The 72,089-nt window shown below is 40.7% G+C and overlaps 1 long non-coding RNA gene across 1 annotated transcript; it reads right to left on the bottom strand.

Moving 5' to 3' along the window:
- Window positions 1–22,127: 22,127 nt before the first annotated feature.
- On the bottom strand, window positions 22,128–36,892 carry LOC147176464 (uncharacterized). Its single transcript, XR_015094515.1, has 3 exons — window positions 36,862–36,892; window positions 35,876–35,962; window positions 22,128–22,867 (listed from the first exon to the last, which is right to left on the bottom strand). It is a non-coding gene; the product is annotated as an uncharacterized LOC147176464 (long non-coding RNA).
- Window positions 36,893–72,089: the final 35,197 nt, after the last annotated feature.

The following is a 72,089-nucleotide window of genomic DNA, read 5'->3' as shown; positions in this document are numbered from 1 at the left end:
TAATTTTCTCGCGTAAGAGCCTGATAATCGGGGAGAGAAGAGAAACCTAAATTTTACATTAGAGTGTTCAACTGTGAAAGCGGACATAATTGTGTAAGAAGAACACGGATATCACCTGCTGTTAACATTTGTCCCGTAACCACTCTCTGCACTGCTTGAAGCCAATTGGCACCACCAGATTGCATAGGCGGAAGTTTCTGCATCAACACACTCACATCAGTGGGAGAGAAAGGTTTGTAAAACATAGCAGAGTTACCAGTGGACGGGTCAACTTTAGCTAACATGGGTGCCTGCAAGATTTGGGAACGAGTCACAGGCCGATGAGGAGGAAAAGCTAGACCGTTGGATCTTCAGGACCTCTGGTTCGGTCCAGAACGGAGTCAGGGTGGGCATGTGAAAGATTCTGGACATGACAATTCTGCTACTTGATTCTGTAACTAAGCAATGTACAACCTGTTGTCCACTTCCTCATTCGAAGGGCCTCTAGCTGCGTGTTCCGCAGCGCCATCATTCTTGCTCTCGCTTTCATTTCCACAACTTTCTTAGCATTTTCTCTCACCTTTCTACCTTTTGGAGACAACCTGTTAGTTAAGTTTTTTTTTTTCACTTACAATTTTAGAGCCGCCGCTCTTTTAACACAAGCTTTTTTCCGTTTTTCCTCATTCATATCACCAAACACGCAGTTGAAGACATTGTAGGAAACCATTCATTCTCACAACACTTCCTCATCCATTTTTTGTAACTGTTCTCTCTCTCTCCCCCCCCCCCCGTTCTCCCTCAGGCAATACTCCCACGCACAGTCACATGCATTCCTCAGCAACACTTATTCAGAATGGTTTGATATTTGCTGCAAATCGAACCATTCACTTTCCCTATCAAACTCTCCCTTCATTTAGTTTTAAATCGACTCCCCTCTCTCTCTCTCTTTTTATTTTATTATTATTATTTTTTTAAATGTTCGAACCTCTTTGTTATCTCAAAAGCACTCGATACTACTCAAACAAAAGTGCTCGAACCTTAATTTTGCTTTGTTATCTCAAAAGTACTTGATACTACTCAAACAAAAGCACTCAAACCTTAATTTAGCAAAAGCACTCGATACTACTCAAACAAAAGCACTCAAACCTTAATTTAGCAAAAGCACTCGATACTACTCATACAAAAGTGCTTGAACCTTAATTTAGCTTTGTTATCTCAAAAGTACTTGATACTACTCAAACAAAAGCACTCTAACCTTAATTTAGCAAAAGCACTGGATACTCTTATACAGAAGTACCCGATATCTTACCAGAGTACTCAAATATTTTTTCTTCAAAAGTGCTCGATCCTTGTCTTCAAAAATATTCATAAAATAATCTTTATTTTATTTGAGGAATTCTAGTTTTTAGGATTCTTGACAGAACGAAACAACCTCTCCTAAAATAAAATTACAATTGCGCATTTCACTGTTCATCCAGCCACAATTGATCTTTTTAGAATACCACTTCAAGGCGTAATTCCTACCTCGATTTCAGCCAACAGACAGAAGATCAATTTGGAGGATAAATGTCCTCTTACCTTGTCAATTTGTTGAGCGCCTGATGTTCTGTCTGTTGACCAACACCTCAGTCCGAAATCACGTCTGGGGTCACCAATTGTTGGAAGATAAGCTTTTTCCTCCGCGTGTTTGTTTCCTTTCGGGTAGTGAGAATGTTGGTTATCTGAATACAGGCTGGAGACGATGAACAGTTCCTTCAAAGCTTTTATTTCTACAGAATATTCCGGGCACAAATGAGTTACAGACAATGGCTGTAGCTTCTCACAAGTGTGAAGTTACAGAGGACTTACAACATTCTATCTTGAAGGGCGGTACCACAAAAGTTTACAGTAAACAGTTCAACAAAGTTAACCGGACGTGCGATAACACTCAAGGACACTATCCAGACACAGAACAAAGCTCATTTGAGGAATAGAAGAAGTTATACAGTCATGACTACACCTGGCAGAGATAGCGATAACACTTCAAGGATATATCCGCAGAACAAAGCTCAACTGAGGAAATGAGGAAATTATACAGTCATGACTAAATCTGGGTAGAAGACACACTTCAGTGCCTCAACAGGATTAAAAAGAAAGGCACTATTTTGGACAATTCAAATACAGGAAGGCATACACCTGCATTCTCAGCATCAATGAGACTCAATGCTTACTGAGGATGAGGAAGATTTTTTGAAGGAAGTGCCAGAGAAGTTATGGTCTAAAGGGCTGCTGGAGTCATAGTAAAATGTGATGACTCTCCATGCAACACTCCAATATTCCCGGTAAAGAAAGTGCCACCATCTGTAGGATGGTGCTTGGTACAAGACTTACAAGCAGTAAATAATGCAGTCATTGGAAGAGGTCCATGTGTGTCTGACCGTTACACTTTGTTGAATACACTCAGGCCAGACAGTCTTTACTGTAGTAGATATCAGCAATGCATTATTTTCTATACCTATAGATAAGGATAGTCAGTTTTTGTTTGCATCTACATTTGAAGGACAAAGATACACTTTTACCAGATTGCCACAAGGCTACTGTTAAAGTCCAACAATTTATTCCCAAGTTATGAGTATTAGTATGGCTAAATTTCAACCACCGGGAGGAAGTCAAATCCTACTTTATGTAGATGATGTATTACTGGTATCTCCAGACATGGAAACATGTAAAAAAAAAAAAAAATTAAATAAAAAGATACAGTAGCATTATTAAAACATCTGGCTGAATAAGGGCACAAAGTGAGTAAAAATAAATTAAAGTTATGCAAACAAGAAGTCAAATATTTAGGACATAATCTCTGCGCAGGAGGAAGAATGTAATAGAGGATAGAAAAACTACATTCTCCAGGCTCCAAAACCTTAAACAAAGAAACAGATGATGTCATTTTTAGGCCTAACAAATTATTGAAGAATCTGTATTCCAAATTATGCAGAAATTACTGCGTTCCGGAGTAAAATTATGTATGAGAAAGACCTTAAAATTACGTCACCATTATAGTGGACTGACAAAGCAGAAAAAGCCTTTTGTGAAATAAAACAAGTTTTAGTGTCTTGCACGACACTAGCCTTGCCAAATTATAGCAAACCCTTTATTCAGATGGTAGATTGTAAAGGTCATTTTATGACCTCAGTTTTAGTGCAGCAGCATGGAGATAAGGTGAAACCAATAGCATATTTTTCTTCCAAACTGGACAGTGTAGCATGTGCATTACCACACTGTGTCAGAGCTGTTATTGCAGCTTCTGTTGCTGTAGAAACAAGCGCAACCATAGTTTTGTTCCATCCTCTAATTTTAAGAGTACCACATGCAGTCTGCATTACTTTTGCAGACAAACATGACATTTTTATCACCAGCGAGACACTTATGGTGTATAACTACATTGTTATCGCAACCACATTTAACTATAGAAAGATGCACATTATTGAACCCAGCCACATTGTTAACGCTTCCTGAGGATGGAGCAACACATGATTGTTAGAAATTAGCAGAAAGAATAAGTGACTTGAACGATTAGCCTTTAAAGAAAGAAGAAGTACTGTTTGTAGATGGCTCATCTATCAGAAATGCACTAGGGAAAACACAAACAGGTTATGCAGCAGTGACAAAAGACACTATAATAAAAGCTGAGCAGTTCCCATCAAATTAATCAGCTCAGGCAACAGAATTAGTAGCATTAACTGAAGCATGTAAAATAATCAGAGGAAAGGATGTCACTATTTATTCAGATAGTCAATATGCATTTGTAACAGTACACACCTTTGCACAATATTGGAGAAATAGAGGCATGGTGACATCAACAGGCAGACCAGTTACACATGCAGAACACTTTTCAAAACTATTAGAAGCAGTGCAGCTGCCACGAAACTTAGCCATCTGCAATGCAACACACACATCAGGCACAGATAGTGTGTCCCTAGGAAACACATTTGCCGACAAAACAGCTAAAAAAACAGCTACTGGACAGACACGTGTTAGTTATGGAAGAGAACAAAAATTTAGACACATTAAAACACATGCAACAACAAAATCCTAAAGCTGAACAAGAACTTTGGGTAAAAAAGGGCGCAACATTACATGATGACATCTATTTTTGACAAACAACAAACCTACCCTACCAAAAAATTCATATAAATGGGCTGCTATATTGAGTCATGGTGTGACACATGTATCAACAGGTGGGATGACAGGGCAGATACATCAATATTATACAACTTATGGCTTTAATTCTTATTCAAAGAAAATTTGCAGGGCATGTTGGACATGTGCAAGGCATAATCCACAGGGTAATTTGAGACCACGTTGAGGACGCTTTCCTACACCACAATATCAGTTTCAAATTATCCATATGGACTTTATTGAATTAAACCAAAGTGAAGGAACAAAATATTGTTTGGTCATCATAGATGCCTTTTCAAAATGGATAGAACTCTTCCCAACTAAACATCCAGACACATTGACGGTGGCAAAGGCACTTAGCAAGGATATCATTCCCAGATATAGTATTCCTGAAAAAATATACAGTGATAACAGTACCCATTTTGTTAACCAAATTGTAAAAAATATAGGAGTGATGTTTCATATTGATCTAAAGAATCATTGTGCCTATCACCCTCAAAGTGCTGGACTAGTGGAAAGAATGAATGGAACAATAAAAACAGACTACACTACAGCTGTGGGCAGCTATAAAGGGCCCTTACAGCCCGGGCCACTTTGGGGTACTTGCAAGTTGGGGTACTGGCACGTTGGGGTACTGGCACGTTGGGGTAGTGGCACATTGGAAAGTAGAATTTCGTTTAAAATGACATAATAAATCTTTACATATGGATTTTTTTTGTTGCCAGGTGTGATGAGTGTGTAAAGCTTTTTGGTCAATGAAAAGACCCTCAAAAATCAGTGTCCTATTTTATTTTTTGGCAATGAGTTTCCCTTATTTGTTATGTATATATATACATACACACACACACACACACACACACACACACACACACACACACACACACACACACACACACACACACACACACACACACACACACACATCATAGTTAGTTTTACTCATAGCACAATATTGCTTTTATTGTCCATAGAGGGAAAAAATATTTATAAATGACAGTTATTACACTTACAAAGAATATCCAAATTTGGAACAAAATACATTAGGTGTCGTATTTATTTATTTTTTGTCGACCCAAGGGCTAGGTGGCGCTATATTTATTACTGACTATTGTCATAGAGATACCTTCAGGTTGTGACTATAAACATACAAGTGAAGTTTGGGATTTTTTTGGAGCATGTACCGGGGAGTTATTACGTATTTTGTCTTTAATAGCGAAGGAAATATGAAGCACAAAATATGATGCCCTGCCCCTGTCATATAGTATTTAGAAAACTCAAGATTTCCCCCCCTGTTTATGGCCCAGGTCTTGACATGGTCCAGGCCAAGATTGAAGTCAATTGGATCAAACGTGTAGGAGAAATGAGCAAGAGTATGCCCCCTGTAAATGTTCATAAATTGGCAAAAATCGTAGCTCACTTCCTGTTCATATAAGCATATGGGTCCAAGAGACTTTTTTGTAGGTCTTGGGGTCCCTAAAAAAACAAATTTTTTTTCCTGTAGATCTTGCTTAAACGTACAACCGGGGCTGCTTCGTTAAACAATTCTAGGGGGCGCTAGTGAGTAATTTTTGTAAAAATCGCACAATACATGATCAAATAATGCTCATTTTGACAGGCCAGATGTGTGTGCCAAGTTACATGAGTTTCTGTGCATGTTTAGGCCCTCAAAATTGGCGAGAAAAAAGTAGAAGAAAAAATGTATATATCAAAAATTGCCAGTGGGTGGCGCTATCAGTACAAATAAATATAAGTTTGTAGATGTATTCAGACCTGAACTCATCAAATGTGTGAAATAGGATCGTCTGGGTCAAGTAAAAGCAGCTTTTAATTGTCACGGTGAATCATCAGACTTCGCGGCACAGTAACGGCCACGCTCTTTGGTAAAAAGTTACAATATTCGGTTTTGGGCATGATCAACATATTAAGGCTTTTCTGACAAAATTTCAACTGGATCCCTCAAACTGGATTGGCACAATAGATAAAAATGTAAAGTATGACATTTATTTTCACCACTAGGTGGCGCTACATGTATAACCGAATATTATCATATAGATGTTTTCAGGCCGTGGCTATTAAAATGCATGAGAAGTTTTTTTTTATTTAATTAATATTTACATAATAATAATAATAATAATAATAATAATTAGTTAAAATGTCAGATTTATGGCCCAAACCAATCTCATTACATTTAAGACGAGACTTATCACCTAAAAAGTAACTTATTTTTAGACAATTTGCATCTATTGTAATGATAATGATAATAATAATTTAATTAGAAATAAGAGAAATATTCGTGGTAAGATGTAGAGTTTTTGCATTGGACTAAAACATTAAAGGAGTAGTCCACCCCCAAAATTACTTTTTTCTATTGATTACTCATGCCATGGAGACTTAAGTACAGTACAATCATTTTTTTTTTGTATTTGTCACATTCCTAAGAAAAAAAAAGTAGATATATATCGCAATATATTTGTTTATTTTTATTTATTTAAGCAAAGCAGTTCTGTACCCAAGCATATCTTGTACAAATAGAAAAGATTTTGACACATACTGTAATTATAATTTGCTGTGAGAGTGGGTACGGTTTATTTTTAACAATGTGTGGACATTATCATAGTATAACACGTTGTTTGCAAATGTGTATTTTTTTATTTACTTGCAATTGACTTATATATTTTTTGTGAATTATTACTTTTGGTTTTGTATTTATTTTAGTTTTATATGCTGAAGTGTTTTGTGTACTGCACATGTCATGAGCGCAGAGAGAGGATAGAGGTGTAACCAGAGGTGGGTAGTAACAAGTTACATTTACTCCGTTACATTTACTTGAGTAACTTTTGGAAGAAAAAAAAATATTTCTAAGAGTAGTTTTATCACACAATACTTTTTACTTTTACTTGAGTAGATGTGTGAAGAAGTAACGCAACTCTTACTCCGCGATATTGGGCTACACTAGAGTCGTTACCCACCGCCCCATTCATACATTAGATTTACCGTATTTTCACGGAAGCGAGCTGCTTGACTGACTGTGTGGGAGCATTTCCGCGGACACGCGCAACCGTTTGCCTTTGGAGGGAGCGTCATCTTCGCATATTAGCGTCAATCAAACAATTAACTTTCAAGTGGGTCGTTAAGCTTTGAAACAAGCAAAAAAGAAAAAATGCTCACTGCGTATGCCTGGCTTTAGCACCATGGCAGAAGTTAGAACACAACAACTTAGTCAAGGAGAGATGTAGCGAAGAGGAGAGGAGCACCAGTGCGAGAGAAAAATGGGGCAGGGAGAGAGGAGAAGCTGCCGGAGAACTTCAAGTAGAAGTGAGAAGCTACAGGGTAGATTTGATAGATGTGGAAGCTAGACAGTCAAAACATCGCTGGTGCAGTGACACACACATGCTGGTCAATGTATGTAATGTTTACTGTTTCAATTTATATTTTAACTGTTTTGAATTTAATTATAGCTGTGTAGTAATAAGAAAACAGTTAATTCAATTTTACTTGATGCATAGTGTCTTTTGTCTCTTCACTGTGAAAGGAATGTGCAATAAGGTTCATATGATTTATCTAAGGAGTATATGTTTAAAAGTGCAGGCAGAGTTTATGTCCATCAATTATCCGGTCTAAAAGTTCAAGGAGGAGCCGGGTCCAATTATTTTCCAAAAGCTGGAGTGAACTAAGATATGAGCTGTCGGAAGTATTATCTGGTTTTTTACGTCACTCTTCCCCTCAAGGACTAGGGGGGGGATATCCTCTAAACACTGTTTTTGTATAAAGCTGATGTGGGTCCACTTGAAGGACACACATCTGGACAGATCACTGCTTGAGTGGGTTCATTTTTTGTCTCAAAAACTTTCTGTAATAAAAACCTTGCAAGGAAACCTCTTCACAGATCTCAACTTGGATTTTTATTTAAAACACGCAAGAAAACAAAAGAATGTTTTCTAACAGATGGTGTCCCCGACGTACACAGATTGCGGCGTTCCCGGACGGGCGGAATTTCTGGCGCCTAATTAATTGTACGGTAAGTGGAGACGTTTATCCACGTAGGGAAGTTCTGTCTTTTTGGGACAGCTGCAACCGGTTCTAAATTGACTAAATTGTACATGAGATCTGAGTGAATAGGTGTTACTAGTGTTTGAAATCGTTCGGTTACGGAAACTGAGGGACGCGAAGTCCTTGATTTGGACTTTTGCTCTTCCTGATGGAAATATACGGCCGCCTAATGCAACTCTATATAACACCTCCTGTTTTGGGTTATTGTTATGGGCATGGTTCTCCGGAGCTGACCCCTATTTTCCCATTTTAGTTTGTGTTAATAAGACGATGAGTAAGTTAGAACAACCAACAACAACTAAACCAATATTTTCAAACAAAGTTGCGGATGGTAATTTTTCATGTATTAAAATGACAGGTACTGGAGAAGAATTGGGAGAACTAAATCACATCACTCACTGCATTTCGGCAAAAGATGTGGGACAAAGGTTCCAACCTCAATCTAGAGGCGACATATGGTGGTGGTGTGGTGATAACAGAATATTTGATAAATTGCCTTTGAATACAAGAGGATATTGTGCTCTCATCACCCTCCTTCTGCCAGTACAAATCTACCCCACCTCTGTTGATAACCTTCTACAAATGATTGATAATTGGGAACCAAAATCTCCTCCTTCTTTTCAGAGAACCAAATGGTCTTCTTGGCAAGAGCAGAATGTCCCCACCTACATTGATGCAATTGGAGTACCAAGAGGTGTGCCAGATGAGTACAAATTAGCTGATCAAGTACTCTCAGGATTCAAATCTCTAATTTGCTGGTGGTGCACCATTAACAAAAACGTAGATATAATTAATTATGTACATTATAATGTCCAAAGGCTAGGAAATTGGACTCAATCTGGTTTTGAGGCTGTACACGGCCAGTTAGCTGCCACATCTTTGATGGCATTCCAAAATCGAATTGCACTACATATGTTGCTGGCAGAGAAGGGCGGAGTTTGCTCAATGTTTGGAGATCAGTGTTACACTTTTATTCCTAACAACAAGGACACACATCTGGACAGATCACTGCTTGAGTGGGTTCATTTGTGTCTCATAAACTTTCTGTAATAAAAACCTTGCAAGGAAACCTCTTCACAGATCTCAACTTTGATTTTTATTTAAAACACGCAAGAAAACAAAAGAACGTTTTCTCACATTTATATTTTCTTACGTTCTAAGACAATAAAACGTTATTGCATTTTTTTTTAAAGACTAAATTCTATATTTTAAAATCAAGCATTGTCTGATGACATTGTTTTTTAAAACATAAATAATACTTTACTCAGTACTTGAGTATTCTTTTCAGCGAATACTTTTTTACTTGTACTTGAGTGATTTTTTTTATGACTACTTTTTACTTTTACTTGAGTAATATTATTTTGAAGTAACGCTATTCTACTTGAGTAAAATTTTGGGCTATTCTACCCACCTCGGGTGTAACCGAGCGAGCCTCGTTCAAGAAGAGCGTTAAATAAGAGAGACGTGCTTGAATCCTGTTCTGCCGTGTCTGGTTAATTTAGCAGGAAGACGCCAGAAAACATCAACTCGAAACTATTTGTAGCCCGCCTTTTACCCAGCCTCCGGAAACGAAAACAACATCTTAGGGTTACAATAGCATAGGGGTTGAGACTGGGTGAGGGGTGGGGATAATTTAAAACACACACATCGCAGACCTACTGTAAAGTTTAACAATGCAGACTCACTGGAAATATAATGGGGTCACAATGTTCATCTTTAAAACGTATAGGATCAAAAGTTGGATTCTCAAGAATCTAAGATTTTTTTTCATGTATCATTATATGAACGCGCAATATCGCGCAGGCATATGAAGGTATTTTGTTCTAGTGTGGTTGCCGTAGTTAGCGATCCAAGATGGCCGATCTTGCATGCGCGTCACAGATCGTGCAGGGGTCACAAATTTTGCGCCTTGACAATGCTGTCAAGGCGCAAAATTTCAGAAACCCTGTTGGCAACGTACGGAATCTTGTTGTCTCATTATTGATGTACAGCGACACTGCCATACTATCAGTCCAGAAAACAGAGTCTTCAAGCTGTATCTGTAACTCCTTCTTCAACATACTGTCCATGCATCCAGTCAGAGTCGCTGCATTTAATTCCAAACGTGGAATAGTGGTAGGCTTGAGAGGTGTGACCCTGGATTTACCAATTACGAAAGTACAATGTACTTGATTGCGGCTGTTCTATTGTACCAGGTGTAGCGATTATTTGGGTTGCCGTAATGGCAAACGAGAAATTTAGACGGTACTGAGGGGAGTTGTAATTTCCTCAGCAACCTCAGGGGGCACCACGTTGACTATGCTTGTTTGTAGGAGCAAAATAAACGATAAAAATCCTATTATCAAGTATTCATAATCTGAAGTTGCTACTTTAGTTAATCATGGAGTAAACACAAATGATTCGACAGAAATTTAATTTCTAGACAACAAATGTATTTAGTAAACACACACATATAGCAGTCACAGCCTAACCTATTAATGAAACGGACTAAAAATGTGAATCAAAGATAAAAAGAAAACATGCAACCTAATTAACTAAGATTAAAAAAAAAGGTAGATGAAAAAGGTAGATGGGGAATAGAGATGGAAGCGTTTTGACCTGGCAATCCTTTTATATTTGAATCAAAGCGTCGCACCAGTGGTATGGTCAGATTGCAATAAAGGCGTACTCATGGACTGGTTCAGGTGCACGGGAGAGAGAGGGACTCGGCGAGTGTCGATCCTCAGTTGAAGAAAACTCCGTTGGAGGCGATCTGGGCGGTCGCCGCACGCGCAGCTGGAATGCTGCACTGGAGTCTCTGGCTGATGGTGATGGGCACATGACTGAGGGGCCGCTGCAGGTCTCCGGTTGGTGGAGAGGGGCGCGCGCGGCGTGGAGGCCGCGGCAGGCCCTTGGCTGGCACAGGTACCGGTTGGTAGTGATGTGCTTGCGCGGTTGAGAGGCCGCAGTCAGTTGGTTTGGGTGCTGCGAGAAGAAATGGGTCACTGCAGCGCAGCGGCTCAGTACCTAAAAGCCGTCGTGGTACCGGGTCAGCGGGGCGCTGCATGATTCAGAGAGCGGCAGGTAGGTGGGTCGGCTCTCGGCAGGAACAGACACGCGCGTTTTAGGACACGCAGTGTGGTTGCGAGTCCTTGCGTGATGCGTGCTTTGAGGTGCACGGCGTGGCTCAAGTCCGGGGCTCAAAGAAGGAAGCCACGTGGTCGCTCTCAGCGTGAAATCTGAAAATGAAAGAAGTAAAAGACCTGTATCTGGATGACATAACCGAATAACTCTGCTTTAAATACAAAATTAACCTTCATGACAAACCTCTCACAAGAAGAAATATCCTGGGTTGGGATGACACCGGATGCCCTCGCCCAACAATGGACTGAATGGATGAAGAGCTTGGTACTGCTCAACAAGTTTGAAGTGGATAGGTGTTTCAAGCCAGCACACTTTGGAGATTCTATATTTGCCCAACTGCACCATTTCTGTGATGCTAGTGAAGATAGCTATGGCACAGTGACTTACCTGTGTAACGATTATTGCCCGTCACCCTAAATTTTTTTTAATTTGCCTTTTTAAACACTTCCCCCTGGGGAATGTGTGTGCAAGCCTCAACCCTGTGTGTTGTCAAACCAACCAGAGACAGTTCAAAAAGGAAAAACTCTTTGAATTTCCCTCCAGCAGGGACTGGATTTCGTTTTTACAACCCACAGGAAACACATACCTCAGCGCCTACCGAGACCGGAAAGCCTGTTTAGCAAGCAAACTAGCGATAAGACTGCTTATCAGTCCCCAGACCATCTTTTATGATCTGGTCTATTCACAGAAATTAGCCATGTATTTTTGGAAACAACGCCCCTTGGAAGTTATACGGTACAACAGTGCCTGGGACTAACAATGACTAATCGCCACTCTGTTCTCATTTGATAAGGGAGTTTATAGAGGATGGCTCGTTTGTTCTCAATGCTATATAACTGCTCCATGTGATGCTTGTCTGGCATGGAATTGACGCAGGTAGTGACAAACATAGCAAAACTATGTAGTATGAAGGACCAAAAGTGCCAAAATTAAATAAATGAATACACCAAAAAATAATTAAATAAATGTGTCATGAAATAATTAAATGTGTCATTTATTAATTAAATATGGAATTCAATAAACCAATAATTAAATAAATGTGTCATGAAATAATTAAATGTGTCATTTATTAATTAAATATGGAATTCAATAAACCAATAATTAAATAAGTAAGTCATTAATTAAATTACCTATATATAAATATATATATATATATATATATATCACCAAGGGGCACCATTCTGTATTGATAATTAATGTTGTCTTTTGAACGAATTAGTAATTTCATCGGCGCTTGAGGAAGTCGTAATTCCGTCAATCGCCTATAGAAGCACCACGTTCTGTTTATTTTCAGTTTTGGAGAAACACAACGAATAAAATCCAAATCCTCATTTATTTATTCAGAATCTGAAGTCGCCACATTAAATGTTCTTGGTTCTTTGTATTAATAAAATAATTACTAATCCACTCGACACAAGCAAGATTGAGACTGAACTAGATTTTTTTTTTTAAACATGCATTTATTCACTACGGTTACACATACAGAATCAAAACACTGCCTACCTAACTATCATACGGTGAAAAGAAAAGGGATACAAATGAAGCTAATAAAAATAAGAAAGGAACAATTTAACGAGGTAGAAAGGAAAGGTTTGACTTGCCAAATCTGTGAGATATTTGAAATGGAAGTTGCACCAGCGATATGTCAAATTGGCTATGAGACGTGCAACTTACTGGAGTGAGTTGAATCGAGCTAGCGGAGGGAAGGTACTATAAAAATATTCCACAGTTGGATGAGGTGCGACGCAGCTCTGGCTCAAGCTGGATGGCGCTTTCAGGCGAGGTCGGGGGCTTCAGCCGGAGTTGTACTCCGCGTCTCAGCTGCCCAAATCCCGCTGCTGAGGCCGAGATCCGCTGCGTTTCTGCGTCCCGAGGGGGACCAGCAGTTGAACCAGCTCGTGCCGCGACGGGACGCTTGGAGGATGGAGCAGGTACGGGTTGATGCACGGGGATTGCGCGCTTCCAAAGTCCAAACTGTGGTCGCTGGGTGACACACGGGGTCACGGAAAAATTTGTCGCCGGCTTTGTGCCACCGAGGTGGGTCGAAACACAAAAGAGAAAAATGAAAAAAATGAAAAGCAAAAAGTCTGTCTGGCAGGAGGGCGCGCGCCAGGGTTTGGAACACGGCGGCGGTTCGGTGCGATCGCCAAGTCCGAGGCACTTGGTCGTTCAGGGAACAGAGATACCACGTGGTTGCAAAACGTGGCATGGCACCGGGGAGTCCTTTTGTTAGTTCTGGGCCAGACGAGGTGAAAAAGGTGAATGAAGCAGGAACAGAGGGCCGGAAACAAGAGCTCGGAACAAAGTTCGCGCCGACTGTTTTAAAGTTGCGGGGCGTGTTCGTCACAAGGGGGTGCAGGCGCCGTCCCTCTTTTGGCTCAACCAAAGTCAGAGACTGAAAATTATTTGTCACGTGTAACCTCCAAGAAGGCTGGAATGTACTGAGCAGGATTCCAACGGACCTTTTGGCCCATGTTGTTTTATGACTTTGATAAAGAGTTTGCAGACTGCCAGTCTGCGATGTCAGCAGGGGGTGAAGATGATGCTTTCCGATAAATACTTTGATGCCATAAACTCGTGGTTCTTGCTGGTGACAAACATTCACATTGTTAGATTATTAACATTGTTTTTCTGTTTCGATTTATATTTTAACCGTTTTGGATATTAGTTAGAGCTGTGTAATAATAAGACAACAGTTAATTCATATGTTAAGTCAATCTATAGTCCTTTGTTCTCTTGCCTGGGAAAGAGGAAGGTAACAGGTTTATTTTCTATATTATCTAAAGGGAGTATAGTTTGGAGGAGTTTCTGTTCGGTCAAAGAGAGTCCAAGGACAGGCTGATATACTGCTGTTGAAGTCTAATCTGATTTTGTACCTATGAGAATTTGCTGATGGGAGGGGAGAGGGATTTTCTTGTATTCACTGATTTTCAATAAATGTGCTGTGTGCTGGAGGAGGAGACACACTTTTGAACGGAACACTGCTTGGGTGACTTCATTTGTGTGATCAGAAGCTTCTGAATAATTATACCTTTGCAAAGGAACTTCTTCACCAGAATCTCAACTTCAATTTATTGAACACGCACAGAGTACAATAATATTGTCTACTCTATCAACATCCTGGTGAGATGGCCTGTGGTTGACTTCAAAAGAGTGTAATCTCTTTTGTACGGTCTCTGGTTTAGGCAAAAGGGGGAGAACAGAGGCATCTCACCCCACCCTAGGTTGGCTAAGCGCATATTTCCAAGAGTGAAATGTTAAGGAAAGGAAGAGAGAAGAAAAAAAGGGGGGTGACTGGTCTATAATTATTACATATATACATATATAAATATTTCTGTGTTTATTTCATGTTCCTATGTTTCATGAATTTATTTTATCTGTCAAACTCGCCCGTCAAAGTTAGTGTGCGGGGCTGATTCACTCAAATCTTGTCTAATCGACTGCTTCGGCCTGAAGAGGTTAGAAACATGGCGGCTACGGTGATGGATTTTTTTTGCTGATATAGAGTGATCGAGGTTTGTTATTGTGCAAAACCAACCAGTTCAGGGTGTGCCCCGCCTACTGCCCGAAGCCAGCTGGGATATAGGCTCCAGCGCCCCCCGCGACCCTTGTGAGGACAAGCGGTTAAGAAAATGGATGGATGGATGGATGTATTCATTTATTTAATTTGGGCACTTTTGCCCTCCATAATTTAGAGCTTCACTTTCTCCCATTTTAATAAAATGCTAGATCAAAGCTTTATCAATGTCACTTGACTCTCTCTTTCTCTGTTACTGCTGCCCTTCACTTCCTCACGGGCGTCAGAACGTGTTGTAGACTTGCTTGGATCACCCTCGAAACTTGTCTGTTCATATGGTGTCATGGTTGAAGCTCTATAATTTTCATACTCATTCAATTTACTATCCTTATATTCTCTTGGGTTTTTAAGCTGCTCATTTGCCACCTTTTTGGCTGTTTCAATCTTATTTTCCTATACCATTACTGTCTGTATTCTGTTCTCCCATTTCTCCGTTGTCTTAAGTCTAGTTTCCGGTTTCATTGCTGCAATATTAGACAAAGACTCTAGTGCTTCAGTTTTGGTGTCTTTTTCTTTTGCTGCAATTTTAGCCTTCATTAATCTAACTTCTTGTTCTATTACAGTTACCTTTGAGATTTTATGTGAGGATCAATGAGAACTTGTCATAGATCCTTTACGACTTCTAGACAATGTCATTGATACACTGTCACAAGGATTAACAGTTTCGTTGACTTCTTTTGATTCCATCATACGTTTTTGTGCATGTTCTATCCAACTATTCACAAATATCAAACAAATACTCCTGATCATCCTCTATGTCTTCGTCTGACTTACAGTTTCATCGATGCAACAGTGAAAGCAAAAAACAACTCAACTTTGGACTGGCTGAGGAGCCAAGTAATGACCAGGAACGCCTGATTGCATATGCCGTAAGGAGAGCAAGGAAATACAGGTTGTTCAGGAGAGAGCGAGAAGGACAAAGAGCTTTGTTATACCAGAGGCATTTAAAGAAAAAACAACAAAAAAGAGGATAGACTGTTGAGAAGTAGAATTGAGAGAAAAAATGATGGAGCTATTGCCAATGTTTTAAAGGACTTTGATACTGAACTTATGACTCTCTTGCCAGATATAGACAAGTCTTTGCCTCAGCAAGTTCTGAAGGACTTCACAGATCTCTCTTCCCTTGTGGGAAGATATGTGTATCATGTATGGGATGGTGGGAAGAAGGGTGATGTTATATATTATGGGAAGATAGGTGAATTAAAAACACCTCAGAACAAGCCTGCAAAATTCAGGATTTCCTACTGGCTTCCAGAGGAATCAGAAGAAGAATCCCAAGATTCAACATTCAACAAGTTTCGGCCGTTTTGACAGACTTTCTTTTGGGAGATCTGTCATATTCTTCCTAACCCTCCTGGTATGTTGCGTGTCAAATTGACACATTTGGAAATAAAGAATATGGATTCAACTTTGTATTGCTGGCCTCTGTTTTTCATATTTAGTTTTTTAAATAGCATTGCATTGCAATATGTGTTTTGTTTTTGTTTTTTAAGATTAAAACAACACCACGGGTCACATTGACACATGAACATTGTAGTTACGAAATGAACACAATGCCTTGGATGTAACTTTCTTAATGCCTTTCTGGTATGTATGTTTGTTATGATGCAGTCATGGCAAGCATTTTGATATGTAACATGCCCTACTTTGATAAAATTATGAATTATGCTAATTTATTCAACATGGCCACCAGCAGCCTCCGTCTGATTGGCTGGAAATGTCTGTATTCATGAATAAACATCATAGGGTCTTAGTGTGCAATCACATGTCCATCCATCCCCCCGTTATACAAACCGCTTATCCTGTATAGTGCACAAATCAAATGCAGCATTCAAATTCTCCTCTACTGGCATGTTGTGTCATCATGATGTACCTTTGACCTTGATCTAGTTTTTCAATGTCACATTATGCCTTGTGGGTATGCCATTGTATTCTGAAAATTTGAAACAAAAATCTTTATCCATTACAGAGATATTGCATTTTGAAGTTAATAGACCACATTTCTTGATCACAAGTATATTCCTTTCACCCATGTAATTGCATTAAACAAAAAGGGTGATTTTCTGAACTTCAAAGTAGGATATCTCTGGACTGGTTTGATAAAAAATGACAAATGGGGTATAATTTTCTCTGTTAAATTGTGGTGTATTTGATGAAACCATTTTATATGTGATTTAATAGTTTTGCAAAAAATGTCCAAGTCCCTAGTATATGCCTTCGTAAAATAATGATAAAATTATCTTAGATTCTTGATGAATTTTAAAGTAACTAAGTAACTTTTAATCCTATACATTTTAAAGATTAAATTTTTCTTTTGACCCCATTAAATCTCCAGTGAGTCTGCAATGTTATACTTAACAGTAAGTCTGCGGTGTGTGTGTTTTAAATGACCCCCACCCCTCACCCAGTCTTAACCCCTATGCTATTGTAACCCTAAAATGTTGTTGCCGTTTCTGGAGGCTGGGTAAAAGGCGGGCTACAAATAGTTTAGAGTTGATGTTTTCTGGCGACTTCCTTCTAAATTAACCAGACAAGGCAGGACAGGATTCAAGCACGTCTCTCTTATTTAACTCTCTTCTCGAACGAGGCTCGCTCGGTTACACCTTTCTCTCCTCTGCGCTCATGACATGCGCAGTACACAAAACAGTTCAGCATGTAAAACTAAAAAAAATTCAAAACCAAAAGTAATAATTCACAAAACAAATATAAGTCAATTGCAAGTAAATAAAAAAATACACATTTGCAAACGTGTTACACTATGACAATGGCCACACATTGTTTTAAAGACAATACAAATAAACCGTACCCACTCTCACAGCAAACTATAATTACAGTATGTGTCAAAATCTATTCTATTCGTACAAGATATGCTTGGGTACAGAACTGCTTTGATTAAAATTAATAAAATAATAAAAACAAACGTGCACCTGTCCTGTACCTTTTGCAATGTATTTTTCATTTTGTGTGTGTGAATGTGTTTTGACCAATGTGGTTGCCGTATTTAGCGATCCAAGATGGCCGATTTTCTGTGCATGCCCATCACAGGGGTCACAGATCGTGCATTGACAAGCGTGTTGTAGAGCAAGCAGACAGCAGCGGAGAGGAAGTAGAAAACATGCGATCGGCAAAACAAAACAGTTAAACCTGCAGGATTGCTCTTGGGCAAAAAAACAAAAAAGCATCCTCAATGGCTCATCAAAGCTTAATGGCGGCGATCGGGTTGCTACACGTTGTTGAAGAAATGTATCTTTTCTTCGCGTGCTCGTTATTTTTCGGGTAGAGAGAATGTTGATTCTCTGAATACAGATGGGAGATCGGTGAACAGTTCCTTCGAAGGATTTCTTTTACAGAATATTCCGGACACAAGCGAGTTTACAGAAGCACAGCTGCAGCTCCTCGCAAGTGTGTCGTTACAGCGGACTCGCAGCAGTCTTATACTATCTTGAAAAAGTATTACAACACCTCCTTTTCCCCCAAGCCCTCCCCCATTCTCCCCCCAGCCACCAGCCCCCAGCCAAGACAGACTTTTACAGCATTCAATACACATTGACAGATGGCCTTTTGATGTGGAACTATAGGAGGTCTCAGACCTAGCATAAGATAAGACTTACAAAGAAATCATATTAACACATTGGCTTCAACCCCAGACAAATGGCCCATTGTTGTGAAAATAGAGGAGGCCCCCCCAAACATCATCTAAACACTCACCCAGCTCTACTGAGGAAATTAAAACAGTTAGGACTAAATCTAAACAGTTATAGCTAAATCAAAACAGTTATAACTAAATCTGGGCAGAAGACCCTCAACAATCCCACTTTCGGACTTTAAAAGAGTCCGACACATAAAATAAACAAAATTAAAAAAGGTATTAGGGGCGTCATCGTTGCAGACGGCTGGCGCAACATTAAGCAAGGGTTGTGTGGAAAGATTGGACATTATCATTAGAATAAGAAGCAAAAGCACGCAACAATGAAACATCCCTTTAGCAGTGAGAGAAGGTTGTTTAGCAGTTATGTGGCATTAAAGAACAATTTGATTCATTAAAAGATTTTGCAGTGGAATAAGCATATGTGTACCACATGTTGATAGTTAAGGGATGTCCCCCTTCCATGGGGTGCCAGGGAGTTTGTGGAGAATCAATACTTTGCTTAAGACGATGTGCTGTGGTTACGTTCAAGGTTGTACTGAGGGGCTTCCAGAGATACCAGATTGGCATAAAAGTCAATATGAGAAAGAGTGTCGTGATGTAGCAGGAGATGGAGATGCGTTCCCACTTTGAAGCCATCTCGAGATGATGCTCTTGGGTTGAAGAAAAAGGGGCATTGTCCTCTTCTTCAGGACCTTAGGGTAGACTACCTGGTCCCAGGATGAGTCACCGGGATTATTCTGCCCGTATAGCGTGACTCAACCTTTGTTGAATGATGTCATCAATCGGGGGCAGCTGACACTGGACCAGTAGACGTGGTTTTCCGGTCGTGTCCCCTTTTCCGTGCAGCCGAACTGCAGAAGATGTCCTCTCCGTTACCTTGTGGGGTCCAGTCCATCTGGGCTCAGACCATTTTCGTTTAATCACTTTCAACCATGCATATTTACAATCATTTATTTCTGAAGGAGCATCTGGTTGTTTTTTTGTTAGCTGGGAGTTAGTAAATGTTAGTTGTTTGAGTTCTGGAGGTCCTGGAACGTGCGTCCCTTCCAATGGAGTTGTTGGAGCCGGAAATGGTCTGTTGGTGTGACATTCAAACAGAGTCCAGCCTTTGGCTGAGTTAAGTGATATTCACATATTCATTAATGCAACAGGAAGAGCTTGGAGCCAATTGAAATTTGATGAGGCCAGTGCTTTAGCCAAATTTTCTTTAATATTTCTATTAATTTGCTCAAACTGTCCTTGGTATTGGGGATAATACACTGAACCAAATGTGTTTTAATCCCAATGCCTTTTCTACCACTTGTAGATGTTTGTTTTTGAAATGGGTTCCATTGTCTGATCAAAATTTTTCTAGGAAACCCATGTGATGGTATGTAATGATTAATCAAATGTTTTACCACGATATTTGCTGTTTCAGATTTGCATGGATATGCCTCTGGCCATCCTGAAAAGGAATCCACTATTACCAGCAAATATCTGTATCCTGACACTGGTTTTATCATGTCAGTGAAATCCATCGAAACCACCTGACCCGGAGCAGTCAAGTCCGGATCGTGAGTGCCCTGGGGAGGTTTAGATGTAGGCATACTGTTATACCTGTTGCAAACACTGCAGTCCTGCAGTTCACTTTTAACAATTTGTCTCATGAAAGGATGCCACCAAGTGTGTAATCGTATCAATGTTTCTTCCACACCTAAATGGCATATTCCATGGGCTTCAGAAATTAGATTTTTCAATTGTTTCTGAGATGGAATACATTTACCTTCTTTCCGCCATATACCTACTTCATCTTTTTGTCCCCCTTTGGACATCCACACACTTTTTTCTTCTGGACATGCTTTTTCCTGCCACAGCTTAACTGTTTCTGTGGTTACTTCTTGTCCTTTTCCTAATTCACCTTCGCTCACCATCAATTGTAGTGTTGGGCTGTAGCCCGTCGCTTCCTTTGCCGCCTTGTCTGCCGAATCATTTCCTACTGACACAAAATCATTATTTCTTGAGTGTCCTTTACATTTTATCACAGCTACTGCTTTAGGCAGTAGTAAGGCGTCTTTTAACGCAAATATGTCTTGATGGTGTTTAATAGGTGTCCCTGTTGCAGTCATGAAGTCATTTCTTTGCCATTCTGCCATGGCGGTGTGCACAACTACATGTGCATACGCATAGTCAGTGTAAATGTTCACAGTCTTTCCTTGTGCTAGCTTCAGTGCAGTTGTTACAGCCACTATTTCTGCTCGTTGAGCTGACTGTGGCCCTGTGAGTCTCTCTGCCACTATCATGTCAAAAGTTGTTCCTATCATTTGTGTTACCGCAAAACAACAGCCGTCTGTAAATAACGTCAAGTCTGGGTCATCCAGTGGTGTGTCGTAAAGGTCTTTTCTCAGTGAGTTTTCTTCCAAAATTCGCTGAGTGCAGCAATGGGGTTGTCCTTCCAACAGGCCTTCTGCCATGTTAATTCCTTCATGTATAAACAAAATGTGGGGTTGTATCAGGACTGATTCAATCTTTCTCTGTCGTCTCCCCTGTCATAGTAAATGCTTGGCTGGTTACGTACTGCACTGTACTGTGTGATGTACGTACTGTCAGCGGGTGATGTAACACAATATGAGATGTTTTCTGAATCAGGCGAGCTAATGCTGAAGCAAAGGCTGCACAACGAGGATGACGTTGTTCATATTTCTCAAGAGGCGTTGATGCATAAAGGCAAACATGTCTTTCACCTATCTCCCCCTTCTGATAAAGAACAGCAGAAACACTGCTGTTTCTGTCAGAAACATCCAGAAAGAACATCTTGTTGTAGTCAGGAATGACAAGAGCCGCAGCTGAGGACAAGAACTGTTTAAGCAGAACAAAAGATATTTCAGCGGCTGGAGTCCAAAAAAGAATATGTGACAGGTTTCTCATTCCCTTTTCATTAACTAATTGTCTGAGAGAATAAGTCAGTTCCGCAAAATCCAGAACATGATGTCTGGAGTAGTTGCAAAGACCCAGAAAAGCCAACATTTGTTTGACATTTGTCGGTTTGGGATGGTGCAAGATGTCATCTTTGTGTGACGGAGACATACCTGTTCCATGTCTCGAGACGAGACGACGCAAGAAAGAAACCTGAGGTCGGGTAATTTGGAGTTTGCCTTTGGAGTACTTCAAACCTACCGAAGCCAGATGGTTCAAAAGGAGCTGTGTGGCTTGAAGGCAGGACGCCTCGGATGGTGCAGCTAGTAGTAGATCATCCACATACTGCACCAAAAAAACATCCGGAGGAAGTTGGAGAGGTGACAGCAACTGTCGAAGGTAAGCATTGAAAAGTCCAGGAGACAACACAAAACCTTGAGGAAGCCGGGTGTAGGAGTAACACTCAATATTCCACGTAAATGCAAAATACTTCTGCATAGACAGGTCAAGAGGAATACAAAAGAATGCATTAGCAAGATCAATGTAGGTAAAATGAGTGTGTAATGTGACAGAGTCGAGTGAGGATTGGGCACCGGCAGTGTAGGGGTCATAACTACAGCATTAATAGTGTTGGAAATAATTTCTTTGATTTCTGCGTGCTCAAATAAAACTCAAAGTTGAAGTCTCGTGGAGAAGTTTGCCAGCTTTATTTCAGAGTCTGAAAGACATCTTAGAACCTGGCTCAAACAGCTCTGGTCCAAAAGTGTGTCCTTCTCAAAGTACACTCACACATTTATACAAAAAAACCCTCCTTTCCTGCAAAGACAAGAGTCTTCGAGTCTAGACACTCCCCATTCATCCTGTCAGCAGAGTGAAATACAATTAGGTTATCTTCCTTTAGCCCACAATAGATGTGAGTAAACCATTGGCCCCGGCGCCTCCTGGCACCAGGGATTCACGCAGACGGCCTTTTGGTCAGACACCTCTCATTTTACCTTACTTCAATTGAGGGAAAAGAACAAAGACTATAGATTAACTCCCATGTGAATGAACTGTTGGTCTCCTCAATACACATCTTTAACTAATATAAAAAACAATTTAAAAAATATAAATTGAAACAGAAAAACAATGTTAATAATCTAACAATAGCTACTGGAAGAATAGGAGTATTGTAGTTAGACCTATAAATTTTGCAAAGAACCCCCGCTTTTAGCAACCCTTCAATAGTTACTGAGATGCCAATTCGTCCTTCTTCCTTCATGGGGTACTGTGGTACCCAAATGGAGTCGGGTTTCATTTTAAAAGTTACTGGAGTAACATTACATAGGCCCACATCAGTTGGGTCAGTAGACCACAGTGCAGTAGGCAAGGATTGCAACATGTCACCAGCAAGCTCGCTGTCAGCAATTTTCTTCCATGATGTCGGTCCAAAAGTTGGTGTTCTAAAACAGACATAGATACAAATAATAATAAACATCCTCAGCGTCTTCTTTTGGACACACGCAAGTCATGAAATGCTTCTGTGTGTACAAGATTTGTTTGAGGAACGAAGCCGGGGGTACTGTCATGGTCTGTGTTTTGGATCCCTAAAATTTGGCGATTTTTTTTTTGTTGATAAGCATTTTTATTGAGTGATTAATCTTGTTTAATCAAAATTCTCAAATGTGATTAATCTGATTAAAAAATGTAATCGTTTGACAGCTGCTTATTTGTGAAGCAACATGTTTAGTTGTCATAAAACATTTTTGCAAGTACTATCCCTAGTAACATTCCTTTGCAGTGTGACCTTTTAAATGTGATAAGCAAATCTGTAGAAAAAAAAGTGATATGTAAGTTTTGCTTTTAAACCATAAGTCTAATCAATGTGACTAGTTTAGGCCTACTCTTGTATCTGCCATGTATCCAGAAGTATAGAGAGATTTTTTCCCCAAGGTCTGTACTCAACTGTGCTTTCTTCTAGCTTTCCAAGTACTGGTATTAATTTTGTGTGTTTGTGCTTTTGCAGGACATGACACAAGGGGGCAGAGGGTGCTGATTGGAAGACACAAGGGGTATGACGAGCACAATGACAAGGAGACAGGACAATGAAAACCAAACCAAAGAAAACACAGATTATGACAAAGGACAAACCAATAAAACTAACCAATCCCAAACTATAACAAGTTCGGCATTATGACAATTTGAAATCTTTGAAATCTTTGAAAAGAATTACAAAAAATATACTTTGTATTATATAAACTTTATACTACTGTAGTTGCGTAAACTGTTGCGCAACGCGATGATGTAACGCGTGCAGTATTTGTCCATTAGTTGTCATTAATATGATTTATTGCATGAGGCTTTTTCAAGATCGGTGATCAATGAGAGAAGACGAGCGTTTAAAATGTTTAATTAAGTTAATTCGTGTGCTTTCTACTACGCGGTGTACTTGTGTCATCGGAGCAAGTCTGGAGCAAAACAAACATTAATGTGACCCAACATCCAGCATACATGGCGCTTGAGGAATCGAAATGCACCACAAAGCTGTTTGTGTCACTGTTTTCCCATGTCTCTAGAATGTGCGGATTGCGTACGGTAGGTCCAGACTTGACGTGGCAGCGCGTAAAGTTTCACGTTCAGTTTGTTTTCTATAAATACCAACTTTGGCGCAGAAATGTTCGTACGCAAAGTGTTGGTCTTATTTTGATCATATGCAAGCTTTATAAATAAGGCCCCAGGACTTAGAAGTTGTCGTAAGCAGCAAGGAAGGCTGCAAGGAGAATACTTCGATGTCACCTGTCCGCAGCTGCTCGGCTTATAAGGCCATCTAATTAGGGCTGGGTATCGATTCAGATTTCCAAAATCAATTGGATTCAGAAGGGCCCGATTTGATTCGATTCACATTGATATTCAATTAAGTTAAGGATACCATGCAGTACCAATTGTACTTTTATTTATTTTGTTGTACTTTTATTTGGAAGACATTCTCAGAAGTACCAATGTTGCAAATAGTAGAACATATTTCTCTTACTTGGAGCATTAGTGAAAATATGAATATTTACATTTATAATTGAATCCAATGCAGTTACATTAATCATGGATTTTTTATTGAACATGACCTGATCAAAACAATAGATAATATTTTAAATAAAACTACAGCACTGTGTAAATAAAGTGGGGAAAAACTCTGGCAAATCACGACGTTCACATTCCTGTGGCGGTTTTTATGTTAAGGTTCCAGTGGTTAATAAATAAATAAAAACAAATTGACATAAGTCATACAGTCATAGTGCATAGTTATGCATCCACATTTTGTGTTTTTATGTCCAATTTCTTACCATACTTCTTTTGGGGGGTATTTGTGTTCAGTCTTTCACTTTTTCTTTCATTTAATGTACAGTTTAATTACTGCCACATGTATGCACTCCGTTTAATAATGTGGCAGTAATGCACCAAAAGCGCCTGCCAACCGCGATACGAAAGAAGTCATGCATATATATATTGATAGAGTCGACAATGTTATTATTGTACTCTTTGCGTGTTCAATAAATTGAATGGTGAGATTCTGGTGAAGAAGTCCCTTTGCAAAGGTATAATTAATCAGAAGCCTCTGATCCCACAATTGAAGACACCCAAGCAGTGTTCAAAAAGTGTGTGTCCCTCTTCCTCCTGCACACAGATATTTATTGAAAGTCAGTGAATACAAAAAGATCCCTCTCCCCTCCCATGGGCAAGTTCCCATGGGTACAAATCAGATTAGACTTGAACAATAATAAATCAGCCTGTCCTTGGACTCTCTTCAACCGGACAGAGACTGGTACCATCTATACTCCCTTTAGATAATATAAAAAAAGAAACTTGTTACCCTTCTCTTTCCCAGGAAGAGAACAAAGGACTATAGATTGGCTTAACATATGAATTAACTATTATCTTATATTTATATCTTTATAACTAATATCCAAAACGGTTAAAATATAAATCGAAACTGAAAAACAATGTTAATAATCTAACATTCCCTCATTTGAGCTCGTGAGAGCTCAACACATTACAACTTTTTTTTTTTCAATGGTTGTGTGGTGGAAATAATTATCATTAAAACATCCCTTTAGCAGGAGAGGAGGTAGTTTAACAATCATATGGCATTAAAAAACAATTTGATACATTAAAATATTTTTAGTGGAATAAGCATAGCATATGTGAGGCTTAACACAAAATGTTCAAGAAAAAGTGTCGCAATGTATCGGCAGACGGATATGTGTTCCCGCTTTGAAGCCATCTCGTGATGAAGTTCTTTGTTGAATGAGAAGATGACGTTGTCAACCCCTCGCAGAACCCCAGAATAGATTGCCCGCAAATGCGACTCTCGTGATGATTGCCCAGGAAAAGGCACTTGACGTGATCTCCGTTGAATGATGTAGAATGATGTCAAAACGGCCGCTCCAGAACCGAACACTGGGTCAGCTGACGTGGCTCCCAGGTCGGAGGTGATAAGATTGATGATCATCAGTTGGTGAGATAGCCGGCAGCTTTGTAGACCAGTTGTGGAATTTCGTCTCCCCCTCTTTATGCAAGCGCACCGCACAAGATGTTCTCTCCGTTACCCCATGGGATCGTTCTCCTGGGTGCAAAACATTTTAATTTAGTCTCTCATAAACTCACATAAATTTTATTTGGAGAAAAAACCCTGATAGTTTTTGTTAGTTGGGATTAGTAAATGTTATTTGATTAAGATCCGTAGGTCCTGCGCTGTTGGAACAGGAAAATATCTATTTTTGTGACAGTGAAAAAAGAGCCCAGCCTTTGATTGAGTTGAATGACATTCGCTCATTCATTAATATAACAGACAGAGCTTGTAAATATTTATTTTCAAATAGGTTTTGTTCAATAGTAGGTCATTTTTTACCACAACATTTACTGTTCTAAATTTGCATGAATGTGCCTTTCACCATCCTGAAAGGAATCATTTTCCTAGCATATCATATAATCTTAACCCAGAACCTCACAGCCGGCCGAACCGTGACCTCCTGGGAAAAGGTTCACATATTTTCATATCATATATAATCGTTTGCAAACACTGGGCTCCAAACATTACATTTTTTAATTGTTTCTGAGATAAAAGATATAATATAATATAATTACCTTCATTGGCGATATGCATTATTGTCTTTGCTTGCTTCAGACTTACTTTGCTCCGCTCGATTCCCTCTGGTAGATTTCTTCATATTCAAACTGTGGATTATCACTTCAAAACCTTTTCATTTTTTAATCTACTAATTCGTCTACATTGGTTAATTTCTTAAACATAAACTCCCTCATTTTGACAAAGATCCACTGATTTTTTCAAACACGTCAAGATAAAGGGAGGATAAAACAGAGACCTCATAACTCATAAATAAGGAATATCAGACCATAGCTTTCCGCAAAAGACGTCGTAAATAACACAACCCTCTAAATCAGGCTATGAGGTAAACGAGAGAGCTCAACAAATAAAACAAAGGTTCATAATCAAAAACAAAAATAAAAATTAAAAACAATACTCCTAGATTTAAGCAAACTAAAAATTATTCTCAAACTGCTAATCAACCTCACCTCTTTTTCAGATTAGTGGGGCTCGTAAAAAACACAGCACAGTGCTGTGAAAAAAAAAAATCTAAAATTAACCATCAAACTCGCTATTATTTATTAAATAGCATTAACTCAATACGATACGATGTATGGTTCAATATTATGTATATAAAACATATACTTAGATAATATATATATTTATAATATATACTACTGTGAAAACTTCTGGGAAGTCTTCTACTTATTGCTACTCATTTTATTCTATTATTTTTTCTATACTGTAGTTGCAGCTGGACGGAGTCCAAAAAAAAAAGTTCCTCACGGGAAAAATAAAAGTATATCGTATCATATCGTATTAATTAAATTCCCATTGTACCAATTCAGAAACTGATTCTCCCAAGAAAATAGGCAAAAATTTAGTAGGCTATAGATTGAAATAAATTTTCCCAATCCCTTGATTGCAATTTCCTGAAATACCTTGCTATAGATCACAGTTCCCCAGCCAACACATTAAAAATGCCTTGCATACCGTGCAGCATTTCACTGATTGAAGGGTCGCATCCCAGTCAGACCACCAGCTTTTAGAAGTCAATGTTCAGGGCGGCGGCTGTATCAGGCAATGTTCAGGCATTGAGATTTCCTCTGGAGGCCAAACAGCCGTAGGGGATATGTCTCTGTAATGAGGCTTGCACACAGTCACTGGGCATTGTGGAAGTTGAGCACCATGTTTGTTGATCACAGAGGAATGACTTTGTTGCGGCGTGAAGCTCTTTGATCTCTGCCACGTCCACCCAGACGCTGTCTGCAATGTGGACCCGATTCGACCGCCCTGGGTCCCGCAATGCCAAACTGGACGCATTGTCCCGAATGTTTGGGCCCCCGGAGGACAACCCGACGCCCAAACCTATCGTTGAAGCCGACCGGGTAGTCGGGGCCCTGCAATGGGAGGTCAAGCAGAAGGTGGTGCACGTTCCTGAAGGTTGCCCAACCGGGAAACTATTTGTTCCAACCCCACTCCGCTCAGAGGTTCTACAATGGGGTCATTCGTCCAGGCTTGCTTGCCACCCAGGAGGCAGCTGTACACACAGTCTCATCGCACGAAGCGGGACTCCGAAAGGGCGTACGCAATTTCGTCGCGGCATGTACAGTGTGTGCCCACTGTAAGCCGTCCCACCTACCTCCAGCGGGCCTGCTTCAACCACTACCCATACCCTCGCGCCCTTGGTCCCACGTGGCTTTGGACTTTGTAACCAGCCTCCCGCCATCCCAAGGGAAGATGGTCATCCTGAACGCAGTCGATAGGAGTGTTATGATTAGTTGTAGGGCTGGGTTTAAAATATCGATATATCGATATTGCTTTTCATAGCCCAATATCGATTCATATAACCATGTATCGATACTTTTAATATGGCTTTTTTCGGTAAATAATGTGCCCGAGGCGAGCACGTACTTGTTCAAAACCTGGTGTGAGCGTTGTTCAAATGTGCCCCATTGTTATTCAGAGTACCCCAAAAGGAGCCCGGTGCTTACAAAGAAAGGAAACAGCTCAAGCATGAGCTGCTCCAAGCTGCTATATAACTTTAAAAATGGAATGCGTTTTAATGCAAGCGGAGCGGATCGCATCGCGCGTCTCCCTCTTGAAAAATACACATCTGCAAACACACACTGTTTAGACAGATGCACTATGGAAAAGCTTTTCTTTATGCAGTAAACCTTAACTAAAATTATGTGTCACATTGGAGCCAAAAGTAGAATCCTGATCGTTTACTGCGCATCTTGCTGCTCTAAATAGTAATAGTAAAAAGTCATACTACACTATATCTTACACAAGACTAGGGACTACTTCTTCTACTACTACTTCTTCTACTTCTACTTTTGGTTCATTAGCGCCCCCATTCTTTAGTATATATATATATATATATATATATATATATATATATATATATATATATATATATATATATATATATATATATATATATATATATATATATATATATTGTTAGATTATTAACATTGTTTTTCAGTTTCGATTTATATTTTAACCGTTATAAAGATATAAATATAAGATAATAGTTAATTCATATGTTAAGCCAATCTATAGTCCTTTGTTCTCTTCCTGGGAAAGAGAAGGGTAACAAGTTTCTTTTTTATATTATCTAAAGGCAGTATAGTTGGTACCAGTCTCTGTCCGGTCGAAGAGAGTCCAAGGACAGGCTGATTTATTATTGGTCAAGTCTAATCTGATTTGTACCCATGGGAACTTGCCCATGGGAGGGGAGAGGGATCTTTTTGTATTCACTGACTTTCAATAAATATCTGTGTGCAGGAGGAAGAGGGACACACACTTTTTGAACACTGCTTGGGTGTCTTCAATTGTGGGATCAGAGGCTTCTGATTAATTATACCTTTGCAAAGGGACTTCTTCACCAGAATCTCACCATTCAATTTATTGAACACACAAAGAGTACAATAATAACATTGTCGACTCTATCAAATGGTGACCCCGGACGTTCTTGTCGATTGCGAGCTGCGGCGTTCACGGACGGGCGGAACTTTTAGGCCTAAATAAATAATTACGGTAAGTGGAGACTTTTATCCACGTAGGGAAGTTCTGTCTGTTTGGGACCGCTGCAACTGGTTTTCGTCTTCTAAATTGTCTAAATTTTTACATGAGGTCTGTGTGAACAAGTTGTAGTTTGATGTCGTTCAATTAAGAGGGACGCGGAGTCCTTGATTTGGGTTTTTACTACGACATTGAACTGTACACGTACGTGGGGTGGAACATGACGTGACGGACGTGCTGACCAGGGACGGTTGTGCGCGCGGCTGAAGAGAGAGCCATGTTTTGAAATACAGGTTGAAACAGCAGTTTTTTATTTTTGTTTTATTCCGTCCTGCTGCGAAGAAATCGCTAGACTATGACGTTTATTTTGTGAATTTTGTGGGTTTGGTCATAGTAGGCGCCGCTGCATTAGCAGTTTCTTTGGGTCAGGATTACCGTGTGTAATTACTTTTTTCCACTACGGTTTAATTCGATAGCGCGTGACGAGTTATTTTAAACGGGCGCCTTGCATAAATTATGCAGTATTGAGAGACAGTTTGGCACAGCGGGGATTGGACAGGACCGCTGTTTGATTCAAGCGATAGGTCACGTGATTCGTTATTTTATGTATGTTTAAAGTCTGTGCGTTTTTGTGGGCCTGTGTTGTTTTTGTGAAATTGTTTAACGTTGTCGAATAAATTTACCCTATTGAACTATCATATTATAAGTGAGACGTCACTGCATTGATAAATATTAATACTACTTGAGTAGAATATAAACTGAAATGGTGAAAAAAACTACAAATGGAGGGCGATTTCGAACGTGACACTGTATGGTTTGTCCTGAATGTGCTTCCGGTTCATAGTCGGAACTTGTGCTTGGAGTCGTAGCCATGCGAAAAGACGTCGATGACAAATGAAAAAACAAATTATTGATTGATTGAATGAAAGGCTGTCGCTGGACAAAATGGTACGAGGCACTTTTGTATTTTTTTTTTTGATAGATGCTGGTAATGATACAGTGTCTGATTTTGATGCTAAAATAACTTCCCCTCCGAAATATGCTGAGCCGTTTACGGGTGATTTGTTTAAAGCTATTAACCCGTTCACTGTATTATCGTATAAAACTGCGGTTCAAATGCTGTAAAATTTGCAGATAACGAATTGATAGAATAAAACCGTTTATTATTTGATAATGAATAGAGAGTGTGTGCGTATGTACTTGAGTGTGTGACCTAGCTTCCAAAGGTGGGGGACCTACCTTCTAAAAGGTGGGGGCTGCCCTTGTGGGTGATTGTGAGTGAGAAATGTGCGTATGGAGATTTTGTTTGTTTTTCTTCAATATCTTTAACTAAGTTTGGTGTTGTTTTTGTGTGAGATGAGACTGGTGTGATAATGGCGTTTGTTTTTCGAATGGGAATGTGGTAAAATAGGTTTTGCGATGTATAATGAATCGGGTTAGTAAAATCGCCCACCCGGCTTGACGAGGATTCAATATTTGGGCGGACCTGATGTACTCCAGGTTTTTATGGTTGCTGTATATTTGAAATGGCTTAGTGGCGCCCTCAAACCAGTGTCTCCATTAGCTCCTGATTTCCCACGTCATAATTGCTCTCCGCTGGCCTGAGGCGACGAGAGAAGGAGGCACAGGGGTGCAGTTTGCTGGTCGACTGAGGATCGCTGGGACAGCACCGCCCCCACTCCTGTATTCGACGCGTCGACTTCTACAACAAACGGGTTGGTCCGGGTTAGAATGAACTAACACGGGCGCGGACGAAAATAAGGTCTTTAATTTGGCAAAGGCTGCTTCAGCTCTTGGGGTCCATGTGAATGGAGTTTTAGGGGATGTAAGCTCTGTCAGAGGTTTTGCGATCAAACTGTAGTTCCGGATGAATCGCCGGGAGAAATTGGCGTAACCCAGAAACCTCTGCAGGCTTCCTTGCTTGTTGGAGAGGGCCAATCGACCACCACCTGGACCTTGGTGAGATCGGGGCTAAGTTGGCCCTTCTCAACTGTAGCGATTATTTGGGTTGCCGTAATGGCTTATGAGAAATTTAGACGGTACTGAGGGGAGTTGTAATTTCCTCAGCAACCTCTGGGGCACCACGTTGACTTTTCTTGTTTGTAGGAGCAAAATAAACGATAAAAATCATATTATCAAGTATTCATAATCTTAAATTGCTACTTTAGTTAATCATGGAGTTCTTTGCTTTAATAAGATAATTACTAATCCACTCAGTAATCACAAATGATTCGGCAGAAATTTTATTTCTAGACAACAAATGTATTTAGTAAACACACACATATATCAGTCACAGCCTAACCTATTAATGGAACGGAATAAAACAAATATATGAATCAAAGATAAAAACCTATCGAACTAAAATAAAAAGGGAATGAAAAAGGTAGAAGGGGTATAGGGATGGAAGCATTTTGACCTGTCAATCCTTTTATGTTTGAATAAAAGCGTTGCATCAGTAGTATATGGTCAGATTGCAATGAAGGTGCACTTACGGACTGGTTCCAGTGCACGGGAGAGAGAGGGACTCGGCGAGCGTCGATCCTCAGTTGAAGAAAACTCAGTTGGAGGCGATCTGGGCGGTCGGCGCACGCGCAGCTGGAATGCTGCGCACGACTGGAGCAGAAATGGGTCGCTGGCGTGTAGCAGCTCAGTACCTAACAGCCGTTGTGGAACTAGTTTGGCGGGGCGCTGCGTGAATCAGAGAGTGGGAGGTATGTGGGTCGGCTCTCGGCAGGAACAGACACGCGCGCTTTGGGAACGCGCAATGTAGTTGCGAGTCATTGCGTGACGCGTGCTTTGGGGCACGCGTTGTGACTCAAGTCCGGGGCTCAAAGAAAGAAGCCACGTGGTCTCTCTCAGCGCGTTCGGCGACCACATCTCTCGTGATGGTCAGGAGGAGTTTGTGGGGCAAGAAGAGAGGGGAAGAGGAAGAAGGGAAAAGAGGGAGTTCCTTCACGCGCTGTCTTTTAAACTGTGTCCCAGGGGGTGGCAGTAGTCCTACCCCTTCCGTGCGCGTGAAGCAGACTTGGTCCACTGAAACCAAGCTTTTGGGGATAGCATTTGATAATTTTTTGATCAGAATTGACAAGCCAGATGCTTCATTTATCATTCTGAACAAATTTCAAACATCATAAGCGATCATAAAGTTATTGAATCCGCTAAGCTGACTAATTAGCTAAACTTAGGTGGCTACAGAAATTACACACATCATTCATTTGAGATAGACATACAGGTTGTGTACAAAGATAAACAACAGAAGTCACTTGATGTCAGTCAAGTACCTAGAGTCCGTGTATGTCCCGAACTATGTAGAGTTCAGATTAATTAGGAGCGGCAGGAATCTTGAGGATAACCGATAGAGACCGCTGGAGGGCACTGTTGTACCGTATAACTTCCAGGGGCGTTGTTTCCAACAACACATGGCTGATTCCAGTGGATAGACCAGATGGTCTGGGGACTGATAAGCAGTCTTATCGCTAGTTTGCTTGCTAAACAGGCTTTCAAGTCTGTAGGTGCTGAGACTGTGCACGATCTTTCCAAAATACGAGGTGTAAGTCATGATATTCAGTAGGCACATTTTCTACATTTGGAGGCTTGATTTCCCTAGTAGGAGTGGAAGGTGCCTGAGTAGCGGGCCTGAGGCAGTTAGCATGGCAGAATAGGCTCCAGTTTGTGATCTCGGGTTTACTCCAATCAATGTCCGGGTTGTGTAGTTTTAACCATGGTATACCCAACATGACGGGGGCCCGTTGCATGTTAGCTACAAAGAATTTACGATCCTCCACGTGGGCCCTGTTGTCATTCATGGGCACTCCGCCACCTGATGTCCTAGCATACCGGCGACCCGCCGTTGTCTCTCTAGCGGTGTGAAACGGCCTCCCCCCAGCTGTATCGCCTCGTCAGGGAAGCTGGTGGGCTGGACAGCTCTGGGTAGAGAAGGAACCGTAACTGCGCCGGCCCCCGGAGCAAGTCGACCCAACCTGCGGGTGAAGAAACCAGGGGGTAAACGTTCCTCCTGGGTCTTCTCCCGACGTCGCTCCCGGATCCGGTTGTCCAGCCAGATGGTCAACATGATGAGCTCCTCCAGACTTGAGGTCTCGTCCCGAACCGCCAACTCATCCTTCAGGGTAGGACTGAGCCCCAAGTGAAAAATACTGCATAGCGCTGTCTCGTCAAAAAGGCTCTCAGCCGCCAAAATTCGAAAGGAAATGGAGTAGTTGGCTGCTGACATTCTCCCTTGCTTAAACAACAGCAGACGGCAGCCTGCTTCCTTGCCCATGACGGGGTGGTTAAAAACATTGCGAAACTCTGACAATGTTGTGCGCATCGCGGGGTCGGCTTTGCTTGCTGCAAACGCCCATGAGGCGGCCCGACCTGTCAAGAGGCTCATAATAGATGCCAGACGCGTATTTAGGCCATTTTTGGGGGTGCTATTTTTGGAGGTGCTTCAGCACCCCCAAAAATGGCCTACATACGCATCTGGCATCTATTATGAGCCTCTTGAAGCATCCCCAGAAATAGCACCCCCAAATTTTTAGAGTATATAAATATATTTTTACTGTGTATTCTTCTTAACAAGCTAGAAACATACACGTACACCCCCCATTAGATTGAAAATGGTTTGATCCACCTCGACCCCTCCCCTGCTTACAAGCAGACGAGCGTAGGCGCAGTCCTCCTCAGTCCAGTCACAGGGTATGTTTCTCTAGTTGAGTGAAAGTGTTCCTTTCTTTTATCAGGATATGTGAAAGGTTTCTTACCTTCTACCACTTAACACCAACAAATTATTTTCATTACTAGTCTGCTTTTTTTGCTCCTCAATTATGTTGCTACGTGATAATGAGGGAAACAAGTGTTAATATTAATGTCTCTACTGTGCTGCTATTGGCTAGCTTACTATAACGTGTGTGGCATGCATGGTGTGTGTGTGTCGGCACAGAAAAAAAACTAGCCTCATGGAGTAGGTCATGGACATAAAATTGTTTTTCAGCAAACAAAAGCTCCATTTTGAAGTATTTGTATTAAAGACAAGATGTAAAAAGGCAGACACAAACAGTCAATTTGTTTTGTTCATATGTTTTATATGTGTCTGTACTTCACCCATTCAGACTTGTACATGCATTATTATTATTTTGTAGATTCAAGCACATTTCTTTTTTTGATGTATGTAATGTATGTTTTGTATAACATAGTACAGACAAGTATAGTCAAAAAACAATCATTCTGTATCAAGTTAATGTCAGTTAGCATATTTTACATGTTGTGTTTTTCATTTAAAAGAAAATGTCAAAAACAAGTCCAAGGTCCATTTTTGTTCATTCTCACTGTAAAATGTAGGGAGCTGGTTTACTCCAGAAACATGCATACTGCCAATGTGTATGTTGAGGAGCTGTTGTATCAAAAAGAGTACCCTTCTCAAAAAATTAGGGTTGGGATATGTTTATGTTTTAAGTCCTTTTCAACTTTGCATAACTTTTATTAGATTCGGTTTACTCAATGACTTCCCATGCAATTTTTGGAGGGGGAAGTAATCCCAAATCACATCAAGCTACCTATCACATTCCCCCCAGTTGTAGTACCCAAGCACCGCTAAACTTCTGATCCTAGAATCGCCTCTGATATATGCAATCTTAGATCTGTCTGAAAAAAGTGTACAAGGCTGCTGATAAAAAAAATAAGGCTGCATTGGTGGAGAAATTCTCCACACTGGCCGATCTCACTCGAATAGTGCTGCGGGTGTGGCAAGTTTGGCACCTTTCCATTGAAAGAGTCGATAGCAGCTGTTGACACGCCGGACGCCTCGTGGGAGGACAACTCATCAACACGGGTAGTAAGAGTGCTAATTTGGGATGCCAGTGCTGACACCGCTTTTGTAAGCTGATGGAGTGACGTGTCATGCGAACCTAATAATTGTCCCTGACTAGATATTGCGGCGCAAATGCGTTCGGGGTCTGCGGGATCCATAGTGGTCGAATGTCAGGTGTGTATGTGTGCGTGTGTGTTGGATGCCAGAGAGCAGACCACAATTGTATTTACAGAAAGAGTTCGACAAGATTTAATAAATTAAGGAGCTTGGCAAAAACACACAAGAGAATGTATCATAGTAAAACGTAAGACAAGACAAACGAAAGCGTAACGAGCCATGGACACCAGTACAAAAGGCTGCAATACACAATAAGGTTAACTTAAAACGTATCAGCAGAGAGCGCGCAAGAGGTCCAAGCCGCTACAAAAAATACGAAACGGGTAACAATACGAAGCAAGTATACTTAGCAAAACCAGGACTTAGAAGTCGTCGTAAGCAGCAAGCAAGGCAGCAAGGAGAATACTTTGACGTCACCTGTCTGCAGCGGCTTGGCTTATAAGGCCAACAAATCATAACACGCCGCAGGTGCGCCGGCTCTGCTCACCACCGTCTTCAAGGCAACTGGGGAAAGCAAATAAAAAAGTCAAGTGGGTGGCGGTGCCACAAACACAGAATCACAACAAACTAAGAGGATTATTCGTGTTATTTAGTTAATCCAACTAAAGTATTTTAAATTAGGACAACCAAATATAATGTGTTTGCCTTGGCCTTAATATATGGCATTACTTGAAGGTAAAACTTTCAGGTTACACCAATTGAATATTTTTAAACTGATCGTAGCCTAAGTACAGACTAAGACTGTGGTTGATTACCTCAATATTTTTTAAATTCATTTGGTGTTTTCTTTTTTCAGTGAAAGGTATGGTATATTCAATAGACTGATGACTGTTTTGTCATATTTATTATTTATCAGCTAATACATGTATTGCAGTAAGTACAACAGCGCGATTGGCCACAAGAGCGTGTTGTGCATCTTCTTTTTCCTCTTCCACAACAGCTTGCCAGAGGTATTTTTAGAGTGACAGCAGTGGATTAAAGCACAGGACAGTCAATGAGCCATGCAAAGCTCCTTTGGGGACTTCAGGCAGAATAATATAGTACAGCCATCATACCATGTCAAACCAGCAAAGTCACCCAATGTCCACCATTTCTCGGCAGGGGTTATTAACCTGCACGTCAAGCATCCTCACACGCCAATTTGAGGACCTTTTTGTTCATCCTGCTTGATTTGATTGAAAAACAACTACATGGAGAAAACAGCTAAAATATAGCTTGTCGAATTTTCCAAGAATAGCCCTCGTCATATTATGAAGTGTAGTGGGACATGGCGTCTTGCTTGGAAAGGGAAAAATAAACAATTACAAGGGAATTATTTATTGGAAAGGGATAAATAAACAATTACAAGGGAATTATTTATCAAGAATAAGATGGATGTGAGTAAGTGTGTTATTAGCCCTTACCTTGGGGATGGCTTGCTCTATGATAATCAAGTGACAACACAAAATAATGATGCTGCTTTGAAGTCTTTTTTTTTTTTTTTTTTTTTACCCAGGCTGCCATTGTGCTGCCATTATTTGGACTTTGGAGGCAATTATTATACTGGTTTACATTTGCATATCATTTTGTGTAAGGACACATCAGAATTAGATTTACAGAGGCTTCATGAGAATATATTCTTAAAGGACACATCAAAATAAGACCAATAAAGGATTTATGTTAGCACTATTTGTGAACGTGTGAATGAGGCGTGTCTTTGTTACATAATGTTGCTCCTATAGAGAGGAACCTTGGAAGTTTCATTACGTGACAAGCCGCTTGAAAGCTGTGCCTCATTCCTTTCCTATCCGCTCCCCCTGGTAACTATGGAAACTGTGTTTTAATCTAGAACATGATTTTTGATTGCTGACACACAGCAGGGCGCTTTGAGTTTTCACACAGCCAAAGGAGGAGATGGGCAAAAGAAATAAGGCGTTTACTGCCGCAGCAAAGGTCATGTTTATGTTCCCTGCAAAGTTTGAAGGAAAAACACGTACTGTATCTGTTTATAAATACACCCACGAGTGTCTAATTACAAATGGGCTGTTTGATGACGACACGGAGTAAGCTATTAGAGGGTAGTTAGTCTGTGATATCAGATAGTCAATACATCTAAAGCTTCCTCTTTAATTAGACACAAAGACGAAAACCCATCACCATGACAACACAATATAAAGACAGAGGTGAAGGAAGGCGGGCTGGTGAGCATCTGTGGAAGCTGAAAGGGCACAGCATGTCAGCATACATTTTGCTGATAGCATCTCTCCCTGCTAGCTATTAATATCTTCTGCTCTCCCTGCTTGCTATTAATATTTTCTGCTAATTTAACGCTCGTCGTGACGCATGATTGGCTCCTCTGGAAGTAAATTAAGATTGGATGGATTGTACGTGTGCTGTTGAAGGAGCTGAGGAAAAATTATCTGCACACAATTTGTTATAGAAGAATGACAACATCGACGCCATCACTTGCTATCAGCAGACCATCCACTGACGTGAGGGTCTCCCCACCACCATCTGTTGCTATGTGCCAAGTGTTTACCATGCCAACCATGTTTTGCCACAAAATGTAATTTACACCAACATACACCCAATGGAGTCTGCATTAAGGGGAAATTTGTTTCTTCACAATTCAAGAAACTGATAGTGGAGAAGCGGGATACTTCTGGTACAACAGATATAGACAAAATATTTGATGCAATGTGTGGCATAGAGTCTGAGCACTGACAGTCTGACCCCTTTCCCAGCCGACCTCAAACCATTTCTTTTTGAGAATTTGATGCCAGTTCAATCTGTAGGAATTTGGTACTAGCTAAAAGTTTTCCTGGTTTTGGAGGTCACAAGTGCAGCAAAGTAGGGAGGTAACACTCTAAAAAGTAACTCAGATGATCTGTTAGCATCACTTTATTTAATGAAAGTTAAAAACGTAATTCATTATTGTAAGTTGTTAACTTTATTTTATCAGTTGAGATCAAATAATACATCAACTTAATTTAGCATTGTCATATACACTCAGATTTCATTGTTGGTAGGCATGAAACAAAGTTCAAGTTGAAATACCTTACTTGCAGCGTCCATTCGTCCATGTTAGGTTTGTTTGTTTCCCCCTGGCGTCAGCGTTTCCTGAATTCGTCACAGCTTCATGTGAAGCTTCATGTCCCGCCCGAGACAACGCCTGATTGGTCCGACCTAAAAAAGGTCGGTTGCGAACGAATCTGCTGAAGCAGTACAAAATGGATTGTCATAGTGTTTGTGGACAAATACCGCAATAATTCAGCTTGCTGGCAAGGTTACTGAAGTAACACTTTGTCGAACACCCTTTTGCTGCAATTACAGCTTCAAGTCCTTTGGGTTACGTTTATCAGTTTTGCACATCAGGAAGCTGAAATGTTTGCTAATTCCTCCTTGCGAAACAGTTCTCGTTCAGCGAGGTTAGATGGAGAGTGTTTGTGAACCACAATCTTAATCTTTAGTCAGCATTATGAAGACTAAAGAACACACCAGGCTGGTTTGGGACAAAGTTGTAGACATATGTTAAGCGGCTGATTAATAAAAGGCATGCAAATCCACTATGTATTTTTATGTACCTGTACTAGCAGCACAAACACTATAACAAGGTTAACAACAACGTGTGAAGCCATATTTTTATGTAATTATATTAGCAATATTAGCAGTGCCCTCCTTACTGCTAATATTGTAAGAGGATTTATTTAGTGTAACACTGTATCTTCGGGAAGAGTAGACAAGAGTGTATGTGGATCACTCCAAAAAAAGGTTGTGGGAAAAAGAAACAGCATTCGGAGAGGGAATAACTCCAGCACAACTTTATTTCCTTGTCTCGTTCTTCAGTCAACACAACAACCGCCCCAAACGCTTTTTCAATGTATCCTTCTGCCACTCGCGCTTATTTACAATAATGTAGTTCTGTCTCCCCAAATCAAAAACAAAATAGATCCACCACAAATATGTAGCGATTATTTGGGTTGCCGTAATGGCTTAATGGGAAATTTAGACAGTACTGAGGGGAGTTGTAATTTCCTCAGAAACCTCTAGGGCACCATGTTGACTTTGCTTGTTTGTAGGAGCAAAATAAACGATAAAAATCCTATTATCAAGTATTCATAATCTGAAGTTGTTACTTTAGTTAATCATGGAGTTCTTTGCTTTCATAAGAGAATTACTAATCCACTCAGTAAACACAAATGATTCGGCAGAAATTGAATTTCTAGACAACATATTTATTTAGTAAACACACATATATCAGTCACAGCCTAACCTATTAATGAAACGGGAAAAAATATGTGAATCAAAGATAAAAAGAAAACTTGCAACCTAACTCAGATTTTAAAAAAAAAAGCGTAGATGAAAAAGATAGATGGGGGATAAAGATGGAAGCGTTTAACCTGTCAATTATTTTACGTTTGAATAAAAGCGTTGCACCAGTAGTATATGGTCAGATTGCAATGCAGGCGCAACTCACGGACTGGTTCAGTCGCACGGGAGAGAGAGAGACTCGAGCGTCGATCCTCGGTTGAATACTGCACCAGGTCTCCGGCTGCTGGTCAGGTGCACGCGCGGCGTGGAGGCAGCGGACGGTCCTTGTGTGAGCGCTGAGGGACGCCTCGCCCCGCCCCCCGCCCTCTCCGTGCGCATGACCAAGCTTTTGGTAATTGATAATTTTTTATCAGAATTGACAAGCCAGATGCTTCATTTATCATTCTGAACACATTTCAAACATTACCGCGATCATAAAGTTATTGAATCCACTAAGCTTACTAATTAGCTAAACTTACTAATTAGCTAAACTTAGGTGGCTACATAAATTACACACATCATTCATTTGAGATAGACATACAGGTTGTGTACAAAGATAAACAACAGGAGTTACTTGATGTCAGTCAAGTACATATGTCCTGAATTATGTAGACTTCAGATTAATTAGGAGCGGCAGGATTCTTGAGGGTAACCGATAGTGACCAATGGAGGGCACTGTTGTACCATACAACTTCCAAGGGGGCATTGTTTCCCAAAAAAACACATGGCTAATTCATGTGGATAGGCCAGACCATAAAAGATGGTCTGGGGACTGCTTATCAGACAGGATTTCAGGTCTGTCTGAGCTGTGATATGCGCTTCCTGGGGGTTATAAAACGAAGTCCAGTCCCTGCTGGAGGGAAACTCAAAGTGTCCTTTTGAACTGAAAACACAGAGTTAAGACACGCACACACATTCCCCAGGGGGAAATGTTTAAAAAGGCACATAAAATGGAAAAATTGAGGGTGACGGGCAATATTCGTTACAAATACATGTAACAATATGAAAATAAATTCTCTTACAATGTGTTGGCACCGCAGAACAAATATACTCACCATAACGCTAAATTAAGAGCCTCTTGTCGCAGAGCCCATCATGCGTGGGAATCACCTGTAGCTGTAAGTCCATGCACCTTTCTTTTTCTTCTTGGTCATAGGCTCCTGTGTTGTCTCATCACTGGGCCTTTCCAAATATGTCTGTTTTTTTGTTTAGTTTTTTACTCATTTTTGCTAACTTGTCGATTAGCATCAGCGCTAAGCGACTGAAATAATTAGCATTTTGACATGAGTCAAGAGTCCGTCGTAAACAAAGAGAATCCGGTCACTTTTCAAAATGAAATATTTTAAGCCTCAGCTAATCAATTAACTGGAAATATAGTAAGTTTTTTATTCCTGCAACTGTGCGGCCCGTCGCGGCCCGGTCCAAAGTGGCCCACGGCCCGGTACCAGTCCGCGGCCTGGTGGTTGGGGACCACTGCTCAATCATTCATAAGTGGATCGAGTAGCAAGCAACCACAAATCTACAAGACAAGGCCGTCCCTTCAAAGTTTCCAACCAAAGGAGGACACTCATCAGAGAATTAACCCTAGAGGCTTTTGATCACTCTAAATGAACTGCAAAGATCATCAGAAGAGGTAGAGGAATCGGTCCTTAGAACAACCATCAGCCAAGTACTGCACAAATCTGGCCTGAATGGAAGGAAAGAAAGCCAATTCTAAAAGTGAGCTAAAGAAGTTACATCTGCAGTTTGCCAGTAGTCATGCAGGAGACACCACTGACAAGTGGAACAAGGTGCTCTGGTCAGATGAGACAAAAAGCTAACTTTTTGGCCTGCATGGCAAATGCTATGTTTGGCGTAAAAACAACACTGGTCATCAGTCTCAACACACCATCCCCACTGTCAAACATCATGGTTGGAGCATCATGCACGTTGGCTGCTTTTCTTCTGCAGGGACAGGGAAGATAGTGTGAGTAGAAGGGAAGATGAACGGCGCCAAATACAGAGCAATCTTGGAAGAGAGCTTGTTGTAGTCCGCAATAGAACTGCGACTGGGACGATAGTTCACTTTTGAACAAGACAACGGCCCGAAGTATACAGCTAAAGCGACAATGAAAAGGTTAAAAAAAACATGCATCAATATGTTAGAGTGGCCCAGTCAAAATCCTTGTCTAAATCGAATAGAAAATCTGTGGAGGGATCTTAAGATTGAGGTTCACAAATGCTCTACATCTAACCGAGCTGAGCTGGAGCTGTTTTGCAAGGAGGAATGGGCAAACATTTCAGCCTCCTGATGTGCAAAACTGAATCTGTAATTGCAGCAAAAGGGTGTTGGACAAAGTCTTAATCCGAGGAGGCTGAATACTTGTGCACACCCTACTTTTCACTTTTTTACTCAAAATTTCAATGAAATTCTTTCTTCTCAACGGGTAAAATAGGCGTGTTATAATCAGAGCCGAAAATTTCACACAACACTTCTGCTTTGAGCAAACCATCAATTGTTCCTGAAATGCTAATCATCCTAGCCTCTTTTACAGAGTATTGGGGAACATATATTTGTCCTGGTGTCATTTGAAACACAACAGGTGAGACGTTACAAAGACCAACATCAGTGGGATTCATGGACCACAGCGATGTGGGGAAAAATCAAAAAGATAACCAGCAAAATCGCTGTCGGTTGTTTCACGTCCATGGTGCCAATCCAGAAGCTGGTGCTCCAAAACGAAAGTGGGTAAAAATGTATTAGACTAAATCCAATAAGCATCAAGTGGCGGGAAATAGAGTAATTAAGATTGAAATAAATTTTGCCAATCATCCTATTTCAAATTCCCATATGTTGTTTTCAATTTCCTGAAATGCCTCGCTATAGATCTCATCCCCTGATCTGTCACAGCACAGAGTGCAATGCATACAATCAGTTACCATATCATAAGATCTGAGGTTACGAACCCAAGGTGACCACAGAGCTCAGAAGTGCTCAACTTTGAGCCAACAACTGGAGTCAATATCCATTCCTGCCCAGTAGATGTTGGCAGTGGCGGATGTCACAGGGCATTGTTCAACAAGCGCACACTGGGAAGTGGCACTGGAGGCAGAGCAGCAGAGCAGCAGTAGGTGTTATCAATCCGGAAATTCCAGGATAAGTCCATCAGAGCTGCATTGGTTGAGAGGAGATCTCTGCCCAAAAGAATGACTGGACAGTTATGTACAACCACAAAATAATGCAAACGAGTCTGTGGAAAAACATTGAACAGTCACTGAGCACCATCATTGTGGAAATTGTGCACCAGATAGAGGCAGATACTGTTGGTTTGGCACAGGGGAATGTCATTGCTGCGGCGTGAAGTTCGTTGGCCTCTGCCTTACCACCCAGACGCTGGAGGTCGCTGTCTGCAATTGTGGGCCCAATAACACATGTTGGGCCACCCAGGGGTGCACCTTGACCAATGAATGTACCTGCTTGATACATTATGCACTCGGAATCGACAGAGGGAGATGAGATCACAGCAAGAGAGTTTACTTCCTGCTTTTTCAAAATTTTCAACTGCACCATAGCAAGTAGTTTCTGTACTTTTGTGTTTGTCTACCTCAGCACCGGGAAGATACCTCCATGGCCTGTGCCACGGACTTGGGAATGCCCTTCAAAATGGCTGCTTGAAACACTTGCGAATGCAAAGTGGAAGCCGTAGGGGCGTATCCTGTTTTCAGATTGTAATCAGTGAGGGCCAGAAAGCAGCGGCCTCCTCATCTGCTTTGGGAGTGAGCATCAGATCTGGAATGGCACATTCAGGAAAAAAAAACAAAGGTTAAATAATTTTCTCGCCTGAGAGCCTAATTATCAGGGAGAAAAAAAAAATAATAATAATAGTCAAAAACAAAACTTTACAATAAAATACTAAACTATAAAAGCAGACATAATTGTGTAAAAAGAACATGGATATCACCTGCTATTAACATCTGTTCCGTAACAGCTTTCTGCACTGCTTGAAGCCAATTGGCACCACCAGATTGCATGGGAGAAAAGTTCTGCATAAACACACACTCATTTCAACAGTAGAGCTATCAGCGGGGTGCCTGACACGATATGGAAATGAGTCACTGGCCGATGAGGAGGAAAAGCTAGACCTTTGGAAGATTATTCGGGGTCTTTCAGAACCTTTGGTTCGATCCATAACGGGAGTCAGGGTGTGCACTTGAAAGATTCTGGACATGACACTTTAATACTGCTACTTGATTCTGCAACTGAGCAATACAACCTGTTTTTCCACTTTCTCATTCGAAAGGCATGTCCTCAGCGGCATTACCACAACTTTCTTATCTTTCACACACCCCCTTTTGGAGATCATGAAGAAAACCCATTCCCCTTCACAACAAGCTCTCATTCAATTATTCAACAACTCCCCCTTCCAACTTTCTCAGACACACCTCATACGCAATTTTTTTTACCTGTTCTCTTTCATCAATGACACAGCGTTTGAAACAATTAAGTAAACCATCATTTTAAAATAGCCTTTTAACATTGTTGTGTATTGTGTTTGCTTGAGTGGAGCAATTAACCTCAGAGTGAAGAGAAACAAAAATCTATTTCGAAAAGTTTCACTTCAACTCACCATGGCCACAATCTTTGCTCACTAGACATCAAATTCGCACATTTTGTAGTGACAAGGGACAAACCCTCAGACAAACCCACTTTTATTTGGCTAAGGTGTCATTTAGTACCTTTTTTTCACTTTAAGCGAGGAGAAGTCGGACTTTGTCGCCTATCTTTCCCATGTTAATTTGATCGACTTTTTCTCTTCATTTTTTAAAAATCAAAAGTTTTCAACCTGCTCTAATTTGGTCATTTTTCATCCGATTAAAAAAATGAGAACATGCTCGCGTTCCCCAACCCGAGCCATTTCTGGAATCTGCATCTTGAACCGTTAAGTTGTGAGAGGCTTTTGTTCGAGGTGTGCGTTTCTCATACAAATCAGTTGAATGTGTGTGCGTGATGTGTCCAACAAGTTAAAGTCAAATGTGTGTGTGTGTGAATGTGCATGTTTCTTAAAGCGACAATAAGATACTTTTAGTTTATGTTGATTATGGTTAACTTCCACATTTCTTGACCGATTCCAATCGTTTACATTTTAAACTGTTCAGCTCATTTACATTTTTAAAAATACTTTTGTTTTTTTTTAAAGCACAACATTATTATTTTTTTATGCAATGGAATCCACTGCTATTTAAATAGAGCTTTTTTAGCTATACTGCCTGGTCTCTCACTTCTGCATAGCAACTGCCTCAGCCAATCATCTCTCTCACCGTTGAGCTGAACTCACCCCCTTTTTTTCTTGGTGTACTCAAGGCTTGGCCTATGTATGACTACTACTATTGCAAATACTATTACTACTACTACTACCTTGGACATATGATTAGGTACGCCCAGGATTCTCGCCACTCTGCTCACCCAGGGCGGCACCCATCTTGGCCAATTGATTAGGTACGCCAAGGACTCTCTCCCCCTCGCCCACCCGGGTCGGCGGCCATCTTGGCCATTTGACTACTACTAAAATTACTACAACTACAAGTACTACTAATGCTACTACTACTACTACAAATACAAGTACTACTACTACTACTACTTATTACTACTACTACAAGTACTTGCTACTACTAAAAGCCCTACTACTACTACTATTGCTAAAAGTACTACATGCGTCTTTCCACCTTGCAAGAGTCAGCAGTCCCATTCAAAATTTCCGCGGAAATTTTTCTAGTTTACTTTATTATTGTGACAAAGTGTTAATTTGTTGAAAATTATCTGTCTGAGAAATATGAATTTTGAATTAAAGTCTTGGGTTTAGTAGTGGCTTTGGTTAAAGAATAGAGAATTTTGTGGGATTATGTATGTATGTATGTATTTATTTATTTATTTATTCATTTATTTATTTATTTTTCATATTATAATGAACGAGGGTGTCATTATTAGGAAGCCATTGTTTTCACGCAAACAGAGTAGGGAGGTAAAGCTCTAACAAGCATGTTCCTAGGGAATGTAGGAGGAAGGCAGGGAGGGGGGAGGGATGGAGTATATTTTATATGTTTACATGTTTGTATGGATGGATGGATGTGTGCATGGAAGGTTAAGGTGCATGCTGTTGTTGAAACAAGTTACAAAGCAGATAGTGTTGGGCTATGGATTGAGTTTTAATAAATTAGCTATTTATAATGTATCCAGGTTATTCTAAACATATTTTAAATACCTTTAAAATTGTGACGTGGAATGTAAATGGATTACAAGAGGGCATAAAGAAAGATAAAGTTATTCACTATCTAGAAAAAATGTCCGCTGATATAGTTTTCCTTCAAGAGCTTCATTTTAAAGTGGGTCAAATAGAGTATTTGAAAAGGCGGTGGGTGGGGCTTTACATCCAAAAGTAGAGGAGTTAGGACGTTTATCAGAACAACAATAAGAATACATGAGCAAAACATTTACTAGTGATGAGATTAAAATTGCAATTAAGTAATTTCCACTAAAGAAGGCCCCAGAAATGGATAGTCCATCCATCCATCTTCTTAACCGCTTGTCCTCACAAGGGTCGCAGGGGGCGCTGGAGCCTATCCCAGCTGGCTTCGGGCAGTAGGCGGGGTACACCCTGAACTGGTTGCGGAATGGATGGTCTTCCTACTGAATTCTATTCAGTATTTTTGGCCCAATATTAGCTCTATTTTCTTGGAAGATATAAATGTATTTGTTGAAAAAAAGTTACCAGAAACCATGTACTTATCAACTATCTCAGTGATTCCAAAACCTGGCCGTAAATGCAATAAACCTTCTGATTTCCGACCTATTAGTTTAATCAACTGTGACCCCAAAAAATTATAAAATAGAAAATGAACAATAGAATTGGCTTTAAAAGTATTATACATCATAATCAAACTGGATGTATCCCTAATAAAGATCTCAAAACTAACATAAGAACCTGTACATCAGTATGCAAAGGAAAAACATTTTTTATTTGACATTGATGGCGATAGATGCCGAAAAGGCATTTGAACACCTTGAGTGGTCCTATTTGTATAAAGTACTATAAAGTAGTGTTTGAATTTCCCAAAGAATTGATAAATATGGTAAAAACCAGGGGCGTCACTAGGTTTCATAGAAAGGTGGGGCTTTGTCCCAAGGGCAGGGCTGGGCAAACTCGGTCCTCAAGGGCTGGAGTCCTGCAGGTTTGGGATGTTTCCCTTTTCCAACACAGCTGATATATGATCAGCTCATCAGCAAGCTCTGCATAAGCCTGATAACTAGTGATGCACTGAATATTCGGCCACTGAAATGTTTCTGCCGAAAATGGCAAAAATATGCATTTTCGCCATTTGGCCGGAAACAATTTCAAGCCGAAAAAATATGGCCAAAAGAGGATGTTGTGGTGACGCAAGCAAAAAACAAAACAAAACAAACAGCAACAAAAAACCCGCTGCAAGCAAGTGTCTGTTTGAATTAAACACCAAACATGGCAGTGAGTGTCCGCATTGCTGCTCGCTGCCGTTTGTGATTGTCATTGTGCACACCGGAGAAGGAGAGGGTCGCTTGGTAAACTGACCGCCCAGATTGCCTCCAACGGAGTTCTCTTCAATTGAGGATCGACGCTCGAGAGTCCCTCTTCCTCTCGTGCAATTGAACCAGTTCGTAAATTGCGCCTTTATTGCCATCTGACCACATACTACTGGTGCAACGTTTTGATTCAAATATAAAAGGATTGACAGGTCAAAACGCTTCCATCTCTATCCCCCAGCTACCTTTTTCATCTACCCTTTTTTTTTTAATCTTAGTTAGTTAGGTTGCATGTTTTCCTTTTATCCTTGATTCACATTTTTTTATTCTGTTCCATTGATAGGTTAGGCTGTGACTGATATATGTGTGTGTTTACTTAATAAATTTGTTGTCTAGAAATTCAATTTCTGCCAAATCATTTGTGTTTACTAAGTGGATTAGTAATTCTCTTATTAAAGCAAAGAACTCCATGATTAACTCAAGTAGCAACTTCAGATTATGATTACTTGATAAAAGGATTGTTATCATTTATTTTGCTCCTACAAACAAGCAAAGTCAACATGGTGCCCCAGAGGTTGCTGAGGAAATTACAACTCCCCTCAATACCGTCTAAATTTCTCATAAGCCATTACGGCAACCCAAATAATCGCTACATATTATTATTATTATCAATTATTCATGTTTGCAGAGTTATTATTCGCACATTAATGTGTTAAATCTTCTTTTCCTATTCACTTGCATTCATTTGCCTAAATCTTGCTAGGTAGCTCCTAATTTGTTTGTTTTCAGTCAAGTGATAGACAGTTATTATTATTTTTTTTTAAATAACAAAATATAAAGTATTTTGCTAGCAATGATATAGTATTTATCACCATAAAATAAACGAAGTTTGTCATTATAATTAATTTATCTGGTATAGCCAAATATTTTATGAAGTATTCCTGTCATGTCTGGGAAGATCTGGTTTTGGTTGAGGGTCCCGATTGGTCCTGAGTGGGTTCCAGCCCTTCCGGGTTGACCAATCCGGGCCCTCAGCCACTTATGCCTGGCCCCAGGTGTGGCTAGTTACCCAATTAGTGTGAGTGTATTTAATTCCCGGGTGGTGATCAGTCGGCGTGGGATCATTGCCGCTTGTCACGGTCACCCCCGGAGTTCTGTCTGTCATTTTGATTTTGTATCTTTTCAGTTTGTTGTTTAGTTAGCATTAACCAGTACCCTGGTTAGTGTTTTCTGTAAAATAAAGCACGCCAGTTTCGCACTCCTGCTGTGGTTCTCCTGCCTCCCTGCATTTTGGGTCCTCCACTTCACACGCCGACAGACACCACACCGCTCCGTGACCACACCGTGACAATTCCATTAACCACCATCACTTTAAACAACCACGAACACAAAAACTTTTCAAACACAGTAGTTAAATTAATTTTCATTTGAAGAATTTCATAATTAATTAGTATATATTACTTATTTTGTAGAGATAATGTTTATTTGGTTTTTGAGAAATGTTTTTATTTCTTGATTACTACAGTATTCCAAAACGTCATGACTGTACATGCCAATGTAAAAAAGAAAACAATTATGTGAAATATAAATAGGGATAACACGCTTATGCTACAACTCATATTTTGTGTTAAAGCAAAACTGTTTCCTATTTAGAAATTTTTGGGGGTTGGTATTACTGCTCTATAACTTCATTATAGTACATGTCATGTCTCCAAACTCACATCACACATGGATGTAGACCTCCTGCTAATACTACAGCTCTTTTTTTTGCAAAAAAACGAAACAATTAATGTATTTTTCAGAATTGTTGTGGTTGTAATTACAGATCAATAACTTTGTGATTGTACAACGTCATGTCTCCAAACTCACATCACTCATGGATGGGGACCTCCTGCTTATACAACTCTTTTTTTCCCAGCAAAATAACAATGTATTTTTCAGATTTTGTTTGTTTGTTTGTTTGTTTTTAATGCTCAATAACTTAATGATTGTACATTATGAAAAATACAGCAAGTGTTATTTTGATGAAATAATATATAAAATATAATTTTAGTATATGCAGGCAGTCCCCATCTATGTGTGATGTGAGTTAGGAGACATGAAGATGTACAATCATGAAGTTATTGAGCATTAATAACAAAACAAAAAAATCTAATAAATACATTGTGTTGTTTTGCTGGAAAAAAAAGAGTTGTAGTATAAGCAGGAGGTGCCCGTCCGTCCATGTGTGATGCAACTGTCAGACAAAAGGTTCTGTGTTGGACAATTCTACTACTCTACTATTAAGAAGGCCCATGTGGAGAGGAAGATATTGGTTGGAAATGTCTACAAGTCTCTCAGAGAAGGGTACATGAAAGTAGCAGAGTTCCTCAAAAACCTTCCACTGGACAACAACATAGTATCCTCACTGTCTGCTCTGTATCCAACTCTAAAGCAGTGTATCTCTATTTGCGGAGCTTTTATGACTTTAGGAGAGGCCTTGCCTAATGGTCTTCCACCAGAAGAGCTTGGTCAACTCAATGAGGAAGTTCGGGCAAATCAGATTGATGTAGACCTGGTACCTCATGCCCAAAACTACGATGAAGAGGATGGCCAATTAGATGTAAACTGTATCACTGACAAACCCAGAGAGAGCTTTTCTCTCTATTTTTACAGGCCCACTGGTGGTAGGATCATTCAATTTAATGGATGACCTCCTTGATGCTGACAGGTGCTCCATGAATGTGAAAACTTACGAGAGCTTTGCACTTATTAAGTCCACAATGAAAGCCAGAGACTGGACAGCCTCAACCATGACCATAGACCAGCCTTTGAGGCGATCCTGTATGTCATCATACCTAAATTAACAGTTACATCTGCAAAAAAAGAAAGTGAAAGAACAGGCTCAGTGAGGCAGCTTGTGCGCAGTCATCAAAAATGGCAAACAAACTGGTACAGCAGGCCAAAAAAGAAAAGAAAAAAGAAGGCCAACCATCACCTCCTCTGGCCTAGCCAGACCCCTTCCTTCCTCTGGATCAGCCAGACCTCCTCCTCACTCTGGACCAGCCAGGCCTCCTCCTAACGCTGGGCCAGCCAGACCTACTCTTCACTCTGGACCAGCCAGACCTCCTCCTCATTCTGGACTAGCCAGACCTCCTCTTCACGCTGGGCCAGCCAGACCTCCTCCTCACTCTGGACCAGCCAGACATCTTCTTTCTTGTCCAGCCAGACCTCCTCCTCACGCTGGGCCAGCCAGACCTCCTCCTCACGCTTGGCCAGCCAGACCTACTCTTCACTCTGGACCAGCCAGACCTCCTCCTCACTCTGGACAAGCCAGACAACTTCTTTCTTGACCAGCCAGACCTCCTCCTCACTCTGGACCAACAAGACCTCCTCTTTTTGGACCAGACAAACCTCCTCCTCACACTCGGCCAGCCAGACCTCCTCCTCACGCTGGGCCAGCCAGAGCTCCTCCTCACGCTTGGCCAGCCAGACCTACTCTTCACTCTGGACCAGCCAGACCTCCTCCTCACTCTGGACCAGCCAGACATCTTCTTTCCTGACCAGCCAGACCTCCTCCTCACGCTGGGCCAGCCAGACCGACTCTTCACTCTGGACCAGCCAGACCTCCTCCTCACTCTGGACCAGCCAGACCTCCTCCTCACTCTGGACCAGCCAGACCTCCTCCTCACTCTGGACCAGCCAGACATCTTCTTTCTTGACCAGCCAGACCTCTTCCTCACTCTGGACCAACCAGACCTCCTCCTCACTCTGGAACAGCCAGACCTCCTCACGCTGGGCCAGCTAGACCTCTTCCTTACATCTGGACGAGCCTCCTCCTCTGGACCACTCAAGTTCTTTCCTCTCTTTTATGGGCAAGCCAGGGTCTCCTCTACCTCCTCTGCACCACCCTTAACTCTTTGACTGCCAGACGTTTTCAGAAAAGGGATGCCGTCAGTGCCAGCCGATTTAAGCATTTTGACTGATCTTTCAAGGTCCACAGAAAATGTTCTGTTCGGACTATGGAAACACACGTACTACCAAATGAAACTTCATCTTTCATCAGAAAAAAAAAGTTTGTTTCTACCTTATTCCGTTCTTTAGTAATCAACAATAGAAAATGGTTAGTTTCACCCAATTTCGCCTGTTTTGGACCAAAATACGGAGAAATCAAGCTTTTAGTGAAACGATTTTATTTCATGCATTCTAGTGAATTTTGCACTTCTTTTTGTCCATGAATGATGCCACAAACACCTAAATAGTGCTTTACTTCTATAAAACACTACCACCAAGAATGAAAAAGTGTTTTTTGATAGCAAAATACGTTTATTTACATTCAACAGTGTAACAATTTGACAACAATTTGGCAAACTATTTACAAATGTGTGCAACTGTGGTGCTATTTACAAATATGTGGATGTTTCAACGACAGTTTTTCTTTTTGTAACACTCTCCTGCGTGCAAGGAGACGCAACAGCATTTGCACAACAGATTGCCTCTTCGCGTGCTCCACTTTCTTGCAGGCCGTTTTTTCCGGGGAATAGCAAGTATATACTGCAGTGTGTGTTGCCATCAAGTCTAATATCAGGATCATGCTACGGTTTCGTTACGGTGGTGTTACGTCTCGCTTCCTCATGTCCTTCAGTTGCTAAACCGGGTTGTAAGAGATGTTTTGATCCATTTTATCCACTCCATTCATGGTGGCATCGTAGTCCAGAAACAGTGTCTTCTCCGTGATCAGACTGTACCCGCTCCTCCGATGAATATGCATTGGACTCGGGGTACTCTTCATTGTCCGACAAAATGTCCGCATGTGCAGCTCCGGCGTTAGCAGAGCTAGCCGGTGATGCTTTATGACGTGAGAATAAAGGCCGCGTCCAACTGTGGCGTCCAACTGTGGCGTCAACCTCGGGATTCACCATCATCATCAATCTGCATTGGTCGATGCCAACTCTCCATCGCCCGATCGAATGTCCGATTGTGTAGAAGTACCCGGTCGGTTATTGTGCGCGTTTTCCGGCCTTAGCAGCGCTAGCCGCGCTTAGCCGGTGAGGCTTACTACGTGATCATAACAGTCGCGTCAAGGCTTCCAACTTTGGCGTCAAGCTCGGAGTCATCATCATCGTCGACATCAATGCGCTTTTTAGTATTGATCGATGCTTTCCGTCTTTGAAAAAAATGCTCAAGCGTGAGCTGCTTGCAACCGGCTGCTTGGTCAGCCATTGTGGCTTATTCAGCCATGTCTCCTCAACACTCTAGCTCCGCCTCACGTCTTCTACTGACGCCCACGGTGGGCGGCCCATCCAACCTTGTGCAAAGAGAGTCATCGCTGCCCTCTAGGGGCCAAAACGAGTCTTTTACTAACCAGATCTGCCTGATACTTTCAGCACAGCTGCCCAAGGCTTTCCTGCACCCGTTTCCAAAAAAAAACAAAAAAAACATAGTGAACGTCTTTTAACGTCCTCGGCGCCCTTCCCTAGGTTTATGCTAAACGTTTTATAACGTTTATGGCGGTCAAAGAGTTAAAAACTGCCTCTGCAAATACTGTATGCTAAAAAGGAGAGGAGCCAAAGCCCAAACAGAAGAGAAAGACGAACCAGAAAAGAAAAAAAGCGTTAATGACCTGATGATTGCACTGGAACCGTCAGCTGAGCATTTCTCGGTTTCTGAAGTAAACTGTACTAATTTCCTATTTTCTATTTATTTCTTATTATTCGTTTGCCATTTCTTGGAGCACTTTACTGTTTTTGTTGTTTGTTAATTGAACTATATCTGAAAATATGTGAAAAAGGACAGGAGCCAAAGCCCAACCAAATGAAAAGGAAGAAAAAAGGTGTAACTCCTGAGTCCTGTGATTACTGTGCATCAGAAGCTTCAGTTTATCAGTTCTTAGTTTCAGAAGTAAACTGGATTTGTTTCCTATTTTATATTTTATTTCGTATTTAGTTCTCGGAGCACTTTAAAAAAAAATTGGGTGATTGTTGTAAATTCAACTGCCTTGTAGTCTAGTGTATTAAATTGCATTTGTTTATTTTCTATTTGTATTTCCTATAACTTGTGCCCTGCGATTGGCTGGCAACCAGTTCAGGGCAGACAGTAGTCCTAACTTTTACGTTCTAAAATTTAATTACAATGCAAAAAAGTACTTTGCCAAATATCCTAGTATGCGTCGGATCTACTGCACCCCCGCTCCCCGGAAAAAAGTTCAGACTCAGGATTTTTTTTTTTGCTTTAAACCCTGGTGGCTATTGCGGTGGAGCTTTGATCAGTATTCTGGAGGCGATGGCTCGAATCCCGCCTTAGACTGGTTGCAGTTAATGTTTCGTTTTGATTCATTTATCATTCAACTGCAATTAATAATGAGTAATTTTAACATAATTTATCTTTCAATTTACTTCATAAGCATTTCACAAGCATTCCACATGTATTCAAATTTTAGCATTCAGCTATTAGCATTCAGCTTTCTCCAGAAATTGCACTTAGTCTAGTCTTATTTATGGTGTACAGTCTGGTACAATTAGATTACTTGACCAAATATCAGTTCCAATAGTTATGTAAAAAATATATATATGTTAATGTTAATGATCTCCCACCATAGAATTGAAACATTTAACATTATACACCATCCTCATTACAAGTTAACTTTATGAGCGATAGTTGCACATTTTGCATTTACCTTTTAAAATGTAGATATTTATAATTAAATCAATGAATCCCCAAATTAAAAAAAAAGTAACATAAAAGTAACTTAAACTTGAGTAACTAATTACTCTACATACACAGTATTGTAAAGAAACTTATTATTTTCAAACGCAAGCAACAAGTAAGATGAAATATATTACATTTTGGAAGTAACTTGCCCAACACTGTTAAAATACAATTTCACCATTATAATTACTTAAAATGTCATTAAAGGCCAAGTCGATCACCCACCCCCCCCCCCCCCCACATTTATTTACTGTATGCTCTATGCTAGTCGAAACACGGTATTCTGATAAATATTGTGTTTGTCGAATATGAGTTAAGCAGCAAAATCCATCTCAGGGGGTGGCCATGTTGCCACTCGCTGTCAACTGAAGATGACATGACAGTTGCTCAGAAGACTCAGGTCACAACCAATCAAAGCTCACCTGTTTTCTGAAGCTATAACACCTTAGATTGCTTCTTACCAAAAAAAAAAAAGGGAAAAAAAGGTCATATTAGAGTTTTACATAGTAACACTGATATCACTGCACAGGATGTCAATTCTGAGGGTGTGGCAATGCGCCCAAATCCAGGTTATTTTTTATGTCCGTGCTGTGTCAGCCTGCTAATCCGCCTCTGAGTTTGACCGTGATTTTTTGTAAAGTAGTTTTGAAGCTTTGATCCAGGACAGCACGATTGTGATTTTCATTTCATTTTCTTAAAGGTCTCAAATTATGCCACTTTTCCACATATTAAAATAGTTCTCAAATGTGTAAAAGACATGTCTGTGACCTGCATTAATCAAAATTGACTTTGAGTCTAACATTTTTGCTATGCCTAAATCAGAAAAAAACCCGCTCTGTTCAGAACAGCCCGTGTTACGTTTATGTGAATAGCTGCACCAGGCCACGCGCCAAGGGCATACTCTTCTCTGTCGAAGGGGCCGTGGCTTTGGCTCCGGTAGCCATGTGCTAATGTTGTGAATGCGAAATGACTCGGCCATGGCGAGCAGAAGCAGTGCAGTACAACTGTACCAATTTGAGGCAGACAGACATGTCTTTTACACATTTGAGAACTATTTTAATATGTGGAGAAGTGGCATAACGTTTTACCGTAAGGAGCATAATGTTACGACAGAAACTATGTTGTAGCATTGGTTTGCGATTGTTTCGGCAGTATATTTTGCCGTAACTGGAAACTCCTGCGAGCGTTATTTTGCCGTGAATATCTCTGATTTTCTGTGATTGTTTGTAGATATTTACAAGCAGTTATGAATAACACAAATGTACACGTTTAGGCCACTGCGCCGAAAGATAAAGATAAAGAAGTTCAGGATGGCCTTTTTTTATGCCAGGTGCGATTGTAGACAGGTCGGGAATAAATATTATTGATAGAAAACCCCTCTTAAGTGCATTTTCATCCTATGGGACCTTTAACTCAAGGGTTACTATGGTTGTACACACGCATTCGGGTCGGCTAGCATCACGTTTACAGTGGGTGGCTTATGTGCACTTCACTCATAAAGCACAGATCTTATATGGGTCCCGGAGTAAGTGTGCACTTGGTGATGTGATGAGCGGATGAGCGGCGCTCGGCGCAACAGCTTTTTAGGATCAAAACATGCATTTTCGAGCATAGGTGAACGTTGACAGTATGTTCTTTGCACTTTGAGAAGTACCTGAACGCTCAAGGCAGATTTTTAGAAGTGCTGGAGCTCCGTACCAGTGCCACTTAGAACACAGTGCTTTCTTCCATAACGACAAACATGCGTGTGCTTGTTGACTAACGACTGTTGAAAAACGATCCTTTAAGTTTTCCGCGTGTTCGTAATGTTGTTTTCAATTCAGACTTGAGATCGGTGAACAGTTCCTTCGAAGGATTTTATTTTACAGAAACTTCTGGACAACACAGACAGACTGTAGTAATCTGGTTGTCAATCAGGTTGGCGAATCCCAGCAACGTTCCCGGTCCCCCCAGAAGAGTGTCATACCACGCCCGTCGAGCACGATGACACTCTGGTAAGATAGGGAACTTGATTGTCCAACGTACCTCAGTTCGAATCAGTCCATGTGCCATCTTCATACAGGTTGGCACGATAGGAACGACGTGGGTTGTGACATAGGTGATTGTCCAGTCAGTGCCATTGCTCTTCCCGGTGCAATTCCTTTTTTCCGTATCATACTCACATAAAGAACACGTGGCATCCACCGTCAGTTGGCACCCTCTGGCTATCACAGGAATGTCCTGGCCACGGAAGCGCCTCCGACACACCTGGAGCGGACAATCACTGCTTACGTTGGCAATCAGGCAGGCTTGCCCGCCTGGACAAGTAAAGTCGTCCTGGGTGCGGTTGTCAGCGGCGTTTCTCCACCGCAACGGAAACCACCACACGTGCTCCAGCGTTCGACCAATGGTGGCCGTCTGAATCGGCTCCCAGCAAAGGACGATCATCCCCATCAGGAGCACACCACCTGCAAGGCCTCTGATGCCCCATCGTCCGGCACCTCCATGTCTCCGGCCAGCATACATCATCTCGTCGCACTTGGATCCCCAATCGAGGAGAATTCATACCTGTACACATACACATAGACGCTTGGATTAGTTTTCTCGTAAATAACATTTGTTGACGGGAACATACACCCACTTTTCGTCTCCAGGATACATTACGGCCACAGAGCTATCTTTCCTCTGCGCTATAATTGCTCCAGCTTTGTCAGTCAAATTTTCCCCTTTTGTTATCACCCGTTTTGGCATTTTTTCACAATTTTCGACCGCTGTTTTTACATCATCTATTTTTAGATCAATGCCTCGATCCAAGGCCCACTGTCGGGTCCCCTGGATACCCCAACGTCCGCTTTTTCCGATGTACCCATCTTGCTAGGCCCACCGTGGATTCCCATTGCACTATCATCGCTTTTACTAACTGGTCTATCGCTGGATTTTGTAGTGCTTCAGAATCTGTATATTTAGTGTGTGCATCTACATGTGACACGGTAATTTTCACACCCTGTACTTTGTCCCAAATGTCTTTCCCTGGCTCTGCACCCCATACCTCATTCCCGTATATCTGCCACCCATGTGCATGCCATGGGCCGGCAAAAAATGGAGAGAAAAAATAATAATAATAATAATAAAATAAAATAAAAATGGATGGTGGGTGGCAAATGGCCCCTGGGCCGTAGTTTGGACACCTTTGTCCTATGTTTTGACTTCTGGGAAATTAAAAAGATAACATCAGACATTTTTGTCTAAACATCAAATTTACACAGAGCTAGTTATAAATCGTGTTACATAATATGCATTTTATCACACATTGTTTTTTTCCCCCTTCGAATCCACAAGATCACATCGTAATTTTTCTTAAATTACATTACAATCGTAAGAATATTGAACACAAGGAACTGTCAGGTTCCTGAAGCTCATGAACAGCGTGTGACATTGTATTGTTTTTAGCCGGCCAGTCACTCACGTAAGGCCGCTGTTCCAACATAGCCAAATCATACGCTTCCAATAAATCACTTTCTCCTCCCTCAGTAACACCAACGCGTACCACAGCATTAATTCCTGCATCAGTACTCAACCGTGCAAACTTTTAAATGTCCATATGGTCCAACTTAACCTCTGATGCACCCATTTCCACCAGACGCACCAACCAAGTATCTAGCGCTTCACCTGACTGCTGCTTATATTTACTAGTCAGATGTGCGATCTCGTCCTGAATGTAATCCTCTCGCAGCGTGCTAATCTGCGGCACTGGCTGTGGTCCCAAAACTAGATTCCGTTCTCCATCCACCATGGGGACGCCCTGCAAATCCCGCTCCACTCGCCTCTCATCCGGCAGTACATCCTGCAATTTCCTACATCTCAACACAGGTTTCGCCTTTGGTTCTGTCTCGCTCCTTACTTCGGTTTCACACTCCTCATAATCCCAGATATAATCACGCCAGTCGTCTTCCTCATCACTATTCCAAATGTCACCATCCCATGAGGAAGGGTCAGCTGCACTTGTATTACTTGCACTTGTGCTTGGGCTACCGCTTTATCACCTTTTTCCTTAATCACCTCATCCTCCTTTTCATGTAACTGTTTTTCCAATTGCTTAATTTGTTCCGTTTGTTTTCGCCATGCAGAAGGCCGTTAGTCACAACCGTCTCTGCAGAACGTCTATCGGCTTTTTGCCAGTTACAGAAATTTGCTGTAGAGCCGCGGTTAGCGCTGTAGGACCTCCGTCTTTCAGCACTTCAGCCCACGGCTCCATTCGCCCGCCCCCCTTACGCAGCTCCTGAGCTACTGTATACGTGGGCGAACATTCATCCCAACCGGGACTTTCATTTTTGTCTTCCGACTTTTTCTCTTTTCTCCGAAACATTGTACCGTAGCCACTCACTTACTTCTCTTTACCGAGAAGTTAGTAATCCTGCCGACAACGCCAAAATGTTTTGTGGAAAACACTACTTCACCTTTATATTTTTATGCGGGATAGTGAGTGGTCGGCGGCGACAATGAATACACAGAGACTTGATATGCTTTGCTAGAATAACTGTGTCTTTTATTCCCCGCAAACAGCAATCAACATTTTTATACTGTGCTAGAATAATCGTACGTTTTATTCCCCGCAAACAGTAATCGACACCTGTACTTTGCTAGAATGATTGTACCTTCTATTCCCCGCAAACAGCAATATTCACAACTTGCTTTGCTAGAATGATTGTAACTTTTATTCCCTGCAAACAGCAATATTCACAACTTGCTTTGCTAGAATGACTGTACCTTTTATTCCCCGCAAACAGCAATATTCACAACTTGCTTGGCTAGAATGACTGTACCTTTTATTCCCCGCAAACAGCAATAATCACAACTTGCTTTGCAAGAATGACTGTACCTTTTATTCCCCGCAAACAGCAATCAATACACTACAACGTTAAGCAGCATAATATGATCATCATCAGCGCTTTACCTTGACACTAGACCGGAGAGCCTACGGTCCGGGTAGAACGAGCTGCAAAACGGCTGGGCAATCGCACGTGTTCCACAGCTGACTCTGTCCGGACCGTGTGCGGCTCCGTCTTTTATTCGTTAGCAAAATTTGTGAGCGTGAGAAACCGAGCTGTCCAAGCCCTCTCCCAGACACTCTCGAAAACATGTTTGCGAAGCAGGGAAGGCTGTAGTAAAAACAAGGAAGAGTTCCCAGGCTGATCCCGCCCTTTATTTACAAATTGTTGGGCACCTGGATTCGTACAACAGTTCAGGACAACAACATATCCTTATATATAAGGATATAAGGATATATCAAACCATGTTTTTTTTCCCTTCAGATGCATAACACATTTAACAAATAATATTATTGTATTGGATTTCATTAATGGATGTACCTGTAGGTCTAAGATTGTAAGGCCCATAAAGTTCTTAGAATGATTAATTATGGATGAAGCCATTTCACAGTCCCAAGTGTAAAGGTGTCAGGTCTCTTGCTTGTTCATGGATGTGAACCTTTACATCTATTATTGTCGCCCACTGAGGTCAGACTCATCCCTTTCGGTCCTGTCACGTCCATTTCTCCAGATGAGCACTGACATCCTCGTGGATGGACACAGGCAATTTGACGTCAGCTGACGCCACTGACAAAACACAAACACACAGAAATAAAACGCCACCCCCCACCCCTCGCTTGCTCCTCCACCTTGTGCTGCAGAGGAGGTGTATTTTGGTCAGCTTGTCTCCTGGTGTCAAAGACGTCACAGTCGCAGGGGTGTTAAGCGTGTGCACGGCGAAGTTCTTTCACTCAGTGTCAGAACATCCACTCATCAGCGCCGCTGTATACCCACGTATTCTGACAGCAGGCCCAAACTTCTCACTCACACAACACAGCAGATGCGGCACCCCTATTCAGAAACATTGCTCACATGAACCATGTGGCAAGATCTCCCCAATGAATTCAAATGTGAGTGATGACATTACCCTCTGTACACCCTTGAGATGAATAACCAAAACCCTATTTAAGAACAAGTATGTCATACTGTCTATGCACTCAGTAGATACTGGAGGAGTGTTTCATAACACAATAGCATCCAGCACGATACACGTCACCACTTTAATATGACGCTAGCGCTAGGGGGGTCAAACTCTGCTGATTAGTCATGCTAAATGCTTTTAAACAGTCTATGAGCGAGATGTCTACTAAGCTAAACCTACTAATTCTGTCCAAGAATGATGCCCCGGTTTTTTCTTTCTTTCAAAACATCGTACTATGCAATTGACTAACATTCTCCACTTTCAACAAGCTATCCTTTACCACCATGCCACAATTTAGATGAAAGGCAAAACAATTATAAAATTAAATTAAAAAAATCAGGCGGTGAGCAAGACAGGTCTAAACAACAGTGGCAATGCCATTTTAGCATTTTTCCTCGTCATTCATTATTGTCGTCCGGCAGTCGGGGTAGTGCCAAACGCCAAACAAGTAAACAAAAGAAAGAAAATTGCTTACCTCTTCGGGACAGCAGTGGCCGGCGAGGGATCAGGATTGTCATCTGTTTACTACGGTACATATGAAGGTGAAAGGCTTCACCTCGCTGGCTTAAAACTGGTCTTTTGGATGTCCGCACAATTTGTTCCTCGTTCACATTTATCCCTCTGAGATTTTGGCTTCGAAAAACCAATTAAAAAAAATACATCCATCATATGTGGATGTTCGCAGTGTCTGGAGTCGTTTCTGCAAGTTCCATGGCAGCAGTGTTGACCCAGCATGTTTTTTTCTGAGATAAACGAGAACAAAAACAAGCAGTACTAGCATGGGTCGTCTACGAGCACACTTCTATGGCACACGTGGCCTTGCGGTCTAAAAAAAAACTTGTGCGGCACCCTATTACCGATCATTGCAGAATAGATAAACACTCAGTGGACAAGGTACACATATGTATTAGATAAAGAAGACAACATTTTACAAATGGCTCTGAGTATGAGGTAGTATCATTGTAAAGACTGCAAACAACATAGTAATAATATTAATACTAAAGTGACAGACTGTGACACGTGGCGGTCGTGGCTCAGGGTGTAGACGATTGTTCAGTAACCGGAATGTCGGCTGTTCGATCCCTGCTCTCCCCAAGTCATGTGTCGTTCTGTCCTTGGTTGGTGGTGTCCTTGTTTGGTGGTGGTCGGAAAGGCTGTAGGCGCACACTGGCAGCCACGCTTCCGTCACCCTGCCGGGCCCGGACAGCTGTGGCTACTTAAGTAGCTTGCCGCCACCACAGTGTGAATGTGTGAGTGCATGAAAAATGAATCCATTCCTCTGTAAAGCGTTTTTGAGTGTCTAGAAAAGCGCTATGTAAATCCGATGCATTATTATTATTTTTATTAGACTCATTTAAAAATTAGTTTATTACAGTCACCTGGTTGCATCATTATGCAGATTGAGTTAGATAGGGCAAGACTGTGGTATCTTGACTTTCGGGTTTATGTTCAAATAAAAACATCTTGTCCATGTTTAATAAAAGTTTGTGTTTTAGAACAATAGGGACACATTTTCAACAAAATTTCATGATGTGATAGCATTATCAAATATCGGTTCTCTGCATCAGCAAGAACTCAAATGTAATTATTTGTACTTGTTCTTTTTTTTTAAAAAATTTTTTTAAAGATTTTTGTACTTGTTCTGACGAAAGTGGTATTAGTGCATTCCTATTTTTTTTTTTTAGATCACATTTTCCGTTCAAGACAATGTATTGGCTTTTTCTTTTCTTTTTTTATTTATTATCTTTGATTGCTCGTAGGAGTCCTCACAACCTCCATCCTTTAAAGCATGGCTTCACGACATCTTATTTCTGCTTAAATTGGAAAAAAAATCTAATTAAACTTCAGAGGGTGTGGCGATAGATTTTACAATCACTGGAAACCTTTGCTTCAATATTTTGGAACGTTTTCACCTGATGAATTAGTATAATGGAGTGGGACACCTATATCCGGTGGAGACCGATTCTCGTGTACGTCTGCACCCTCCCCTTCTAGAGTTCAGGTCTGGCAAACTGAAATTTTTCAACTGTTTGATGGTTGGTCTGGATATAAGCAGGAATTGTCTTGTACTTAAAATTAGCAGTGATGTCATGTAGAGGTGGGAATCTTTGGACACCTCACGATTCGATTACGATTACGATTCAGGGACTACGATTTGATTATGAAATGATTATTGATCCATTTTTAATTTATGTATATTGATGCAGTTTTTTACAACACACATTTCTATTCATCTCACTAAGTATTGGTGCAATGGATTTTAAAAAAAGCCTTGCGGTTTGGTCAGATCACGGATTTGAATCACGGATTAGATCATTTTTGGGATAAGCAAAAAAAAAAGATAAATAGAATGTATTTTATTTTATAAAACACTTGGTTCCATTAAATAACAAGATTCAACTCAAATCGTCAAATATGTCAATTTAGAATGTCGGAACACAAGCCATATTTAACATTTTAAGATGAATGTTTGTTTTGTGGAAAACACTACTTCACCTTTATATTTTTATGCAGGATTGTGAGTGGTCGGCGGCAACAATGAATACACAGAGACTGATATGCTTTGCTAGAAACACTGTGCCTTTTATTCCCCGCAAACAGCAATAAACATTTTCATACTGTGCTAGAATAATCGTACGTTTTATTCCCCGCAAACAGTAATCGACACCTGTGCTTTGCTAGAATGATTGTACCTTCTATTCCCCGCAAACAGCAATATTCACAACTTGCTTTGCTAGAATGACTGTATGTTTTATTCCCTGCAGACAGTAATCAACACCTGTGCTTTGCTAGAATGATTGTACCTTTTATTCCCCGCAAACAGCAATAATCACAACTTGCTTTGCTAGAATGATTGTACCTTTTATTCCCCGCAAACAGCAATAATCCCAACTCGATTTGCTAGAATAATGAGGTATTTTATTCCCCGCAAACAGCAATCAATACACTACAACGTTAAGCAGCATAATATGATCATCATCAACGCTTACCTTGACACTAGACCGGAGAGCCTACGGTCCGGGTGAAGCGAGCTGCAAAACCGGGCTGTCCAAGCCCTCTCCCAGACACTCTCGAAAACATGTTTGCGAAGCAGGGAAGGCTGTAGTATAAACAAGGTATTCACTCCCAGGCTGATTCCGCCCTTTATTTACAAATTGTTGGGCACCTGGATTTGTACAACAGTTCAGGACAACAACATATCCTTATATCAAACCATGGTTATTTTCCCTTCAATGTTTTTATTTATTTAAAGGAAAACAAAATAAAAAAAAATGAAGATGAAAGATAATGATCTTTTCTTTCTTTTTTCCCTTTTTTTAAGAAATAAAAATACCTCAAACTGCAATTTCAGGCACAAACTCCTTCTACATGGAGAGTGAATCACAAACTAGCCTATGTTCACATCATTGAAAAAGGCAAAGAAAGATAACAAAGTCACAGTTGTCGGACTACCGGTACTAAAAGCAAAGAGCTGTGCACTCACTGCTAGCAGCTCGCGACTAGCCGCTAACACCGGAGACCAATCACACAATGACGGCGTAATAAACTAGAAGTTTATTACGACATTTCCGAATGAACAATACTGAGCTCTTTATAAAAAAATAATAATAATAAATAAAATAAAAATAAACTAGAAGTTTCTTAGCGCCCTAAATTATCAATTGATATGAATTTGGGATGGCGACGTGTTTATGCTGGCATGTAATGGCAATGAAAAACTACAATAAAGCAAGCCGAAATGTGTAGAAGGCAAGTCAGGCTTACCGTCAGCCGGTCACGCCACCATGCAGGCCAACTTCAAAATAAAAGCGTACTAAGGCTATTGCATGGCATCAACATATTCTTTATTGAGCTTTATTTTGAACTTAGCCTTTGTTCAGGCGGCATGTTACTTTAGTGAATGTTACAAGTCACAGACTAGTCATAAATCCCACAAAACGCTCTCATACATGCTATTTACATGACTGATGAAGTTTTTTCTCTGCCATCACAGTGAATGTGGACTGATCTTGTTGCCGTCACGTGAACGTGCTTTTAAATTAAAAGCAGCTTTTTGGATCTCACAGCGAGGTTGGCATCATCCATGTTTGTTTTTGTCTGCGCGCTGTGTGTGACGTGTGTGCTTCCCAAAGTGTCTGGGAGATGACGGTACAGCGCCTCTGAGTTCCGCAATATTTTGAACCTTCTGTATACTTTTATTAATATATTTTATGTGGATGTTTGTGGCTCGATTCAGACTCGTCCATGTCTGAATCGCGATGCATCTAAGAATCGTAAATTTCCCCCACCCCTACAGTCATGTTTATTTTACTTCCCATGTATGATTTTTTACTATTTTATTTATTTATTTTTGTGATGGGTATGCATGTACATTTTAAGCATACATGTTCATTTACTATAGATAGTGTATAGTGAATTTATTTACTCATTAAAAAAAATTATTTCTGTGTGTTTCTGTAATTGAGAGGCCTTTGTGTGTGTTCTGGGGTGGTTGTTTTTCCAAAGTCATGGAATTGTATTTTTGAGTTCTGTTGGGGTTAAATTAATAAAAAACAAAAAATAAAATGATACGATGGCATGATTGGCTGAACCTTTGTTTTTCCCCCAAAAAAATAAAAATATATATGTATATATATATTTTATATATATATATATATACATATATATATATATATATATATATATATATATATATATATATATATATATATATATATATATATAAAATATATTAAAATTTTCAAGTATAATTGTGAGTGTGCCGATCGTATTTATCATGCGGTTCTAATTCTTCTAATTGTTGAGATTTGGAGGTGAATCGGTAACCTATTCCTCGAGCTAAAAATCTAACACTACTCTGCAAATGTGTAAATATACTCCTCAAGAGATATGCACAAGGCTCTTTGGCTACAGCCGACATACAATGATCACCGGGGAAAATACTTACCTATATAATGCTTTTGAACGATGCTCACCTCTCGGCAGGTGTTTGCTCGCGGTGTGACAATAAAAAAATTAAGAAGCAAGAAACCATTAGACAAGTGTGAGAAACAGAAACAGATGAGGATTTGTTTGTCAATGTGTTTCTAATGAGCGGATCTAGAGGAACTAAACCGTGTCAGCGAGAGTCAAACAGCTAGATTTGAAAGAAGCTCTTAGACGTTGAAGTGAATTAATTTAATTATAACTGTTTGATTTATAATATTACTATTTAGAACTGGACATAACTGCTTTAATTTACTCAGTATGTCTCTGTATTAGAAATCAAGGTGATGTGGGGGGTTGAAGCGAATGTGTTAAATAGATTCCTTTGTCTTTACAAAACCAGTTGGGCAAGAGGGGAGAAGGGACATCTCTTGTGGCTCTGAAAACAACGTAAATCTAAATCTTGTGACAAAAGGGGGAAGTTTGGTGATGTGTATTGATGTATCATGTGACTGTCTGAGAAGGAGAGGATTGGCCGAAGAAGACAGAGGAGGGGTTTGAAAAGTCACGAAAGGGTATTAGTGCTTGAGACAAGAGGAGGAGCATCACACATGAGGGAGAACAATGGCGGAGTTTAGCCGATCTCATGTATCCATAAGCTTATGTAAAAATAAATCCTGATTTCACCGATCTCATTGTCTGAGTTTGATAGTCAACATTATGAACACGGGAAAACAAAGAACGATTTTCCAACAACGTATATACTGTATAAGGAGAGTGCATGGCGCAGTCCAGAGCAAAGCTGCAGCAAAGGTTCATGCCAGTTCAACACTGTCACAGCCCACACATTGGCTTGATACAATCGTACAGACAACAAATGCCATAAGAATGTCAAAAGCCACTCTTTAAAGAGGCAAAGCGCACAGTGGAAGGAGCACACTAACAGCTCAGCTCCGAAAGCTCTGGAACATCCACCTCCTCTGTGTGGAAATACAAAATGCTGCTTTTGGTACAGTTACACGGTACACACAATAAAACACAACAGGTCTTACACATGCATTAGGCTACTGTAACATGATTGTAACAAGGCATACATGAGAAACTGATTGTCATTCAAAATTAAATTTTTTTCAATAATGTGCAAAACAACAGTTAACAGAAAACACCACTAACCCCAACCTCCATCTCCTAATAATATTTGCTAAGCAACTATCCATGCTGATCACGTGTCAGTCTGTTGAGTGTGGTGGTTTGCTGTTCACGCACGCATGCGCGCATCGACGTAAATCGTCATACAGTGAGACGGAGCCGCAGGACAGAACTCCGTGGAATACGAATAAATAAATAATAGATATCGGTGGAAACTGATTACGCTACACAAGGACATTGGAAGGATTCAAAAGCACTTTATTAGACTTGTTATTGTTCACACTTGTGTATGTAAATCTGAAGTTAGTAGATGACAGTGTGGCAGCCTGGAAGGATATTTAACAGGGTTTTTTTTTTTTTTTTTACAGTTGCGTTGCCGTCATATTTTCGGAACAGAAGCACCGTTACAAATAGTTCCGGTCCCAAAATTTTGACCAAAACTGCGTTCCGGACAGTTCCGGCCCACTTTCTCCCCTGCGTAAGAATATGTTGTGATGCAGCACAAGAAGGCATGCAAAGTTACGGACGTACTTTCTGGTCTTCATGTGATTGATATTTAGTGTGTTGTAAAGTTGTTGTTTTTTTATTAAATGTGTTTATCATACAAATATTTACTTTAGTTTTGACATTTCAAGGTTGACAGATGGCTCACAATGAACTACAGTTGCCCTTTATCTATTGCTGGCTTACAGTTTTTATTTTTAAATAATTAATGTATTTACATGCTCTCATTGTCCTTTAATATGAAATACTTTTACTAAAATTTAGATTACATTTTTGTGACTGTCATGGAATGACATGAAAATGACTTTTTCAAAATTGCGTACACACTTTAAATCACACTGCTCCTCTATTCTTAGTTTTTTAGTCATAATTCTATTTATTCTGTAGAACTTTTGTTTTAAATTTAGTTTTTAACTGTTGTACAGCGTCCTTGAGGGTCTTGAAAGGTGCTTCAAGTGAAATGAATGATTATTATTAGTAGTAGTAGTAATAGTAGTAGTAGAGGTGGGCATGGTCATTGATTGGAATTGATGATTGATGTGTGTCTGGAGGTTTGGAGGCCTGGGGGCGGCGGGGGCTGGGTTGTGGTGGGTGGCAGGTGGCAGGTGGGGTGGGGGCGTGGGGACTGTGGGCCGGTGGGGTGCCTGACGGGCCTGCCATGCCCCGTTCTGCTGTGTTGGGCTTGGGGCGCGGGCCATGTTGGGGTGGGGGGCGCTCCTGGCTCCTGGGTTTGCTCTCTGGCCAGTGGCCCCTACGGGGCCCAGGGGTTGTACCTTGGCGCTGCCATGACCTGGGGAGCCCTGGGGGGTTGTGTTTGCTCTGTCCTGGCCAGGGTCGACGGCTCCCCTCTTTGGTGGAGGTTTTCATGCATGCCAGATCCAGCACACCAGCATCTACCAAAATTCAAACACAATCTACTTCTTCCTCTGGTCGTTGAATCGGTGGAGGCTGATGTCTGTGGATCTCACTCTGCTTCATCTATCCTTCCTTCCTTTCCTCAGTCTTTCCTTTGGTCTCTTGAGGTCTCCCTAATTTGTTGGAATGTAGATGTTTCTAGGGTTGGTGAAAGATTCTGGTTGGTAACCCGGTGGGTAGTAGGTGATGTCTGGTCGGTGCTGGATTTCACTTTTCTTTATTTTCTTTGATCCTTCCTCTGGTCTCCTGACAACCTCGCGACTCTAGCTTGATTCTGAAGTATTCGGTTTAGGTGAACGGTATGTGATTTTTGATAGGTTTTAGGTGAATTAATGAGCACACACTCACACGCATGCACATATGCACACCCACACCCGCATTTGCACATACTCACGCACATACTCACACACATACAAAAAAAAGAAAATGAGAAAAAAAGAGAGAGAACAATGATGATGACATTGAATCGGTAAGATTACCGAATGATCAATACTCACACTTATACAAAAAAAAGAAAATGAGAAAGAAAGAAAGAAAAAAAGAGAGAGAACAATGATGATGACATTGAATCGGTAAGATTACCGAATGATCAATACTGAGCTCTCTCTCAAAAAGAGGAAAAAAAATTTTACAAAAAAAATAAAGAGTAATAGATAATAATAGAGTGGCAATATATGGGTAAAGGTCTAAAAATAGTCACTCTTTCAGAAAAAAGGTTGGGTGTAATTGTAGTTGCCTCATTTGTCTTCCACTAAATCTGTAAGCGCAGGAATTTAATATGGGTGGCCACTGCATGTATGGTCTGGTTACAACACAAATTTTCTGTTGGAATGGAGACAAATTATGTTAAGCTGATCGTGTAAGGGATTGTTGTGAAACTGACTGCCTATAACTTTTTCTTTCTTCTGACCATAAATAGTCTCGAATGAGAACTGCAGCCTGTTGAGCTCAAGAATGTCTCCATTTCGACTTAAGACGAGAGCTAAATACAGAAATGATGAGAGGAGCAGCAGCTGTGATGCAAGATTTTTTTAAATGGAAACTGCTCCCGAGAGGTAACTCTGCTGATTCTCGCTGCTTTCATTATCCCCCCCCCTTTTTTTTGTATACTACAGACAAAAGCATATGTGGGCCAAAAATCATGCTTTGGATGACGACTGTCGACGTCACTCATGTCTCCCTGGCTAATCAACGTGTCCTATGGAGTGAAATCTGCAAGATAATCCTTTGTTAGCATAGCCATGACACGGTTTATAATTACCTCAGTACAGACATTTAAAATGTGTGCCATCACAACAAGAAATCATGCCTGACAAAGTAAACAAAACTTCAACCGATAGAAACAAGGCTGAACCATCAGCAGAGTAGAATGGCCAGGTAGTTCTACATTAACTACCGTATTTATTGCACTTAAAACCTTCGTCTTGTGTTAGGGTCGGCAGCAACCCGTTTTTAGGTTTAACATGCATAAAAGAACCATATAAATTAGTTTATTGCATCAAGGCTTTTTGACTTTGTCAGGAACCTCTATTTCAACAAAATAAAACAGAAAAAAAGGTTTTCACTAAATTCTAAAATGCTCTGGTTGAAATTATTACATTTGTGTTGTTAGGGTCGGTTTCGACCCAGTTATAAAAATAAGATTATAAAGCAATAATTAGAGCCAAAACTGGATTCATAATTGCACTGTCAGCCAACACACTGACAGCCAGCTCCTCTCCCAATCCTGTGAGCTGTAGGGGATTCTCATTTTGCCTTGTTTTCCAGTACACCTGCACAAAAAACAAAACAAACAGAGATGGGCATGTCCTGACATGTAAGGTCAATTCATTCATTTGAAGGGTCATTTGACTTGCAGAGTGCACATCTCCAATTTGCAGCATACAAACATGAGAAGAAGATTTACAGTGACCCAAGTTATGGATAATCTTTTTGATGAAAATGAGGAAGAGGACACAGAGCAGCATAGCGATGTGGATGAGCAGGTTTCTGAGGAGGAAGACAATGTGGAGTATCATCCAGAAAACACAGACATATCTGATGAGTCTGATGAGGAGGTCACTGGTGGCTGAAGCTCGTCCCACTGAAAGATTCAAGTCCAAAAATGGAAAGATCTTTTGGAGCTCAGTACCTCATGATGTACATGGCAGGGCAGCTGCTGCAAATGTCATAAAAATGACCCCTGGAATCACAAGGTTTGCTGTGACAAGAGTTAGTGACATCAAGACATGTTTCGAGCTATTCATGCCATTGTCACTAAAAAGAGTCATCATGGCTATGACAAAACTTGAAGGAAAAACAGTCCATGACGACATGTGGAAAGACATTGATGAAGAATATCTGGATGCTTACATTGGTTTTCTTCTTCTTGCTGGAGTGTACAGATCCTGCAATGAGGCCACTGATAGTCTCTGGGACGCATCGACAGGCAGAAATATTTTCCGGGCAACAATGTCACTTCAGACCTTCGAATGATATCAAGAGTCCTCAGATTTGACAACCGAAATAGCAGAGCAAAATCTGACAAGCTTGCCTCCATCAGGGTTGTCTGGGAGAGATGGACGCAACTCCTTCCACTGATGTTCAACCCAGGGCCAGAGGTGACAGTCGATGAACGTCTTGTCCCTTTCTGAGGAAAATGCCCCTTTCGGCAATACATACCCAGTAAGCCAGGGAAGTACGGCATAAAAATCTGGGCAGCCTGCGATGCAAAAACCAGCTATGCATGGAAGCTACAGATTTACACAGGCAAAGCTGCGAGTGGCATTCCTGAGAAAAAACAAGGAAAACGTGTGGTCCTCGATATGACTACTGGACTGGGTCACAATATCACTTGTGACAATTTTTTTACCAGCTATGACCTTGGACAAGAACTTCTCAGGAGGAAACTAACCATGGTGGGCACAGTGAAGAAAAATAAACCTGAGCTGCCTACTGAAATTTTGCAGGTGAAGGACAGGGCTCCACTTTCCTCAAAGTTTGCTTTTACAGACACAACCACTGTTGTCTCATATTGTCCAAAAAAAAACGGAATGTGATACTTATGTCTCCTCTTCACAAAGATGCAGTAAATATATATGGGTCGAAATCGACCCGTAACACCATAGATGTTACTATAGTCAATAATATTTAAATTAATAAATAAATAAAACAAATTAATTTAATAGATGTGTTCTAATAGCCCCCAGTAATAGTCAGGTAACACAACAACCTTTTATTTATTTATATAATTCTCTTGGTGTTTATTTTACCATTTTTTAAAAATGAAATCAAGGGGTATACTGACAAAAAAGGCCCAGAAGTCCACACCAAAAACATTAAAACTAATATTTTCATGGATAAGGAAGCCTAACAAGCCAACCAAGAGATGAGAAATAAATTGGATGATATCTACTTGTTTTTAGTGTATTTTACAGCTGATTTAAGACACGGGTCGAAACCGACCCGTTAACATAAGAGAAAGTAACAGAAAGTTAACACAAGACGAAGGTTAAACTGAGGAGGTTTATCCTGGTTTGTGTAGAAAACACACTGGCTCCGATTGGCTGCCAGGAGAAGGGGGAATATGGTTAATGGGAAAATATGGACACATTTTATAAAGAAATATTTTATAAAGAAATATTTCACTTCATGGTATCGCAGAATTGTTTCAGTCTGGTTTTAAAGCTCTTCATAGCACAGAGTCTGCTCTCCTGAGAGTATCAAATTATATATTTTTATCAACAGACTCTGGAAAATGTGTTGTTTTGGTTCTCGACTTGTCCTCTGCATTTTATACTGTAGATCATGACATTTTAATCTCTCGTCTTGAGCACTGTGTGGGCATTAAAGGTGTTGCCCTTGAATGGTTCCGGTCATACTTAAAGGATAGGAGCTTTTGTGTAAAAATTGACAATTTTGTGTCTCAAGCTCCTCTTCCACATGGGGTTCCACAGGGGTTAATTCTTGGTCCTCTTATTTGCTCTTTATTATACCTTGGTTCTGTTTTTAGAAAACATGGTATTTAATTTCATTTTTATGCTGATGATTGGCAGATCTATTTTCCCTTGGCCCAGTGATGTTGTCTGGACCAAGTACCTCTTCCTCTGCGAGTGTGGACCTTGGTCCACTAGTACCTTATCTCAGGGAGTGTGTCACGAATTTGGGTGTCAAGTTTGACTCTGATTTTAAATTTGAGAAACAGATCAGTTCTGTTGTACAGAAAAGTTTTTATTAGCTCCGCCAGATAGCCAAGGTGAAACCAGTTTTATCAAGACTGGACTTGGAAAAGTTAATTCATGCTTTTATTACAACTCGTCTTGATTATTGTAATTCTTTGTATGCGGGCATCAGTCAGACTGCTCTTGTCCGTCTGTAGCTTGTACAAAACTCTGCTGCTCGTCTGCTTACTCAGACCCATAAGCGTGAGCACATTACCCCTATTTTAGCATCACTTCATTGGCTCCCTGTGCACTACCGAATCAATTTTAAGCTTCTGTTATTTCTTTTTAAATGTTTGAATAATCTTGCGCCCCCCTATTGATCAGAGCTGCTTCACCCTTACTGCCCAACCCGATCCTTAAGATCAGCTGACTAGTTGCTTCTGGCAGTTCCTAAAACAAGGCGAAAGCTTAGAGGTGACAGAGCGTTCGCGACTGGTGC

The sequence above is a fragment of the Leptonotus elevatus genome, chromosome 4 (genome assembly GCF_054856555.1).
Source record: "Leptonotus elevatus isolate MCC_2025b chromosome 4, RoL_Lele_1.0, whole genome shotgun sequence".
NCBI lineage: Eukaryota > Metazoa > Chordata > Actinopteri > Syngnathiformes > Syngnathidae > Leptonotus > Leptonotus elevatus.
The sequence above is the reverse complement of the archived record's forward strand: the minus strand, read 5'-3'. Positions and strand labels throughout refer to the sequence as shown.